The sequence below is a fragment of the Bos indicus x Bos taurus genome, chromosome 7 (assembly GCF_003369695.1).
Source record: "Bos indicus x Bos taurus breed Angus x Brahman F1 hybrid chromosome 7, Bos_hybrid_MaternalHap_v2.0, whole genome shotgun sequence".
Taxonomy (NCBI): Eukaryota; Metazoa; Chordata; class Mammalia; order Artiodactyla; family Bovidae; genus Bos; species Bos indicus x Bos taurus.
In genome coordinates this window covers 48,573,141-48,645,229 of record NC_040082.1, presented here as the reverse complement: position 1 = coordinate 48,645,229, position 72,089 = coordinate 48,573,141, and the positions used below count along the sequence as shown (strand labels likewise).

General features: G+C 39.6%; 1 long non-coding RNA gene across 1 annotated transcript; it reads left to right on the top strand.

Moving 5' to 3' along the window:
• The first annotated feature begins 36,011 nt into the window (after positions 1 to 36,011).
• On the top strand, positions 36,012 to 59,746 carry LOC113895146. The gene is made up of 4 exons (XR_003511764.1): positions 36,012 to 36,434; positions 50,266 to 50,378; positions 51,747 to 51,802; positions 57,618 to 59,746. It is a non-coding gene; the product is annotated as an uncharacterized LOC113895146 (long non-coding RNA).
• The last annotated feature ends 12,343 nt before the right edge of the window (positions 59,747 to 72,089 follow it).

Genomic DNA, 72,089 nt, shown 5'->3' with positions numbered 1-72,089 from the left:
AAAACAAAGAGGGATTTCCTTGGTGGTCCAGTGGTTAAGAATCTGCCTTGCAATGCAGGGGACATGGGTTCAATCCCTGGTTATGGAACTAAGATCCCATATGCCATGGAGCAACTAAGCTTCTGTACCAAAACCAATCCAAAAGTGTGTGTGTGTGTGTGTGTGTGTGTGCATACGTGCACATGTGTGTGCACATGCGGGAGGTGGGGGGCAGGGGAGGGAGGGGTTTCCTTGCACCAATAAGCAATTCTCAGATACCTAGGTGTTCAATAATTCAACTCAATTCTGGCACTATCTACCTGGGAATAGCATTAGATTCTACAGGGAAAGAACTCAGTCCCATAACACCACCCTCTACTTCAGATGCCAACTGCAAGCCCAGGTTGTTACCTGTCCTTCTGACTGGCTATAAATCAGAGGTTTCCCTGACCTCCTTGTGTTTGATTAATTTTCTAGAACAGCTCACAGACCTCAGGAAATTTACTCCCTACATTACTCACTTATTAAGAAGGATATTAAAGGACTTCAATCAACAACCAGATGAGGAGACGTATAGGGCAAGTTTCCAAACAAAAGGGTTTCTGTCCTCACGGAGTCTGGGGCTAGGTATGCAGGAACATAAAAAAATTCTGGCTTTCCTAACCAGGAAGCTCTCCAAATCCCCTCCATTTGGGTTTTCATGGAGGCTTCATTATTAGGTGTGATCAATTAACTCATTGACCATTGGTGAGTGATTCAACCTCTAGCCTCTCTCCTATACCCAGAAACGGAGATGCGATTGAAAGTTCCACCCCTCTATTCCTGGGTTTGGTTTCCCTGGCACCCAGCCCCCATCCTTAGCTGCTTTCCAAAAATCACCTCATGAACATAACCCAGATGTGGTGAAAAGGGGCTCATTATGAATAACAAGACACCTATTTCACCTTTATAGCTCTGAAGGGTTTTCGGGAACTGAGAACAAGAGATCAAATATTATAACAAATGAGTATTGCTCTTACTGCTCAGGAAATTTGAAGGGCTTGGGGAGTTGAGAGTCAGAACTGTGGATGAAGACCAAAAATATATGAGAAATATACTTCAGTCATCTGAATGACCAAATATATGTATTTCTTATAAATTATAATATCACAGCAGCTAAACAATCTGAGAAATTAGGGTAAGGTAAGCTAGCTAAAGCTGAGTTGGAGGGTTGTGGTTGGTGAATGTCGGGATTCCTTGTATTTCCAGTAAGTGACTGAGTTTTCAATAGGCTGGACCATGGGGTCGCCCTCCATTTTCTGGGTCCCAATATATGAATTAAGTTTATCACACCAAATGTGCATATGTGCTCAGTCATGTCACAACAATATAAGGAATATATTTTAAGGAATTTTAAATTGTTATTAGTGGCTTTAGAATTTCCACTACTGGAGTCTTTTTTTATACTTATACTTTTAATTAAGATTTATACCTCAGAAAACACACTTAGAATTGTGTTAGGAAAAAATCCAATATGAAAGTTGTTGTGTTGTTGAACACAACGATTACTTGGGTCATGTACAACAAAGAGTGGATATCTACTCTAAAAATGACGATATTTTGTGATCTAGAAGTTGAACAGCAAATGGCCAAAGAATAATTTATGGAATCTCTGAACATCAGGGCAGTAGATTGCTCTTAATTATTTTCCTATTTTCATACTTAGTACTGAATTATTTTGGAATTTTGGGAAGTCAAGCTAAATAAAGTACAACTTTCCATTTTGTTGCAAGAAGACTGATGCTTTCAGAAGGGACTAATACTCTTTCTTAGTGTAATGGATTAAATGGTGTCCACTCCCTCCCACCCCAAATAGGATGTCCACTACCTAATTCTTTGAACCCATGAATGTGAACTTATTTGATGAAAAGTTCTTTGATGATGTCATTAAGGATTTTGAGATAAAAGAGATCATCCTGGATTATTTGAGTGGGCTCTAAATCCAATGACAAGCATCCTTATGAAAGTCACTTAGAGGAGAGACAAACAGAAAGAGGAAGAAGTAATGTGACCACAGAGGCAGAGACTGGGAAGATGTGGCTATAAGACAAGGGATGCTCAGAGCCACCAAAGGATAGAAGAGCCAGGCAATGCATTGTCCCCCAGAGCCTTTGGAGGGAGTGTGTCTCTGCTGACACCTCAACTTCAGACCTCCGGCACCCTACACTGTAAGAGAATAATTTTCCCTTGTTTTAAGCCGCTAAATTTGTGGAAATTTGTTAAGGCAGCCCTAGAAAACTAATACACTTGGTAAACTGATGTGGGATGATAAAGTTTTTCAACAATTCCATGAATGGACTAAAAATGCTAAAGAGTAAACATTATTGGATAAGGAGGTATAACATGATACAAACTGAAAAGGGAAAGGAGGAGGAAAGGGGAGAAATAGAGAGAAAGAAGGGTGGTAATCAATGTGAATGAAGCTTTGCCAGCTTTCCAGGGATAGTACAAACTGCTGGGGCCCAGGGCAGGCTGCCCCCAGATATGCCACAATGGCATATTACTTTGAATTACAGTTATTTAAGAAGCAACCAACACAAAAGGGACACTTTGACCCTCTTCTCTGTCTCCCTGAAAGCAGGAAATAAACCTCCCATGTGAAAGGTGCTCTCCCTGTTTCTGGAGGCAGAAGGACACCCTTTTCACCAGAGATGAGGAATTCAGGCCAAGAAGTCCGTGTGAACAAACGCTTTTACCTCTTTAATTCACTAAGCCAAGCCAATATAATTCTTTATATTATCAGAATGTTTTAACATGAAGCACATCTTTAGGCATAGGGGAGCAAATACATAGTAAAAAAAACTAATTCTTTTAGAAGATACATCACCTACAAACATACATGTACCTAATAAAATAGCTTTAAAGTTGATAACACACAAAATAATAGAATCAGAGCGAAAGTAAGATACTCACAGTAAGAATAGGCTAAACATATCTTTCAATTATCGACAACTCAAGAGGAATAAAACCACACAAGTAATCTTATCTTGATAAATATAGATATATAGACATCTGCAGTGAGCAATTAAAGAACACACATTCTCACCAAAACTATAAAACACATTTATAAAAATTGATTCTGTAGTAACTAGGTCATAAGCTATTGAGAAATACCAATAACCTCAGATGTGCAGATGATACCACCCTAATGGCAGAAAGCAAAGAGGAACTAGAGAGCCTCTTGATGAAAATCAAAGAGAGTGAAAAAACTGGCTTAAAACTTAGCATTCAAAAAACTAAGACCATGGCACCTGGTTCCATCACTTCATGGCAAATAGATGGGGAAACAATGGAAATAGTAACAGACTTTATTTTCTTGGGCTCCAAAATCATTGCAGATGGTGACTTCAGCCATGAAATTTAAAGATGCTTGCTCCTTGGAAGGAAAGCTATGACAAACCTAGACAATGTATTAGAAAGCAGAGACATCACTTTGCTGACAAAGGTTCATATAGCCAATACTAAGTTTTTTCCAGTAGTCATGTGTGGATGTGAGAGTTGGACCATAAAAAAGGCTGAGCACCAAAGAATTGACGCTTTTGAACTGCGGTGCTGGAGATGACTCTTGTGAGTTCTTGGACAGCAAGGAGATCAAACCAATCAATCCTAAAGGAAGTCAATCCATAATATTCATTGGAAGGACTGATGCTGAAGCTGAAGCTCCAATACTTTGGCCACCTCGTACAAAGAGGTGACTCACTGGAAAAGACCCTGATGCTGGCAAAGATTGAGGGCAGGAGGAGAAGCGGGTGACAAGAGGGTGAGACGGTTGGATGGCATCACTGACTCAATGGACATGAGTTTGAGCAAACTCCGGGAGATGGTGAAGGACAGCAAAGTCTGGTGTGCTGCATTCCGTGGGGTTGCAAAGAGTTGGACATGACTGAGTGAACAACAAGAAACTCATCTTCACAAATTTCAAAGAATAGGCATGTTTATTGACCACAACACAATTGGAAGTTAGTACAAAAAAGGTGAGTTCAATGCCTAATATATTTGAAAATTAAAGGCGCATGTATAAATAACCCAGAGTTCAAAGAAGAAACCATGTAAATTAAAATATCAATAAATTAATGATTATGAAATCACGTATCAAAATCTTTTTGGTTTTGTAAAAAAAAAGCTTTTTGGTTTTGCATATTTTATTGTATACTCATGGGTTATTATCTTAGAAATGGAGACTGCAGAATAAAAGTGAGTCCAAATAAAGAAGGTAAGAAATGTACAATAAAGTCATTCCTGATAAAGATATGTGAAGATGCTAAGAGGAGATTTAGTAAGAAAACAAAGGAAACCAATAAAAATGATTGATTAGAAAACAAAAGTAAAATGGAGAGAATCAAGAAAATCAAAAGATCATCCTTGGACAAGAGAATTTAAAAAGACACATAACTATCAATTCAGTCTAGATTAAAATATGGTAAGAGAATACCAGAAAGTAATTTGTATTGATAATTTCATGACTATTTCTGAGAAAATAAAACTTACTATATATCAAGAATAAAAAACCTGTAGTCCCTATAACAATGAATAAAATTACAAAAAAAGTTATTATCTTCTCCTATACAAAACACATGTACAGCAAGTTATATAGGCAATTCTCCAACAATTTCAAAAAGAGTTAATTCTAATCCCTTACAAAATCCCCAAATGTGAGAAAAAGAGAACCACATCCCAAGTTTATGCAGTGAAGCTAGTTTTACTTGATAACATAGTCGTATGAAGACAGGATAAGAAAGGCACACTAGAGTGCCTTTTCACACATGAATGTATATATAACAATTAAATTATTGGCACAATAAATCCAACAGTCACTAGATGATTTTTCATTATGACAAACAAAAGTAAACATAACTGGAGTCCCACAAGAAGAAGAAAGTAGAGAACAAGGCAGAAGAAATATTTGAAGACATAATGACTAAGAATTTTTCAAAAACAATGAAAGACATCAAACCAAAGTTTCATGTTTGAAAAACCTCAGATAGAATAAATGTATTCTATATTTATTTAGATTTTCTATTTAGATATTTATATTTAGATATTCTATTTAATATTTAGATATTCTATCTAAATAAATGTAAACAGCAACTCCCCCAAATAACCAACCAAATATCTCCACCCTTAAATCTAAACTCATTATTTTTGAACTTCTGACCATCAATGATGAAAAGAAAATTTTTAAGACATCAAGAAGATGAAGACATTAAATCAGAGGAATAAGGATAAGAAATACATGTCCTAGCAGGGAGTCAATGGTATGACATCTTTAAAGTTCTGAATCTCAAAACTGTCTATCCAGAATTCCAGTCATAATAAAAATACCTTTCAAAGTCAAGGTGTCAGGAGCCCGGTTATTGGAGCAGCCAATGACAACAAGGCAAAATAAAAATAACAGACAAGTTTTTAACTACTTACTGTCATAGTACAAGCAAGAGGCTAAACAGGAGAAAGCATTGACTCCTCCATTCCATTTTCCCTCATGGAATGGTAACTCCTATTAAGGGTTAAGTGGATTAGCAAAGATGTGGGGCTTGTCTCACTGCTGAGGGAGCCCCTGATCTGAAAGCTCCTGCAATTTTATGAACCTGGAGGCTAGGGGCAGGGAGAGCAGGGAAGACTAGACTGGAAAGGTATTGGGTACTGAGTCAGTGTGGAGAACATGGGTTCCCTCCTCTGTTCCCAACAAAGGGGTTTCAGCAGAAGTGTCTGAGGAAGGCTTCTGCCAAGAGACCGCCAGATCTCCAGAGACACTTGAACCAGGAACACTGATATACAAAAGAGCACGTGTGGCTGGGTGGACTGTGTCATTGACTGCAATTCCTTTCAGAGACTGCAATGCACAAGCTGTGTGCCAAGTCTAGGCTGGTGTGAGGAGGGCAGCCGGATAAAGTTATAAAAAATTAATAAACAGAAACCTCAATTAAATAGAGTTGGGAGACCAGAAAGGGGAGCTCTCACACTCAGCACCACTGCAGAGCCCAATAGGAAGAAGATTCATCTTCTTTCCTGGCAAGAACTCAGACAGTGAAAAGCCGTGAATTCTTTATTAACTACAGCCCCCTCCCCTAATTTCCTCTCCTCCTCTATAAACCTTCTGTGTGGGGACTTGCATGTGGCTCCCCATTGTTGCAGATCCCGAGTTGCAATTCTCTGCTGATCCTGAATAAACCCACATTTGCTGGAGAAATATTTGTCAGTCTATTTGTTTTAGGTCAAGAAAGACTTTGTAATTGCCTATGGCCAGACCTGGAAAAAAATCACACATAGGTTTTTAATCAGAAACAGGACTACTTGCAAGGTAAATTAAAGACTCTATGAGACAAATAAAAGTTGAGAGAATTGATACCAGCAGAATATGCTACAAAAATGTTAAGGACACTCTTTAGGGAGAAGGAACATTATAGTAGACAGAAACTACAACACCAAGAGTGAACCATAATATAAACTATGGAGGTGGGGTGATTATGATGTTCGATGTCACTTCCTCAATTGCAACAAATGTGCCCCTCTGATGGGAAATGTTAATAATAGAAGAGGCTGTGCATGTAGAGGGGTAGGGGAGTCTATGAGAAATTTCTCTACATTCCTCTTTATTTTGCTTTAAACATAAAACTATCTTAAAAAAAAAAAAGAAAAATCAACAAGGTCTCATAAAACAGAGAAACAAAACACCAAGCCATCACTCTTGCCATCATTTATGTTTTCATTAGTCATGAGTCACAGAGCCCTTAGGTGTTCCTTACATGCTGGCTCTCCTGTGTCGTGCTTTGTTTTGTTTTTTGTTTTGCAAAGTTGCTTCAGTCGTGTCTGACTCTTTGCAACCCTATGGACTGTAGCCCACCAAGCTCCTCTGTCCATGGGATTCTTCAGAAAAGAATACTGGAGTGGGTTGCCACGCCCTTCTCCAGGGAGTCTTCCCCACTCAGGAATCGAACCCAAGTCTCTTACATCTCCTAATGGGTTCTTTACCACTAGCGCCATCTGGGAAGCCCTTGAGCACCATATGCTATGCTAGGCAGTTTACTGACATTCTCATTAGATTTCCATGAGTATTATTTTTAGAAAACAGAAGTTTAGTTCGAGCTAACACAAATTGAGCATTTCATGTGTGCCACACCTTGTGCTATCTACTTTTCACAATTGTCCTATTTAATCCTCACCACTAACCTTTGAGGTCATAGGTTCTATTATTTTCCTAACTCATGGTTGAAAAATCCGAAAGACAGAGTGCTTAAGTAATTTGCCCAAGCACATACTAGTAGGAAGCATTGGTGTCGGGATTCCAAAGACACATACGCAAAGCACTAGCTAGCTACATGATTGACTGGAAAAAGTGGAAACGACAGCAGAATGAATACGGCAAGAAAACTAAAGCATTATAAAGAGCAAAGCAGAAAACTGGAGACTTTTCCACCTGGAAAAGATAAGATTAAATGTTGGAAAACAGTGCTAGCTATCTTTAAATGTTTCCAAATTCTGGAGGGGAGAGCAGTTATGCTCTATGTGGTTAGAGCTGACTTGGATCACTGTGGGTATATTCTCATTTAAAGAAGAACTTTAAAAGTATGGAGTTCCCTAACATCTCAGTGGGGAGCTTCAGTAGGTGTTCTAATGTGCTGGAGTTTACCATAGTGCATGACGCTAAAAAGGGAATTTCTGTAAGTCAGACATGGATCTTGGTTGACTAAGAAAGCTGGAACTTCTGGAGGGACAACCTGGAACCAATGGCAAAATGCTCCATTTTAAAAAAAGAGCCATGCTGCCACCTGGTGATCATAACAATTATTATTTTTTTATTATTTTGTTTCTGAGTCATTGGAAGAAAATCCATTAATATCCATCAATAATTAAGACATAAAAATTTCCTTAACTTGTTGACCTTTTTCCTTCAGTGCATTGTCTCTGTAACATTCCCTCCTGAAAAAGGCCTGTTTTGTTTTTACATTTTATTTCCGTAAGTAATAAATTTTTGCATCTATATTCTTATCCAGTTATCTGATAATTTCTCTGCAACAATTTTCTTAGAAAGGAAATGCTGCATCAAAGGGTATTGTTTAATTTTTAAACTTTTTTTAAATTATTTTTTTTTTATTGAAGGATAATTGCTTTACAGAATTTTGTTTTCTGTCAAACCTCAACATGAATCAGCCATAGGTATACATATATCCGCTCCCTTTTGAAACTCCCTTCCATCTCCCGTCCCATCCCACTCTTCTAGGTTGATACAGAGCCCCTGTTTGAGTTTCATGAGCCATACAGCAAATTCCCGTTGGCTGTTCATTTTACATGTGGTAATAAGTGTTTCCATGTTACTCTTTCCATGCATCTCACCCTCCCCGCCCCCACCCCCCGCCGTGTCCATAAGTCTATTCTCTGTCTCTATTGTTGCCCTGTAAATAAATTCTTCAGTACCATTTTTCTAGATTCTGTATGTATGCGTTAGAATACAGTATTTTTCTTTCTCTTTCTGATTCATTTCACTTTTGATATGCATTTTCCTATCGTTCCTCTCAGAAATATTGTGCCAACATGCCATCATTTTATAAGGGAATCTTCTTCCCTGCGCCCAGATCTACATAAAATCTTCAAGCTGTTTCTTTGCCTATTCGAGTTTATTCAATTGTATATGAGTAGAACATCCTCTTCTGTAAGTTTGTAGTTTCTAAATACTACTTACGTTGAATATTCAGATACACACTTTGTAAATATTTTTGGTTTTATTTTCTGCTGTTTTTTTTTTAGTCTGTTCACCTTTACTTATTGATTTGAAAGGTTCTTTATAAAATAAAGTAATACTTTATTATAAAATATTGAACATCTTTATAAGCCAGGCACAGGGCTGGCAAAACACGTTTGAAAATAGCTCAAATTCTGTGGGAGTTTTTTTCTTTTCTACCCCATCAACATGTAATCGGTTTTTAAAAAATTAACTATCAAATATGCACTAGGCATATCACAGTGCTGGTGATACATTCATGCATTTCTGCCCTGTTGCTGTTTAGTTGCTAAGTCATGTCTTTAAAGAACAATATTGCATAGGAACTTGGAATGCTGTTGTGCTGTGCTCAGTCATGTCCGACTCTTTGCAACCCCATGGACTGTAGCCCACCTGGCTCCTCTGTCCATGGGATTTTCCAGGCAAGAATACTGGAGTAGGTTGCCATTTCCTCCTCCAGGGGATATTCCCCACCCAAGGATAAAACCCGCATCTCCTGCATTGGCAGGCAGTTCTTTAGCCACCAGGGAAGCCCTTTGTCCTGACTCAGAAGTAAACGAGTCATTAAAAAATAATTGCATTTATGGTTAAATAGGGAACAATGCAATGGCACCCCACTCCAGTTCTCTTGCCTGGAAAATCCATGGACAGAGGAGCCTGGTAGGCTGCAGTCCATGCGGTTGCTAAGAGTCAGACATGACTGAGCGACTTCACTTTCACTTTTCTCTTTCATGCGTTGGAGAAGGAAATGGCAACCCAGTCCAGTATTTTTGCCTGGAGAATCCCAGGGACGGCGGAGCCTGGTGGGCTGCCATCTGTTGGGTAGCACAGAGTCGGACACGACTGAAGCGACTTAGCAGCAGCAGCAGGGAACAATAGCTAAGTTTGCCTCCTCTCATGTGCAGAATACCACTGCTATGACACAAAATTTTTTTTAAATTAATGAATCCTTATAAGGGCCAGAAAAAAGAGAAAAATATTCTATAGGGATTACAAAATTTATATGAAGATACTGTGAATCAATTTGACAATAAATTTGACAACTTAGATGAAATGTATTAATTCCTAGAAAACATGACTTGCTAAAACCAATTCATGAAAAAATAGAAAATCTGAACAGGTCTATCTATTAAAACAACTGAATAAAACATTAAAAATCATCCCATGAAGAAATCTATAAGTTCAGATGATTTTCAAGAGAAATTCTTCTAAACATTTATAATGGAAGAAAGCAAAAATCTACCACAAACTTTTCTAGAGAATAGAAAAACATGGCTACTCTTTACCACATTTTGTAAAGGCAATGTAACTTTGATGCCCAACTTGATAAAACATTATAGGAAATGAAAATTATAGGATACCAGGGCTTCCCTGGTAGGTCAGCTGGTGAAGAATCCACCTGCAATGCAGGAGACCCTGGTTTGCTTCCTGGGTCGGGAAGATACACTGGAGAAGAGATAGGCTACCCACTCCAGTAATCTTGGGCTTCCCTGGTGGCTCAGCTGGTAAAGAATCTGTGTGCAATGTGGGAGACATGGGTTCGATCCCTGGGTTGGGAAGTTCCCTTGGAGAAGGAAATGACAACCCACTGCAGTATTCTGGCCTGGACAATTCCATGGACTGTACGGCCCATGGGATCACAAAGAGTTGGACATGACTGAGCGAAACAGTCTGCTGCTGCTGCTGCTGCTAAGTCGCTTCAGTCGTGTTGAACTCTGTGTGACCCCATGGACTGTAGCCTGCCAGGCTCCTCTGTCCATGGGATTCTCCAGGCAAGAATACTGGAGTGGGTTGCTATGTCCTCCTCCAATGCTGTATTATGGCTTTATGCTAAAAAATTAAGTGCAATTACATAATAGGTAAGTGAAATAGGAAACAAATACTGAAATGATGGAACTAAATCAAAATAAACATTAATTCCACTGAGTGTAAACGAACTATACTAATTAGAAGTAAAGACTATTAGACTAAATGGAATACTGAACCACATGTTCCTCATGTGAGATGTAACATAAATATGCACCTTATCACACAGTCATGTCTGACTCTTTGCAACCCCATGGACTATAGCCCACCAGCACCTCTGTCCATGGGGATTCTCCAGGTAAGAATACTGGAATAGGTTGCCATGCCCTTCTCAGGGGATCTTCCCAACCCAGGGATCAAACCCAGGTCTCCTGCATTGCAAGCAGGGCCACCAGGGAAGTAACATAAATACAAAGCAAACTAAAAAGTTATTTCAGTTACAGGAAGAAAGCCCCATATAAAGTCTGACAAAAGGAAAACTTGGGTACTGTGCTAAAATTAGTCAGAGTAGGCTTTATAGAATAAATAACTAGACTTATGAGAAGACACTTTAGAATTGTCTAAAATTCTAAAGTGTCTAAAAAGTTCAGTTCACTAGGAATATATAATAATTGTTTCAGCTTAAATAGCAGCAGCCATTGAATAATGGCATATTTTTGTGTTGTGTGACAATACACTCATTTTCACTAAATCATTATTATAAAGGAGATAAAATACACCCTTGATCAGGAAAAGATGTCCTTATGTCCTGAAGCAAAAGCAAGGCATTCTATCAGGTGAACTCTGTTGCCTAGCTTAAGTTTGGTGGTTCTGTGACTCTGAGTTTCCATGGTGTTTGAGTCCCTGCTTCTAACCCCAACCAAGTCAGTTGTTGAGGCAGCTAATGCCATTCTCTCTGTCCTGTCTGGAAATTCCTGTAGTGGGAATAGATTCATCTTGGCCCCAGTGTGGGAGAATTCATAACCTTAACAGATGGAATCAACGCTCCTGCAAGGTGCCAGGATGACCAACTTGGGACAAGAAGAGGACTTAGCAGTTTATGTGTTTTCTCTAGAGCACTGGCTTATCCTGATTTAACACAAAATTAGGCTTTTTATAGCTTAGATTAGAATGCGTCCTTACGGCTTGACTTGGGTAACCTCACTGTGAAGGCTGTAGGTATGGATGAGTTGGATGATATTAAACGTTGAAGACAGGGCACAATGACTGTCATGTGTAAAACAAATGTGAATTAAAAAAAAAAAAAGAAGCTTGACAAAGATACTGCTGATAAACTGACGGAAACTTTACCCACCTGGCTGGACAGATTGAAGTTAGGGTTGCTCAGACTAAAGTCAGCTTTAAGATGGCAGGTTCCACTGGATGTCACGTGTAGGGCTTTGAGCAATGCTGTTCAGACCTGAGATACGGTTTCTTGCACTGCCCCCTACCCTCCCAATTCACCCTGTTGGGTCTCCTCTGTTTTCCCATCTGCTCCATTTTTTCTCCACGCACCACTCTTGCATCTCTGTCCCTTCTTCACTCATGTATTTCCCCTGCCCCTCTCTCTGCTGCTAAGTTTCAGACAACTTTTAAGGAGATCCCCAGGGAGGTCTGGGGAATGAGGGCACAGCAAGGAGTTCAGGTCTTATTTCACACAGTCTGCCCGGCTTCTGCCAGAGCCCTGAATGGAAGGCCAGAGCTTTGCACCAGGGTGACAGGTTCCAGATCTGGCTCTCCTGTTAACTGACCACCTGCCTCACCAAGGAGCCTCAATTCCCCATGTATGGAACCATGAAAGACCCAGAATAGCCAAAGCAATCTTGAGAAGGAAGAATAAAGCTGGTGGCATCATGATCCCTATATTACAAGGCTACAATAATCAGAGTAGTACAGTACTGGCATAAAAACAGACACAGATCAATGGAGCAGAAAAGAGAGCCTAGAAAATAAACCACATGTGTAAGGTGAATTAATTTACGTCAAGAGAGGCAAGAATACACAGTGGGCAAGAATACACAGTGGGGAAAGGACGTGCGTGTGTGCTAAGTTGCTTCAGTCATGTCTGACTCTTTGCGGCTCCATGGACTGTAGCCCACCAGGCTCCTCTGTCCATGGGATTCTCCAGGCAAGAATATTGTAGTGGGTTGCCATACCCTTCTCCAGGGGATCTTCCCGACCCAGGGATCGAACCCACGTCTCATACATCTCCTGCATTGGCAGGCAGGTTCTTTACCACTAGCGCCACCTGGGAAGCCCTAGTGGTAAAGAAAGGGAAAGGACAGTCTCTTCAGTAAATACTGTTGGCAGAACTGGACAGCCACACACAAAAAGAGTGAAGCTGGACCACTGTCTTACACCATGCACAAAAATTAACTCCAAATGGATGAAAGATTTCAATGTAAAACCTGAAACCATAAAACTCTTAGGAGAGAACATAGGAAGCTCCTTGACACTGGTCTTGGCCATGATTTTTTGGATTTGACAGCCAAAGCAAAAGCAAGAAAAGCAAAAATAAACAAGTGGCGCTACATCAAACTAAAAAGCTTCTACACAGAAAAGGAAACCATCAGCAAAATGAAAAGGCAACCGGTGACTAGGAGGAAATAGTTGCAGATTACATACCTGATAGAGTTAATATCCTATCCACTCTCTCCTTCTCTCAGGAAACATTTATCCACAATTTCTAGTTTGACCTCACAGAAAATTCAACACATACACTGGTACATCCAATTTACACCATAAGAAGAAGCGCCGTTCAGTGGGAACACAGACTCTAGAGTTGCCTTGTTCAGTTTGGAATCCTGGCTGCCCCTTACCTGTGTAGTCTTGGGTAAGTTAACGGTTCCCTCTGGGCCTTGTTCCTGCAGGAGATAGGTTCTAAAGCGGCCCCCAGTGATCGCTGCCTCTTTCTAGTCACAGTCTTACATAATCTCATCCTTTTGAGTAACTTGTGTCTAACCAACAGAAGCAATGATGAGGAGATCATACTTCCACTAGGTTCCAGAATTGTATGGCTTTTATATTGCTGGCAAACTTGCTGTTTTTCTGAGTTTGATGGAGCAAGCTGACATGCTGAAGAGGCCCACAAATAAATGAGAGTGGCAACCAGCCAATAGCCAGCAAGGAACAGAGGCCCACAACACAACAGCCCTTGAGGGACTGGATTCAGCAACAACTTACGTGAGCTTGGCAGCAGATCCCTTCTCAATCAAGTCTTCAGACGAATCCTTGGAACTGGCTAACACCTTGACTGCAGCCATGTGAGAGGCTGAGGGCATGCCCAAATTCCTGAGCCCTAAAACTGTGAGATGATAAATATGTGTTGTCCAAAGTCGACATGTTTTTGAATAATTTGCTACATAGCAATAGATGAATAACACGTTTCCCTCTAATGTAAAAAAGAGACAGCAGCACTTACTAACATATTTGTTATGAAGATTAAAGAATGTGTTCAAGGATACAGAACAGTAACTAGAATATACTAAGCATTATGTAAGTGCTTTTTAAAATAAATAATTTACATTTACACCAAAAAGAGAAGATAAAAATGTAAATGTTCCCCACCAACTTTATGGACTCCTTGAATTCCATTCATAGACTGCCAAGGGCCTTATGGACCTCAGGTTAAGAATTCTTGGGTCTAACATGTACCCTCCCCCAGTGTTCACTGCAGCAATATTTACAATAGCTAGCACATGGAAGCAATGCAGATGTCCATCAACAGATGAATGGATAAAGAAGTTGTGGTACATATATACAACGGAATATTATACAGCCATAAGAGAAATGCATTTGGGTCAATTCTAGTGAGGTGGACGAACCTAATGCCTATTATACAGGGTGGAGTGAGTCAGAAGAGAAAAACAACTGTCATATATTAATGCTTATATTTGGAATCTAGGAAAAAGGTACTGATGAACCCATCTGCAGGGCAGGAACAGAGATGCAACCACAGAGAACAGACTTTGGACACAGTGAAGGAAGGAGAGGGTGGCAGAAATTGAGAGAGTCGCACTGAAACATATACGTCACCATATATAAAAGAGATAGCTAGTAGGAAGTTGTTATATAACACAGAGTTCAACTCGGCACCACTCTGTGACAGTCTGCAGGGGTGGGGTGGGGCTGGGGTGGGAGGAAGTTCAACAGGGAGGGGACATATGTATAGTCATGGCTGATTCACATTGTTGTATGAAAGAAGCCAACACAGTATTGCACAATAATTATTCCCCAATTAAAAATAAATTAAAAAGAATTCTTGGGTCTAGAACAAATGGAGGGCATTAGGCAAATGTCTTCTCCTGGCTTCTCCAAATCATTTCTGCCTAAACCATCTTTTCCTCCTGTACCAGAGAAGAAAGGTCCTCTTAGGTCCCACTTTCTCCTAAGCCCCAAGATCCATGCTCTCACCACCCCATCTAATTCATCACCATGTCTTGTTGATTTAATCCCTTTATGATTCTTGAATTTGGCACCTCTTTTCTCTTAACAATTACTGTCCTAAATCAGGTCACTATATCTTGCCTAGACTGTTGTGGAGCCTCATATTAATAACTGGTCAGATTCCACAGACATTCCTCTTAAAGCCATTTTTCAAGAAGCTACTGGAACCCTTTTCCTAAAACCTAAATGTCATTTGTCACAGTCTTGCTGTAAACTTCTCTGGTACCCTCTGGCCTTAAAATGCCTTCTGTGGCTTGATGCCTGCTGACTCTATCCTCAGCACATCCTCCAGTCTATGTGGTAATTTCTAGCAATCTTGCACAACTTTTGCTTCCTGACCCATGGCCCCATGGTATTCTTCCTGAGGCCCCCAGATCTGTGTTCACTTCACTATCACTGTCCGTGACTGGCAATAAGCCTACTCCTTGTGGTGGATCCAAATGTTGAATGCAGCACATCTTGTGAGTTCTATGAATATCTCTCTCCTTCCAGAACCTTGGAAGAGTAGACTTAGGCTCCCATATCCCTCCAGAGGGTCACAGGGTCTATAGCAGGGCGGCACTATGTTTTGGGGGAGGGAGGTTGTTGGGGGCCAAGGACACACGGGTGTGAGACGGTGACAGTTCACAGTGGACAAGAGAGGATTAAAAGCGGCCAGGCGCAGTGGCTTAGGCTGAGGTGGAGGCTCCTGAGGGAGCCAAAGAGTTGCAGTCTTGTCGGCTGCCCACGTTGCAGCACACAGCGAGGCTGCAGGGAACTGGTGCATCAGGCTAGAGGATGGCCCTCCAGACTGCCCACCATGGTTCCACACCCTGCGTGGGGGCCAATCTGCGTCCACGGGCTCGATCATCTCTGGTACAATAGGCGAAGTGGTCAACAATCACTGACCCCGTCCCATCCTCAGTTGCTCTGGGCTGTCCCACCCTCTGGAGGTTTGAGGCTAAAAGGGGGTTAGTCGGTGTACGAGACAGCAAAAGAGACACTGATGTATAGAACAGTCTTATGGACTCTGTGGGAGAGGGAGAGGGTGGGAAGATTCGGGAGAATGGCAATGAAACATGTAAAATATCATGTAGGAAACGAGTTGCCAGTCCAGGTTTGATGCACGATGCTGGATGCTTGGGGCTGGTGCACTGGGACGGCCCAGAGGGATGGTATGGGGAGGGAGGAGGGAGGAGGGTTCGGGATGGGGAACACATGTATACCTGTGGCGGATTCATTTTGATATTTGGCAAAACTAATACAATTATGTAAAGTTTAAAAATAAAATAAAATTAGAAAAAAAAATAAATAAAATGCATATCAACAAAAAAAATAAATAAATAAAAGGGGGTTAGTGTGAGGTGTGTGCATAGGAAAGCACGTGGGAGCCCCAAGGTGGTGAGTCCAAAATGTGGCAGGAATGGAACTGGATCCAGACAGGGAAGAGCTGAACCAGCAAGTTCCACCTTCCTTTGCCTGTGGAGAAGATCCACACACACTTGGATCCCCAACGCCAAATTCTCCATGCGCTTCTTACAGAGGAAGGTGCTGAAATCCACTCCCATCTACTTAATATCCTACTGGATCTGTCCCCGCTGGAACTGAGTGTATTAACTCATACACTGCACATCTTCTACCATCTCCATCTTATGCCTGAGTAAAGTGAGGTTCCCAAGGCTACAGGCTACTAAGGAGCGAAGATGGATTTCACACCAGGTAGGTGAGCCCTGGAAGCCCTAAGGAACACATGCCCTTGCTCAGGTTGTTTGGACAGAACAGCAGAGACCAACTACAAGCAGACTCTCAGTAATAACACAAAATACATGAGAGGTGGAGGTGCTTCGGGTGAACTAAGTTCCAGACACACAGTGGTTTAGGACATGGTAGGCAAATTTTTTCTGTAAAAGGCAAGATAACATTTTAGCCTTGTGAAGCCATATGGTCTCTGTTACAGTCACTCAACTCTGCCACAGTGGCACAGAAACAGCCATAGAAAACATGTAAAAGAAAGTTGTTTTCCAGTAAAACTTTATTTCCAAAACAAGTAGTGGGTTGGATACAGCCCATGGTTGGCTGACCTCTGGTCTACAAGGAAAGCTAAGCTGCTCAGATTGATGAGCAAGTGAACTTGAGTAGGGCTGGGGGTAGGGAAGGGTGGGGGAGTTCAAGTCTGAGGTTTGAGAGTCAGTAAGGCTGTCCCACACAGTTCTGCAGGCAGCTCATGGCACCAGGGCGCCTGGCTCCCCTGGCTTGGAGCTGAGGGTGAGATCCACAATCCAGGCTGCGTTTCTTTGACCAGCTGTGTGACCATCACGGTGCTGGCTTGCCTCAGCCCGGAATCTACTAGCCACACTGCCTGAGGGGCTAGGTCTGCCTAGAGGGCCCCTTTGTCTAAGGGCGCTAGGTATGGGTTCACCGCATTTACCAGACACTGCTTGTAGGAGTTAGGGAAACAGATCCTTAGGAGGCTGATAAGGAAACTGGGACAGGAGGTAATGTGTCTTTTCAGCCGTCTTCACAAAAGATAGCCTTAAGCAACAAATCTATGTTGCTGCATTACACGGTTCACATGGCTCAAGCCTACAAAGACCTCAGAGCTGACCAGGTGAGTCTAGGCGTTTCAGTCCCTCCCTTTAAGAATCATAGAGCAGAACAAAGACAGTGATGCAAAGAATACACTCCAATGTGGAACTGAAGATGTTAGGTGTCTCTGTAGGACTCCCAAATATGGTATGGATTCAAAGGAAGGAGAGATATGACATGGCCCCAGAGGTTCACCAAGCCTTTGTGGAGGAAGAGACCTTCGACTGAGTGTATAAGGGGGATTGTGGAAAGTAACACCAGACAGGGCGATTGAGGATGTTCAATGGGCCTTGCGTGCCAGAGGGAGGGATTTGCATGTACTTATTTTAGCAGATGGCAGGGAGCCATTCTATGGACAGAGGAGCCTGGTGGGCTACAGTCCATGAGGTCACAAAGAGTCGGACATGACTGAGCGACTAACATGATGAGATCAGTGATGTACTTAATGTACTTAATCCAAATTAGGGCTTGGCCTGTCAAGAAAAAGAGGTGGATGTGAGAAGTGAAGTAGAATGCACAGGACTTGGTCCCTCTTTGAAAAGAGCGAGGAGAATATGGCTAGGCCAAGGGTTAACAGCCCTGTTTGAACTTAAGATAGCAATCCACAGGCATGGATCTGCACAGGCAATCAATTCGCAGGCAATGCCTCCATCTGAAAGTTGCCACCAGTTGCTCTTTTTACCTTCAGGTGTGTTGCTCTTTAAGTGCTGGAGATCTTTCCATGTACTGGAAAAACCTCCCAAGACTATCAGGGAAGAGCTCTAGCAGTGCTCAGGCCATCCCAGCTGGGACAGAGTGGATTTATCTGCCTTTGAGGCAGAGGACTGGAGAAGGCAATGGCACCCTACTCCAGTACTCTTGCCTGGAAAATCCCATGGACAGAGGAGCCTGGTGGGCTGCCATCTATGGGATCGCACAGAGTCGGACACGACTGAAGTGACTTAGCAGCAGTAGCAGCAGCAGAGGCAGAGGGCAAGAAGAGTCTACCTAAGATTCAGGAGAAAACCGCGCCATGGTACTTTGCTGCTACAAAGCAGTTGGTGCTGTGAGGCTCATGTGAAAACATGAACTGCCTTTGGAATCTATTCTGCAGCTGTATGAACAAAAAGTGTACAAAAATAAAGGGGTATGAGGACATTCACTTGTGCTCTTTTTAACACTTGAACTGTTCAAGCAAAACATGAATCACTACCATATGACAGGATGTTAAAGAGATTGGACTTAACATCAAAAATTCTTCTAATTACAAGCCCTTGAGTTATTCAAAGGAGAGGGAGAGAGGCCTTTCACTCATTTCCTTCTCTATTTGTTTCTTCCCCCTCAGCACAGGTCATGAATATCTTCGGAGAAGAACATCAAGATCAGGTCAGCATCAGGTTGACTTCACATCATCTCTGAGCTAGTTAAAGTCATCTCTTCTGGTTATGCTTAATGGGGAGCGAGGACTCCAAGAGTCCTCCTAGCAGTCTTATGGGAGCACGTACTCTTGCCATCATGAAACCTGCGATACCTGGCAAAAGGATGGCAGCAGGGGCAGGGGAGGCAGCAATGATGGCAGGTACTATGACATGGCATCCACCAAGTCTTCACACTCGGGGCAGATCAACCCAGCACTGGCAGGAGCAACCTTCATGAATCCAGGAAGAAGCAGAGCCAGCGTGGCCAGGGCAGGTGCTTCCAACATGTACCCACCTATGAGGTAGCAAGGCCTGTGAGCATCTCCTTGTCCTCAGAGGGCAATTCAGTATGTCGGCAGGAGGTACCAGTCTCTCCCCAGAAGGCAGCATGGGTGTGATGCTTGCAGAAGATACCACCAGCAAGCCTGTATCAGAACAGCTAAAGTTCCAGTGGTGGGATCCCTCATCTCAAGCTTGCAGACTGAAAGCTGCATGATTAACAGGATGGAAGCCAGAAGGTCTCCCAAACCATGCTGAAGCCTAGAGGAAAAGAAAGGAAAATGACCAAACTCCTGATAAAAGTTCCCATCACCATATGACTGGAAGAAGACAAATCAACTCTTAACGCCATCCTTCTGCTGGCCCTTTGCCTGGCACGGAACCACCAGGGGTGAAAAAGAAGGGAAAAGGCGGCAGCAGCCCAGGATGTAGGGGACACAGATCCTCCTTCAATGGAAAGCCAAACAAAAACAAAAAGCCACTGGCCACAGCCTCATTCACTGGGTGTGTGGTCAGATTTCTCTTCCTTTCTTACTTTCCACTAACTTCAATATAATTGTGAAAAGCCTTGTACTCAGGTCTGGGTGGTGAATCTGGGGAAGCGTTTACTAATCCTCTTCTCAAGGACTTCACTGTAGAGTACAGTGTATTGTCATCTTTTCTGTTACTCTCTTTGCGTGCTCATGAGAATCATTAATGCTGAATCACAAACAGTACAAGGTAGACTGAGGAGTGTCCTCGGATAGGAAATCATGTACAGTAAAGCTGAAGTGATCAGAATGTTTTTCTGTCTGGACTATGGGCTCCAAAAGAATAGGGGCATAGCACACAGGTCAACTCAGCTGTGCAGCGGGAAGAAAACAGTCTGCGGCTGCCTCCTATGTGCCAGGCGTTGTACTTGGCCCATAACCTACATACCTAATTCTCATAACAATTTTAGAATTAAGGTATCAACATCCGTTTTACAAATTAAAAAAACAAAGGTTCACAGGACTTGAGCAACTTACCCAGAGTTACATAGGTAATAAGTGATAACCTAGGTCTGTAACCTAAGTCTTTCTTACTATCTTAACTATGGCAGCAGTTCACAAAAGCTAATAGGCAAAACCTCACTTACATTTTAAAAAACCTTATATTGACCTACAGTTAAGTTGCAAAAATACTGGAGAGTTTCCATATACTCCTCACCCAGCCTCCCCTAATGTTAATATCTTAATCCTGTAGTACAATGATCATAACAAGGAAATGAACATTGGTAACAATATTACTAACTAAACTAAAACTTTCATTTGTTTTTCATCAGTTTTGCCACAAAAGTCCTTTTTTCTTCCAGGATTCCATTAAGGATCCCACATTAATGATTTTTTTCCACAGTAGTTTCATGCTAACAAGGATATGAATAAGGTACATACCTTATATTTTGCTGAAATCTTAATTTTATGACACATAAAGTAAATGATACTTTGTAAATGGTCTATAGGCTCTTGAGAAAAAGTTGTATTTGTACTCTGCTCTTGTGTTGTGGCATGTCCTATAACTGTCAATTAGGTGAAGATGGTTCAGAGTCATGTTTAAGTCTACTGTGTCCTTAATGACTTTCTTTCTACTTGTTTTGTCAATTACTGAGATACTGTTATTGACATTCCTGAGTATATACTATAGATGTGTCACTTTCTTCTCACAGACTTATAGCTTTTTGCTTCATGTATTTTGAAACTTTGCTATTTGGTGTACAAAGAATTAGAATTGTCTTATCTTCTTATAAAATTGGCCCTTTATCATTTCTACATGGTCCTCCATCTCTGTAAATATTCTATACTCTGAAATCTAATTTGATTGCTATTAATATAGCCACTTTCCATTGCTCTGGATTAGCGTTTGCATGCTATGTATTATTTTCTATCTTTACTTTTCAGCAACATTTGCATTTTATTGGGTTTCTTATAGACAACATATTGTTGTGTCTTGTTTTTTTAATCTAATTTGACAGTCTGACATTTAGTTGGGTCTTTTGGCTTCACTATGGTTCAGCTGGTAAAGAATCCGCCTGCAATGTGGGAGACCTGGGTTCGATCCCTGGGTTGAGACAATCCCCTGGAGAAGGGAAAGGCTACCCACTCCAGTATTCTGGCCTGGAGAATTCCATGGACTTTTTATAGTCCATGGGGTCACAAAAAGCTGGACATGACAGAGCAACTTTCACTTCACTTTGGACCATTTATGTGTAATGTTACTATTGATATGCTTGTGTGCAACACCTTTCTCTTTGTTTTGAACTGGCTTATCTCTTTGCATTCTTTTTCCTATTAGACTATTTTTAATTATGTTTAATCCGGTCCCATCACTTCATGGCAAATAGATGGGGAAACAGTGGCTGACTATTTTTCTGGGCTCCAAAAATCACTGCAAATGGTGATTGCAGCCATGAAATGAAAAGACGCTTACTCCTTGGAAGGAAAGTTATAACCAATCTAGACAGCATATTAAAAAGCAGAGACATCATTTTGTCAACAAAGGTCCATCTAGTCAAAGCTGTGGTTTTTCCAGTGGTCATATATAGATGTGAGAGTTGGACTATAAAGAAAGCTGAGAGCCAAAGAATTGATGCTTTTGAACTGTGGTATTGAAGAAGACTCTTTGAGAGTCCCTTGGACTGCAAGGAGATCTAATCAGTCCGTCCTAAAGGAGATCAGTCCTGGGTGTTCATTAGAAGGATTGATGTTGAAGCTGGAAACTCCATTACTTTGGCCACCTGATACAAAGAGCTGACTCATTTGAAAAGACCCTGATGCTGGGAAAGACTGAGGGCAGGAGGAGAAGGGGACGACAGAAGATGAGATGGTTGGATAGCATCACCGACTGAATGGACATGGGTTTGGGTGGACTCCGGGAGTTGGTGATGGACAGGGAGGCCTGGCGTGCTGTGGTTCACAGGGTCGCAAAGAGTCAGACACAACTGAGCGACTGAACTGAACTATAATTTTGCTTTACATTATGATGAATTCTTAGATAACTATTTATAGTATACATCTTTAAATACAGACCACTTTCAAGCAATATTAAACTTCATGGCACTTTGAGGATCATATAATAATACACTTCCATTTACCTCATTCTTGTGTAAGTACTATTCTTATCACTCATTCCTGTATATGTCATAAAACTACAAATACGTAATTTTTTAAGCTTTAAATAGTCAATTATCTCCTGAAGAGATTTAAATTGTAAGGGGAAAAGAGTCCTGTATTTGTTCTAGATTTATTTTCAATGAATTTCATTTCTTGTACAAATTCAGATTTCCACATGCTCTATTTCCTTGAGATTACAGGCTTTCCTTTGACATTTGCAGTGAAGCTCTGTTGGTAATTAATTCTTTAACCTTTTGCAGGGATGAGTAAGTATTTTACATTTGTGTATGAAATTCATTTCTGGTGGGTAGACTGTAGACTAACAGCTTAAAAAAATTTTTTTAATACTTAAAAGAAGTTACCCTTATTTTCCTCTGACATGCATTTTTTTCCACTGACAAGTCTGCTGTAATTCTTATTACAGAATAAGAATAATGCATCTTTTTTCTGTTTCTGGACTTCAGATTTTCCTTTTATCATTAGATTTAAGTAATTTAATTACGGTGTGATTTTGTGCAGTTTTCTTCATGATTCTCATGCTTTGGGTTCACTGAGCTTCTTAGAGCTCTGAGTTTTCACTATCAAACTTGAGAAATGCCAGCCAATATTCTTTCAGAGCACTTTAGCATTATCTCAATACAATGCACAACAGTTAACTGACAAAGTCAGAGACGGATGGGTAATGCTCATGATTACAGTGCATTTACATGCACACAAGTCATGTCACTCAGACTGATGCAGCAACAGGTGATTCATCACTGTGAACTGCAAATCATGGTTGCCAATATCAGTAATGGGGGGGAAAACAGTGACAGTGACTAAAAAAGGTAGATAATCTATGCCGTATTCATCTGATATTAAAAAGATTGTTGCTTTCAAACCTATTTTGGGGGCTGTTGCATTGGTTTTGTTTCCCTCCAACCTTCTGTACCCATTATAGAAAACTGGAGATTTTCATATCAAGTAAAGGTTTCCTGAGACACATGACTTTCATTACCCAAACCAGGCTAGTCCCAGGCAAACTGGAATGATTTATTACTCTAGGGCCAAGCTTCTCGGAGCCTGTCTGGAGAGCACCAAAGCTAACAAACCATGTTTTCACCCACCTCCCCAAGAGAGTTGATTCACCTAAGGAGAGGATTTGATATGGACGGCAGGAATCAGTATCACACAGTGGGAAGAGAAGCTCAGTAAAAGAACTCAGTAAGGGAAAGAGAAAGAGAAGAACCTGTGTTACGAACTGGAATCCATGTGGATGAAGTTTTGACCACAGTAGTGGTCTCCCCTGTTCTGATAAATCAACTACATGATGGTCCGTTTAAGTGGAATTTATTATTGCACTGATGGAAACCTGACAATAGCAACTCTAATCCCCAGGAGACTTTAACTTTCATATACTTCTAGCACAAAAAACAGTAAAGATAATTTTAAGAGAAAGGAAAAGAATCCATATTTTTCAACAACTGAGAGACAGGATTTGAATGGACAGATCAGAAAGTACCCAGAAGTTTGAATCATATTTCCACCAGTGTCAGACATATAAACTGTTATCAGTAATAAGACTATGCAATGTGAAAAAAAGAAAGGCCAAAGACTATGACAAAAATATTCTGCCAAAATTTACTGTTTCAGAGAGCCAAATCATGGTAGAAATTCAATGTACTGACATGTCTGTAATTTTTACTCTAGTTAAAAATAAGCATATTAGAGAAATTGATGAAGAGTAAAAAGATGGGAATTACAGATTTTCAGAACAAGGTCAACTGTGATGAAGATGTTTCTAGTAGAACGTGGAAATTCAGAAGACACAGAGAATGAAGAGATAGGAAAAAAACTTAGCACACAAGTATGAGTAATTACTAGCTCTCTGCTGCTACAATTAGCAAACTGAAGCATACTCTGAATCTCTGAAAGTGATCTCAGTAAGTTCCATAGAAAAATTTATTTTATATCTTAAAAGTTAAAAGATTGTGAATCTAGGTATCAAAATGGTAACACTGTTCATGGCAGAGAGATGATTAGATGATAAACTACATGTGATGTGCATTCAATTGAATATGTAGTTAAAGGGAAAATTGGCTTTTTCATACCAACTTGGCTGTGGATGAGAGAAGGTGAGAGGAAGTAAGGAAGGAAGCAAGGGAGGGAGGGGAAAAGTACTTTAAAAATTGTTCAATATGGTTTTTATGAGCTAGACTATGAAAACAAAGCTTTTGAATAAAATATGAAGGCCGTATTGAAAAATGCAGAGAAAAATTGGGAATAAAGTAACTTTCTAAGTGTCAATTCCAAAGTAACAAACGTTGGGCAATTTTGGAGATGTGTTAGATAAAAGAAGAATCTTGGGGAGGGAAGAATAAATGCTTTAATCCAACTGGTGCTCTCCAAGCACATTCATCCTTGAGGCCAGGCAAGCCCATGCCATGGAAAATGTTCATGTCTTCCAAAATTGAAGAGAACGAACCTGGGCAATGCCAGAGAGAGGTTTGCTCCAAACTACCCAGAAATCAAACTTCAGAAAGATGCAACAGAAACTATGCCTTTGGAAAAGGATCAATCCCAGATTAAAGACTTTTGAGTCATTTTATTGCAGAACACTTTTCCTCCCTACAGAAGAGTGATAGGGAAACTGCACTGATCTTTACCCCGTCACTACTCTATTAAGTTTTGCTTAATATGAACTATTCAGCCAAAATGGACAAATTAAATATATGAAGTCCTCAATGGGTGATGAGTGGCAATGCCAAGTCACGTCCTCCTGGGTGACTGTTGAGGATGACTTCACCTATTTTCTAGTTGTCACTCTGCACAAAGTCAGCACTGTGAAATGTATGGGTCTATAGAAGGCAGATTAGGAGGAACTGAAATTAGGAAAATGCAGCAGCATTTTGGACATAGATTTACTTAGATCATGGAAAGAAGAACAGTCCCAATTGGCAGCTGGCGTTGGACATTATTAACAAATTGAACAAATATTAACAACATTGTATTTCAACTCAAAATTGTCCCTGCTTGAGACAGACATCATGGCAGAGTTAAAGGACTGCAAGAACTGGAAGCTGGGTGTTCAGAATCCCAATCTCAGTTCTGTTAACAGGACTAAATTCATCAGTGAATGTCTTTAGACCTCAGTTTCTCCACATACAGGACTAAATTCATCAGTGAATATGTCTTTAGACCTCAGTTTCTCCACATGGAAAATGAGGGATTGGGTTCAACATGTAATTCAATGTAACATAAATCAAGTGCCTCATATGCTCCAGGAATTTTACTGGAATAAGAAATTGTTAGGATTCTAACCATTTGGGGGCTCCTGTTACAATTCTCCTTAAAGAGGGATCCTCACCTTTTGTCTGATTGATATGCATAGAATGTATTACTAGGGAAGAAAATTATCAGACTGTTTTTTCTAAACTTTTTTCAGAGTACTATACATTCTTTATAATGCCTAACTGGGAGGATCAGAAATATATGGAAAATAAATAGCACCCATGGATATAAAAAGAAAACTAATTCATTCCATCTTAAGTATTTTTTCACATTATATATTTACTTTTAAAATATGGACATTTATATATTTTTAACTTAGTATTTTCTGAAATATTCATTCATGAAATTAAATGCTTTTAGAGATTCATAATTCATATTGTATTTCATATCTCTGATTACTTTTAAAGTAAGAAATTTTAACTTTATTTAATCAGGTATTCACACAAATTAACACTGGGGAAAGTTTTCTTCAGGAGAACGTTTGAGAAAGTTTAAATTATCTCTAAGTTATCCCCTTATTTGAAAGTGGGTTGTATCTACAATTTGGGCTTCTTTCTACTTAACTTCTTGTGAGAGTTTGTCTTTTGCTGTAGTGTACCGAGGTGGACATCTCATCTGCTCCATTATGGGAACCAGGCTACTCAGGGTGGTAGAATTAAGGGAAAGGGCCCCTACATTATTCTTAACTGAAGGCAGACTAAGGGAGGCTGAAGTTTAAAGTCCACGTAGGAATCTATTGTATTGGGCAAAAAACATCTTTTTTACAACGGAAAGATTGAGAATAATAAGTAATTCAGCCAAAATAAAACCAAGATTCCTAACCAAAGTAGTGCTACCAGGAAATGACCCTTCATATTCTTGCTTTCCAAGCCTTCAGTCTCTATTAAATACATATAAAACTCTTTTAGATAATCATTTACTCTTGCAAGTCACCACCTTACTTCACCAGGCCCCAACAATAGACAAACTCAAATGACAGTCATCGCATTGCCCCAGCCCACTTATGTTTACATCTTCCTTGCACCGCAAAGAAGAAAACAACCATGGAAATAGCAGACCACAGTTAAAATAATACTCAAAATTATCCATATTATTATTTCTGTCAAGAAGGAAAATAGAGACATCAACTAGGATAAGTAGCACTGTCTGTCAGTACATACTCAATTTCTCAAAAGAGTCTGATATCTAGTTCATGCTGAGCTTAAAGCAGAGTACCATTTCTCTGTCTTTTAGCTTTGAATAACACTTAAATTCTTTACTGTGGCCCCTGTCTACACTAGAGGGGGTGGCCTTGTACTAATCTGATCATGCCACACATGCTCTTACCATTTTTAAATCAACCAGTGAAATAATTAAATCACCTCCCTGGTATCTTACAGACAAAACAATCATTTCAATGATTTTAATATAATTTAACTGTTTATTGTGTCATTGTATAAATGTTATGAATAAAAGAGGAACTTATGTAGGGATAACAGAAAACTGCGACTTCACTGTGTTGCCAGTCAACAATTTGCTGTTAACAATTACTATATTCATTATTTAAAATCAGACTCTGCTAAGAAACCCAACCTCAAGAAAAAATATTTTGAATTTAATATCACACCTCACACTTAGTAGCAAAGTTATGCTAACAACCATAGTCCAAGTAAGCCTTTGAATACAATAATTCAATTTGGTATTAGGAGGTTGCCTAAAAAGTATGGTGCAGGGACTCAATCAGTTTCCGTGCTATTAGAAATTCAACATTACACAAGAAACACAGCTGTTAAAACACCACTCAAGGCGATGAGATGTAATAATATAGAAACTAACCTGCCAATAGAAATAGTCATTTCCTTCTTCTGGTTGAGTCTGGGGTTGAGGACCAAAGAGGTCACAGTTAAGCAGAACTAAAGACTCAACGAAGAACATGCCGTTTCCACCTGCTCTGGTATTTTCAGAGTGTGGCTTTAAATTCTGTCCTCAGGTATCTCCCCAGCTTGCCTCAGGTTCTAGGTACCAGCCTGCAGCTGGACACACCAGATGCACTACTCTGGCATCACTGTTCTTGATGAGAAAGTGTGGGGAACTTCCTAATCCTGTAAAATGTGAAAGGGACAAGGAACTCAATTAAATAAGCAACATTCAAAAATTGTTTGGATCCTAGGTTTTAGACATCTAACCAAAAAGAATGATTGTCCATCTCTTGTGTAACTTAGGTAAGAAGAAGATTCTGTAAATAATTTTCTCAGAATGAATGATTACCCTAAGAGATCAAAGGTAGCTGAAAAAGAATAAGAAATCTTGAAGGAATGAGGTATTAACAAATAGTCAAGGAAAGAAGTCAAGTAATAATAAGAAGTTGAGTGTTAGGATTTATAGTAATCTCAGAGGCTTGTTGAGGACAGTTCTGATTAAGTCATTACACTGCCACAGATGTTGAACTGTCAGAGCAGATTCACTGAGAAATTCCCTGGGAAAAAGGAGCTTTGCAAAGAAATACAAAAACAACCAAAATTGTCTAAGAGAATCCTAACTGAGTCCAAGAAAGCAGGAATCAGAACTCTTGAAACTTTTTGGATTCAAGAATATTACTCAGCCATTAAAAAGAATACATTTGAATCAGTTCTAATGAGATGGATGAAACTGGAGCCTATTATACAGAGTGAAGTAAGCCAGAAGGAAAAACACCAATACAGTATACTAACGCATATATATGGAATTTAGAAAGATGGTAACAATAACCCGGTGTATGAGACAGCAAAAGAGACACTGATGTATAGAACAGTCTTATGGACTCTGTGGGAGAGGGAAAGGGTGGGAAGATATGGGAGAATGACATTGAAACATGTAAAATATCATGTAAGAAACGAGCTGCCAGTCCAGGTTCGATGCACGATACTGGATGCTTGGGGCTAGTGCACTGGGACGACCCAGAGGGATGGTATGGGGAGGGAGGAGGGAGGAGGGTTCAGGATGGGGAACACATGTATACCTGTGGCAGATTCATTTTGATATTTGGCAAAACTAATACAATTATGTAAAGTTTAAAAATAAAATAAAATTAAAAAAAAAAGAATATCACTTGCTACTTCCAGAAAACTACTCCAAATTAAAAATTTTCAAGCTTCTTTTGCATTAGTTCAAGCTTAGAAAACATTCATGTATTCCAAGTCCACACCTACATAACTCCAAACATTCAGCCAGACTGGAGTGATGCCTAGTATAATTACAATAGGCAATTAAGTTTAAGAACCATATTTCTAGATGATAACCAAAATTTTTATAATAACTTAAAAGCAGAAATAACTCTGTATCTTGATTCATTTAGCTCTTATCTATGAAAAAAAGATATTTTTATTGATGGAGTCATGATACTTGGCTTAAGAAAAAACCATATATTCTGAAATTCTGCTTTCAAGATCCCCAAAAAACTTGTCTTACTCTTGGGACAAATGCAACTTAAAAATTTATCTGGACTTTCCTCCATAGACTTTGCACTATGAATCAGTTGCAAAACTAATGCTCTTATAATCCCACTCCCCAATGATATGGGTGTCAGTGTCACAGGAGCCTCCTCTCAGGTCAGCAACAGCAGGTCTGATTCATGGAGCTTCCTGGTCGACAAAGAGGAACGGTATCATGAACACAAATAAGTCATTACCTAGGTGAATTAACCTGCCATAATCAGTGGGTGATTCAGTCCTTTCACAGCTGAATTCTTATAGATTCCATCTCTATCCTCTCAATCTCAACAGACGTTCAGACTCTCAGATTACTACTGCTGAGGTCATCCTTTCTCCCAAGCACTGTCTCCTTAGCTGTATGGAATCCCAGGTCAAGTTCTCTGCTCTGACAAAATTTATGTTAAGGCACACTTAACTTCAGCTACCAAAATCTCCATGTTCTCATGCTCACATGTGAGAGATTTTATTTATTCAAATCATTTAGCAAATTACTATTGGATACACACAGCTATAGATGAAAGGTTTGTATCCCTTCAAAATGCTTATGTTGAAAACTAGCACCCAAAATGATGCTATTTGGAGGCAGGGCTGTTGTGAGGCAACTAGGTTGTAAGAGTGGAGTCCTCATGAATGGAATTAGTGCCCTTGTAAACGATACCCCAGAGAGCTCCCTCACCCTTTCTGCACTATGAGGACACAGTGAGAAGACCACTGTCTATGATTCAAGAAAAGGACTCTCATGAGACCCTGAATTGGCCAGTGTTTTGATCCTGGACTTCTCAGCCTCTAGAACTGTGAGGATAAATTTGTTTTTAAGCAGTCTATGGTATTTTTGTTAAAGCAACCTGAATGGACTAAGACATCTACTGTATGACAAACATGTTCCAAGTCTTAAGGATAGAACATGCATTGTCATGAACAGTAAGGAGGTCAGTGTGGCTGGAGCACTGACAGTAAAAGCAGGTGGTTAGTTATGGCTTATTTGTGTTACAGTTTCTTCAAATAATGCCAAGTGACTGTTATTATTCCTTCAAGCACAGCTGAAGGACAACTGCAGCACACTGTCTGTCCTCATGCCTGGACTGTTACAGTACAATTTAAATGTTTTCACTGGAAGTCTGTGGAATTACTACAAGGTTTTCCCTTTGGAAGTGAGACATGACCTCAACTCAAGAACTTTTAAAACTCAGTTCCCTCTGTAAGCACTTTTCTCCATTAGGGCTCACTCCTTCACAGTCTTCAATGTCTGAAAGTCATTGTAGCAAATATACTTATAATGAGAGTACAGATAACAGGAGATTGCTCTGTTTGTGGTGTGTGATCCCACTGGAAAATATATGCATGTATAGCCCTAGGAAGGCTAACACACTGCCAGTTTGAAACTTTTATCTTAGTCCCTTTTGCCAGACATTTTTCTGTTTTTTACAGATTTCTCTGCTAATGCTATGAGAAAGGTAAGTACCCTCATCCTCATTTATAGTTGATAAAGCTGAGATAGAGGGAAGCTAACAGATTTGTTTAGTGTCTTCTTGGCAACGAACTGGGATTCTGATCCTAGCTCTTAGCCTACAGGTATAACCAATTAGATAACCTGTATAGGAAAAGCAACCAAGCCAAACCAACCAACCAAACCAACAAACAAAAGCCCCTTGAATTCTAAGATTTCATCACCATTAAAATTAAAATAACTGATTCTGGGATTATTGAGTAGAGACAAAGGGGTTTCTATCATGAGTTGGGTAGGGCCAACCATATCAGTATCAGAGTGGACCTTATCCTGCCTATTCCCAGATGCTACTTCAGAATATTCAGTCATTTTCACCACAAGTGGTAGAACTTCCATCTCACACACACACACACACACACACACGTACACCCCCCAAAATGTGTGGTAATCCCTTATTTTGTATAGATAGAAAAGAGGTGAACAAACTCAGTATCTTTCTCTTCTGCTGGGCCTGGATTTTCTTGAATATAGATAGTATTTAAATAACATTCCAAAAATGTTCCGAGCTTTGGAGATGAAATGGAGCAACTCCACTGCTGTTTGCTTGCTGTCTCTAAGCCGAGACACATCAGAGAAGAGGTAAGTGAAAACAATGTGGGGAGGGACTGTTCGGGTCCTCCCAGCCCGTCAGAGGCTTTCCCACACTCTAAGGGCACATTTTAGCCAACATTTCACCTCCTACTCAGTACTAAAACCAGGTCTTCAAATGGATATGGAGGCTCAAACAATGACTCGTATATAATGTGAAAAAATACAAACAATGAACATTCATTGTAGAAAAAAGGGGAATGAAAATAAGAATAAAGCAAACATTATTTCTTTTTTTTAGAAACAAAGTGAGAGAGATGAACTATTTCAGCTGGAGGAATATGAAACAAGCAACTGCCCAGAAGCAGATTTGTGTAGATGATTCGAGGTCAAAGGCATAGCACTATGGGGAGGGAAACTTGCACCACAAAGGTAATTAGGCGTTGAGTTGACAAAGAGCACTAAGTGTCAGAACAGAAGTTTTCAATCTACCTTGAAGTCCTTAGGGAAATACTTTTTGAAGAATTATTGCACAAACTTGTGACTTCATTTTGTAGGTTTAATGAAACATGTTTGCATTCCCACTTTAGTCATATAATTCAGCAGGTCACTAACGTAACAGGAAGTCTATTACAAGTAGACTGAAAGGAATTGAGAAATTATTAAAAAAAAAAAAAAGCAAAACAACAAAAAAATGTGTTCAAGAATGGCTGTCCTTCTCCGTTTCCTCAAATTTCAGTATTGTTTAAATAATGCTGTATTTGAAACAAGTAAGGCAATAAAGTAATAATAATACTCTACAGAGTGCGTAATGAAAGGTCAAGACACTTCATTAGTTGGGACCTGGTCTAAATTTTTGTCTTATAAGATGAAACCACATTAAAATATTTTATATTAATAGTTGACTGTGCTTCAGTGGGAAAAGTGTTTGGATTTCTACAGAAAATGATTTTATTTTAGTAGCTTGAAACATCATCCGCTGGAAATCAAAACTGAAGTTCCTAATTTACAAACTACTCATAGAGATTACCTACCTATATCCACATTGTTCATTTGGTACTAATTCCTCTGCCTCCAACCACATTCTCAGAGAAGATAAGAACAGAAGCCTGACAGGGCATACTCTTGAGAAGACCCCCTCAGCCCCCAGAGCCAAAATAAACCACCAGGGAGACACAAACTTGTTGTTGGATGTAACATGCTGGGAGGTAACATGCAGGCAGACTGAGGGTTAGACAGAGAGGGCCAGGGGGAGAGAGATGGACAGGGAGACTGAGATGGCAGGGCAGCATGGATAAGAGAGAAAAAAATTGCTTTTACAATGAAAAATTGGTGTAAGAGTGAAAAATTGGTGTCACCAGGAAGTTTTGTGATACAAATAATAGAAGAGGGATGCTGATTTTAATAAAGTTGTGGAATACATACTTCTATATTACTTTAAATATTTTCAAAATAGATGATTAAAGTCATGACTATGTGAGTTTTGGCTTACCAGCAAAAATAAGGATCTGTATCTGTGATTACGTAAACTGTTCCAGAATATAACTTTACTGAGTATCTTTTCTGTGCCAAATACCACAGGCTTTTGAAGTAACTGTGGAAAACTGACACTGTTATCATTCCCTTCTGAGGGTAAATGGTAGGAAATGCAGTCTTGTTTTGTTTCAGTGAATTTTTATCCAAGTATAAGCAGCACTAAGAGACCACAAGATCCAGGAATCAGCACATGGAAACTTCATAGCCTGGGTCATGACATACTGGTTGTCCAGATAATGAAACTGAAACTTGCAGTGGCAACTGCAGGGTGATCAGTGAGAGAAGATCCATTCCACTGTCTAGCATCTTAAGGGAGAAATAGACTGGGAGGAAGGTGTAAGTTAAAACTGTAAATTAAAACTGTAAGTGTGGGTTCACTCCGTCACATTATAGACCAGATTGTCTCCATAGTGACACAACTGTCTGAAGGAAAGGAGGGAATGCTGAGAAAGAATTTCAAACAGATTGTTCTTGAGGCTCAGTGAACAAGAAACTGTAGTCAACTAAGTACATACATCCCTTCCTTCCCAGTGACCCAAGTCCAAATACAGGTCCAGTGGACTTTCTTGGGAGCTTCACCTCCCAGTACTGCTTACCACCAGAAAACCTCTCTTCACTCATTGTAGATACCAGAGTTTCAAAGTGTTTCCTGTTCTCTGAAGGATGATGCTTTCTGAAAATGGAGAAAATCAGTTTCCTATCAATAAGCATAACAAAGCAGGGATCCAAAATTACACACATTTGAAAAGGAAGGTCATCTAATGTACTTTTACTTCCATCCATGAAAAGGTAACAGCCTCACAAAAAGTTCTCCTATCCTAAGTGAGTGAACTGAAAAAAATGTCTGAAACAGCTATTTTCAGATAATGGACAATAGGTAGTACAGGATTGTGATCAGTGACGAAGGGAAACAAGCAAACCAAGCCCTAAAATCACCCCAGTTGTCTACCTGGTGATTTCCAGGCACCTGCATAAAAAGTGGGAATCAACAGAAACCCTGCCATTCTTAGAGAATTGTGTCCAAAACTCTTTAAAGGAATAAAACAAAATCTGTCACTCAATAATGTAAAAATCACACACCCAGCATACAATTAAAATAAGTAGAAATGGGAAGAAATAGGCAAATGTGACTGGTAACCACAGGAGACAAAGAAGAAAAAGCAAAAACGGAGTGAGTGGACAAGGGATTTACACATATGTTCAAGTATTTTAAAAATAAACATAATGAGATAAATGGACAATATAAAGAAGAATGAAATGGAACTTCTAGATATGGAAAATATAATACCTGAAATTATGTCACTAAATGAAACTAAAAGCAGATTTAACTCTAAGGAGGAAAAAAAAAGAAAAACAGTGAAATTGTAGGTGTAATAGCAGGCATCACACAAAATAAAAGATTTTAAAACAAATTTACCGAATGACAAGAGTCTTAGAACATGTGACATATATCAAGCAGTACATGGAACTGGAGTCTTAGAAGAGGAAAAAGAAAAAATAATTGTTGAAACTATTTAAAACAAGTTGAAAACTGTAATAAAATTCTATACATGAGATAAAAAATTCTAAAGCAACCAAAGGAAAAATAGAAATCGCACATAGAAGAACAAAAAGGTAAGAATCACTGCAAACTTACTGTCACAAATAACGAAGGTCAGCAGAGAGAGAATTTTATAGGGTTAAAATGGAAATTTTTCTATCTAAAATTCTATATCCAGCAAAAATGTTGCAAAACATTTTCACTTCCAAATTAGTTCTTTCAAGTTCAAACATCTTTAGGAACCAACTGAAAATGTGTACAACCATGAAGAAATCATTATTTTTTAAAATATATTCAACATCAGCTATAGTACACACAGTTTAACTCCGTTATGAATGTAAAAACATTAAAACCTTTCTTTGGACTATTGGAGTCTCATTTTGTTGGAGTATAGCAGCTTGTTAGAATGAAAAAATGAATTTTGTGTGTACTACAACTGAAATTTTCTCATGGGTTTCTTAATTTAGTAAAAATATAGTTTTAACTATGACTTCAATATTTTTATTTTATTACCATCATAAAACATACAGTTCGGGAATTTCCTGATGGTCCAGTGGTTAGGACTCTGCAATCTTGCTGCAAGGACTCTGCAATCTTGCTGCAAGGACCTGAGTTCAGTCCCTAGTTGGGGATCTGGGATCCCACAAGGCGTGTAGCACGGCCGAAAATACAACAAAACAAAACAAAAATACAGTTGATCCTTGAACAACACAGGTTCAACTGTGCTGGTCCACTAATACACAGATTTTTTTTCAATAAAAATACTGGAAACTATTTTTGGAGGTCTGCAACAATTTGAAGAAACTTGTAGATGAACTGCACAGACCAGAAATATTGAAAAAATTAAGAAAAAGTTAGGTATGTCATGAATGTAATATATATTATACAATGTGTTATTTTCATGCACTGGAGAAGGAAATGGCAACCCACTCCAGTGTTCTTGCCTGGAGAATCCCAGGGACAGGGGAGCCTGGAGGGCTGCTGTTTATGGGGTCACACAGAGTTGGACACAACTGAAGCGACTTAGCAGCAGCAGCAGCAGACTACTTCAAATTAAGTTCTGAGGGATCAAAAATTATACATGGATTTTCTACGGCAAGGGGCAGGGTGGTCAGCGCCCCTAACCTCTGTACTGCTCTAGAATCAACTGCAATTTCACAGTCAATGTTAAACTTTTGAGCTAAATTTATACTTTCAATTATGTAACTTGTTTCATGCTCAACAAAATGAGATTCCAAAATTTTTTTTCACTGTGTGAACTGAATAAAAGAAACAAATTGTTATTAAAATTAACTAATTTTCTGGTTGATGCAGCTAAAGACATTGATAAAAACTGGCCTCATTCAAACTCTTGGCAAAATTCTTCCAGTGAAACAACACAGTAACATTAGGATGGAGCACAAGACAACCTGAAGGAAAAATGAACAAAACTGTTTTAGAAAAGCAGTTTAGAAAAACAGTGACTAAATAAAAGGACATGTGCCACAAACTGACATTTAAACCCCCTTCTGCTGTCTTATATGTAAATTTATCATCTTTGGCTAGAGTCTTCTTAGGATACTTACTTTTTAAAAAAACGCTGACGCTTCTTCAGCTAATTTTCATGGGGTCAGTGATATCACTACTACTCTTAAGGCAGGTGGAAGATACTTCCTGTAAGGAGCACACACACACAATCAACTCTCTTTAAAAGAAACACAATTTAATCATCTAATATTTTATTAAATGTAAACTTTTCAGGTTTTCTGGCTCAGTGTTGCCCAAAAGATTCATTGCCAAATGGGAAAATGTTTAAGCCATAAAATAGCTGAAGGTTTATACCACAGAGTTTGTGGCAAAATCATCCTAGCTAGTGTTCAGGCTACTCTTTGCAACACTGCACATGGGAGGAGCATTTATCTTCTGCTTCCCACATACACCTCGTCGCAGCTGCTGTGTAACTGCCCACGGGAGTCAGAAGCTGAGGGAGTACGGCTCACACGAAGTTCCAGTCACTTGCTTCAGTCTGAAATCACTCTGCAAGGCCAATCCAGCTCCAGAGCTCCTTGTGGGATCAAGTCTCTCTCATCACTGCCTCACAGTTCACCTTGCGCTTTCTCCACTTTCTTCCTAATAAAAGCTGCACTCAAATGTTCCTCTCCAATCTGCTTCCCAGAGATCTTGAACTAAGACCCAAGAGTCTTTCTGGGATCCAGCATACCACATCTCTCAAAGGCTAAAAAGAAACTGTGCAGGTGTAGGCTTGCCTGAGAGCTGAGAAGAAAATCTGGGTAAGTGTTCATGGAAGCTGCCATGCAGGATACTGAGGTGCAAAGAGGTGTTTGGGCCAGTCAAGGCTGCCGTGAGCACAAGAATGCATAGGTGGTAGAGCGCTGAGATCTAGAGAGACCTGCTGGGAGTTGGAAAGAGTAACATGCATGCTTTCTACTTAGACTTATGAGTTCAGTTTGCTGACTGCTGTACAGAGGGTTTAGCAATCTCTTATGTGGAAAGGGAGAAGAATACAGATAGGTAATAATATAAGCTTACAGAAAATAAGAGCCATATTATCCAAAGAATGCTATGTTTGGTTGTAAAGCTTTAAAGGGTGATTTTCTTTAAGCCTTGTGATGCTACAGTTTGCGTGAGAGAACGTGTCCTATGTTTTCAGAAGCTATACTTATTAGAAAAGGGGTATTCAGAAAAGGCCTCTCCTTGCCGCTATCATTCAGAAAAGGTCCTTCCCTTGCAGCAGCCATCAGAGATTAAGGCATCTCAGGCTTAAATAAGACATCCCCATCCACAGCTCAGAAACTTTCACAGGATCTACAAAGAGAAGAATTGCTCTGAGCCCTTCTCTGCCAGTTTGTTTCAATTATCTGTTTCTATGTAACAAGTCACCTTCAAATTAGTGGCTTCAATCAGCAACAATTATCATCCTGGCTCAAGAGTCTGGATTTGCTGAGCTTACCGGGTAGTTCCTTCCTTATGCAGTATGAGCTGTGGCTGCAGTCATCTGAAGGCTCAACTGATTTGGAATGTCCCAGATGGTGGCAGTTGGAGCTGCCTAAAGGCTGGGATTTCTTGCGGGGCTGTCAGTCAGAGCACTTTGATCTTCCTTTATATGTCATCTTCAAGTGATTCACTTGGGCTTTCTTAAAAGTCTGGTAGTCTCAGGATAATCAGACTTCTTCTATGGTGACTGAACCCTAAGAATACAAAATTAGAAGCAGTCATGTCCTTTTAGGTCTCAGGACAGGAGTAATATAATAAATAACACTTATGTCACATTCTATTAAAGCAAGCCATCAGATTCAAGAGGAGGGGACCAAATGAGACCTCCAGGAGTCATTCATTCCTGGTCACTGATGTAGAGATTACCACAGCTTCCCAATATTTCTATTTTCAAACTGAAATGTTCACAGTGGTTATCCTGTCCCTCTTTCTTCATTGGACGTTATGTGTGAATTTAGTCTCTGGATTAAGAGGCAGATGTGAAACTTATGCAGAAACTGTCATGCAATGCTGAACTTTGAGACTAAGCCAAATGATAGGAATTCAGGTCGCCTCCCTTAGGGAGGATATTTTGCACATTAAAAGAAGGTAAATATCAAAGTAATGTATTAGATAATACATATTATGATGTTAATATAGTATAACATAAAATATATCCTATAATACACAAACTATATAATACATATACCTTAAATATATACTTTATTATCATATACAATATATTAATATAAATAATATTAAGAATATTTTAGAGATAATGTTCTTAAAATTGTTTGAATTCTGAAGAAAATTTTTAAGGTAAATTTTGTGAAGGAGCCTGAGCCTGTGCCTGATAGGAATCTGCTTTCTGACTTCAGACTATACTACAAAGCTACAGTAATCAAAATGTTACCAAATTTGCAAGCCCATGTGCCTGACACACAGTGAGGCCCATCAACACTAAACAGAGTTTGGAACAGAGAAAGGTTTATTACAGATTCATACAAGGAAATGGGTGGCTCATGCCCTAAGAACCCCAAAGTTACTGAAAGCTTTCAGCAGTCCCTTTACAAGCAAAAGTTGAGGGATGGGAGTGGTTGGTTGTTGCAGACTTCTCCATGTCAGATTCTTTGTTCTTGAGGTCTGGTCATGGTCAGGTAACTATATTCCTGTAAATTTCTACCAGATGACTGTTATTCTCTCTCCTGAACAGAAAGGGCAAAGTCCCAAGGTGTGACTTTTACCCTCCAAGGTCCCAGTCCTGTCTCAGAGGAGACAGATCTCAGCTGGCAGCTCCTTCAGGGACAGGTTCCCACATCCTGCCCAGCTGTCATCCCTTAGGGAGCCAGGCACCCAACCCAACTGGCCCTTAGTCTTCTCAGGCTGCCCAAAGCAGGAGACTAGGGCTCACAGACTGTAGCCCATACAGACAGCCGCCGCTATTATGTTGTAGAGACAGGGACAGGGGAGAGGCTCACCGCTGCCTCAAGGCCTGGGCCAAAGCTAGTGGAGGGCCTTAATGAGAGGCTCTGGAGTCCTGCAGGATGTAGTCTCTAGTTTGTTCCCCAGAGCCTCTAGTTCACTCACTGGCCCAAGGCTAGGTAAGCTGGCGGGCCTCCAGGAGAAGGCCTGAATCTGCCTCTTACCTCACTTTGCACCTGATGACCACCACACTACCACCCCTTGGCTGAATCATTTTCCCAATGGTCCCTCATTGACAGTTACCACTGGGCAGGGCCCACTGCAGTGCTGAACAATAGCTGAGCAGGACAACTAACGGTCACTCACTGACAGTTGGCTGCTTGTGGGTGGGGCCCACTGAGGCATCGACCAATGGCTGGGCAAGACCTAGTTGCCTAGTAACAGGATGTGGAGTAAATTAGGCATAGCAATGCTACATGCCCAGGGCTGTGCTCTTCCTGTTCTGTTACAAAAACAGTATGGTACTGGCACAAAACCAGACACAAAGATCAGTGGAATAGAGTAGACAGCTAGAAATAAACCCACACATTTTCAGTCAATTAATCTATGACAAAAGAAGCAAGAATAGAAAAAGGGAAAAGATACACTCTTCAATAAGCAGTCTGGGAAATTTAGACAGTTACATGTAAAAGAATGAAATTAGAACATTTTCTCATACCATACACAAAAATAAACTCAAAATGGATTAAAGAGCTAAATGTAAGACTGAAAACCATAAAACTCCAAGAAGAAAACAGAACACTCTTTGACATAAATTGTAGCAATATTTTATAAAAATCTGTCTCCTAAGGTAAAGAAAACAAAAGAAAAACAAATGGGATCTGCATAGCAAAGAAAACCATTGACAGAATGAAAAAGACAGCCTACCAAATGGGAGAAAATATTTGCAAATCATATACCTTATAAGGGTTAATATCCAAAATATATAAAGAACTCATACTGTCTCACAACAAAAAGCAAACAATTCTATTTAAAAATGGGCAGGGGAGCTGATAGGCATTCTTCCAAAGGAGAATTTCAGATGGTCAATAGACATGTGAAAAGATGCTCAACATTACTAATAAGAGAAATGCAGATCAAATAAGTATCCCCTCACATTTGTCAGAATGGTTATTATCAAAGATACCACAAATAATAAATGTTGGTGAGAATGTGGAGAAAAACCTTTTTTCCTATGAAGAAACTGTTTGTAGGAATGTAAATTGGTACAGCCATTGTGAAAAACAAGATGGAGTCCCCTCAAAAAACTAAAAAAGGAACTGCAATAAAGATCCAGAAATTTCATTCCATGGTACATATCTGAAGAAAACAACACTAATTCAAAAAGATACATGCATCCTAATATTCATAGCAACATGAATGACCATAGTCAGCAACAGATGATCAGTCCCTCAACAGATAAAGAAGACGTGGTGTGTATATACACACACACCCACACACAAATGGAATATTATTCAGGCATAAAAAGAATGAAATTTTGGGATTTCTCTGGCAGTCCAGTGGCTAAGACTTCGTGCTTCTATTGCAGAGGGCACAGGTTTACTCCCTGGTCAGGGAACTAAGATTCCACATGCCATCTGACCTCAAAAAAAGGAAAAAAAAGAATGAAATGGACCTAGTGGGTATTAGTGAACTAAGTCAGAGAAAGACATATACTGTATCTTATCATTTATATATGGAATCTAAAAAATAAAAAGATGACTATAATGAAACAGAAACAGACTGACAGTAGAAGAAAAAAAAAGTAGTAGTTACCAAAAGGGAGAGGTAGGAGATACGGAGGTACCAACTATGTACAAAATAAACAAGCTACAAGAATATATGCTAGAAAAAAAAAAGAATATATGCTAGAGCACAGGGGGTGAGAGGGTAACAGGCAGGAAGGCCAGAGGTCCCCAAGTGGCAGGAGGAAATAAACTCCACGTGGCAGATGCTTTTTTTTTTTTTTTTACTTCTCTACACAAATTTAAAAGAGGCTTTTAATTCTGTGTTGAGGACACCTGGTTCTTCCTTGAGCTAACCAATGCAGTTTGTGTTTTTTTTTTTTAATGGAAACGTTTTTCTTAAGCTGTGTAATGAAACTATGTATTTGCTTTGGAATCTGCCTTTCTTCAAAATGGTTCTGCCTAAGACTAACTTTTTTTCTTTTCTCAAACCTTAGGCTGATAATGGCTCAACAAACCAGCATTTATGTCAATTGTTTTATGGCCAGGGGATGACACACCTCTTGCCATCCTATCTCAAAAATGCATATTGTGGGAGAGGGGCCTGGTAAAACTCCCTCAGCCTTGAGGTGTCTTTCTTACCTGACTAATAGCTTTCTAACAGACATAAAACACCTTGCTAAAAACTAGCAAAGGGGCATTCTTTCTGTCCCCTTTCTATGTCAGAAGCTTTCCCTATCTCTGTTATACTTTAATAAAACTTTGCTACACAAAAAGCTCCAAGTAGTCAAGCCTTGTCTCTGACCCTGGATCGAAATCCTCTCCTCTGGGGATAGGATACGAATCCCAGCATAATACACGGCTTGCAGCAGCAATCTTTCAGGAATATATCCAATATTTTATAATAACCATAATGAAATATAAGCTATAAAAACTTTGAATCACTATGCTGTACACCTGAAACTAATACTATCAATGAATTACTATCAATGAATTTTAAAAAGAGAAAAAAAGATACAGATTAAAATTAGATAAGGGGGACTTACCTGGCAGTCCACTGGTTAAGATTCCATGCTTCCATGAATAAGAATTCATGCTTATGAATTGGAGCAAATTCTGGGAGATAGTGAAGGACCGGGAGACCTAGCATGCTGCAGTCCATGGGGTCATAAAGAGTTGAACACAACTTAGACTGGACAATAACAACTCCCAGCTCAGGGGAGATAGGTTTGATCCCTGTTTTGGGAACTAAGATCCCATATGCCACATAATGCAGAAAAAAAAAAAAAAATTAGCCAAGGAAAAGGAAGAATCTAGAAGAACCATCAGATGCAGATTTTGTCCTCTCCCCGTGGACTGATACAGACATTTAATTCCCCTAGCAACAATGAGAGACAAGATGCACAAAGTATTACCAACCCACAAAGTTCATCTGAGCCGGGTGTCCAGAGTTTTTATTCAGGATCAGTCATTTAGAAAAGGAGTGACATGGCTGACCTTAGTTACTTAGTCTCTCAGATGTCAAACTGCTGTCAAGTGTACCAAAGCCCCATGTAAAAACTGAGCTTTTATCAGTCACAATATTCCAAAAACTCAGAGTTTAACTTCTGGGAGCCTGGCAAGGGTCAAATCTTTCTTTGGAACATGCAGGTTTTAGACAACCCAGGCCTACTGAATTTATCCTTTACTCCAGAGAAGCACGTTCTTTCTTGCAATCCGGAAACTGGTGGGGCCTAACAACAACAGAGGTAGCATTAGCAATGACAACACTTACCACGTACCCACTACAGGTGCTACAAACATGAGAGCAACTGAGGATGCAGACATAGGACAGTTAATCTCAGGTCTGGCTAGAGCAGCCTTCAGGTACCCAGGATGAAGTGGAGCCAGCATGGCCACGGCAGGCATTTGTGAAATATACTAAAAATGTTTAAAATGGCTATAGAAAGAGCTACAAGCCTGGCCTTGTCATGGAGGGCACTTCTAGTATGTCACCAGGAACTGCTGATCTCTCCCCAGGGGGCCGTATGAGTGTGGTGATCATAGAAGCCTGTTGCAGTAGTGTGATCCCCTCATCCCAAACCCACAGGGTTAAGGCAACACGAGTGAATGAGTGAATGGCACAGAAACGTTTATAGCTGTAAATGCTTACATTTAACAAGAGGAAAGATTTTAAGTCAACAACCTAACTTTATCTCTTAAATATCTGGGGAAACAATCTAAACCCAAAGCAAGCGGAAAGAAGGAAATAATATAGATTAGGGAAAGTTGCCTGAAAAATACAGTACAGGAACTCAATATCATTTCTCTTCCAATTAGAAACTCAGCAGTGTGCACTCAGTCTTAAAACATTTTTCCAGGCAATGAGATATAATTATAGACAAACTAACCTGAATGAGAAATATTTATTTCATCTTTCTGGTTGAGACTGGTGTTGAGGTTTGAAGAGGCCACAATCTTTTTTAGCTAAGTTCCCAGGACTGAAAACTCAGTGGAGAACAGGCCTTTCCCATTTGCTCTGTTATTTTCAGAGTGTGGCTTTAAATTATGTCTTTGGAGGTCTCTCCAGCTTGCTTCAGGTTCTGAGACCATCCTGCATCTTTACAAACCAGATGGACAACTCTGGCAACTCTGTTCTTGATGAGAACATGTGAGGAACTTCCTGTTCTGTGAAATGAGAAAGGAACAAGCAGCTCAATTAAGAAATCAGAAAGTGATTTGATTCTACTTTCAGTATTCTGAATATGATGGACTAAATGGAAAGACGGCCTATCTCCTGTAGAGTGCTTAGTCACTCAGTCAAGTCTGACTTTTTGTGACTCCATGGACTGTCGCCCACCAGGCTCCTCTGTTCATGGGGATTCTCCAGGCAAGAATGCTAGAGTGGGTTGCCATGCCCTCCTCCAGGGGATCTTCCCAATCCAGGGGTCAAATTCAGGTCTTCCACATCACAGGTGAATTCTTTACTGTCTGAGTCATTAGGGGAGCAACAGTGAAGAATTTCCTTCAAAATAAATGATTATCCTAAGGAATCAAATATAGAAGAAAAAGGCAAGAACAAGTAATTTTTAAGAGTTGAGATAAAAAAATATGAAAGAAAAGAAGATAATAGTGAGAAGCTGAGTAAGACTTTATAGTAATTTCAGAAGCACTGTAAAAGTTGGTTGAATGATACAGTTCTAATCAAAAGTCATTATACTACAACAGAAGTCAAATTGTCAAAGCAGAGAAATTATGCACCTTAAAGGCAAATTTTACTAATCATTAATTTAGGATACAAGCAAACAGAAAGCATAACATCTATCTCTGGAAGGGTCCAAACTACCATATACACCTCCAAAAAACAGATTTTTGTTCTAGGATGTATTCTGGCTTCAGAGTTAGAGATCAGTGTTCACTGTGCATGATGGACATGTGCTGTACAAGTCAATTCTAGGGAGCCATTTAAGTCTAGAGCTTCTTATCTTTATGTATTCCATCAGTCGTGCAGAGAAGGAACCTACAAGACTAACTTCTGTTCTCTAAGTTTTGCTCTATAATCAGTAAATTTCAAATTTCTTCACAATAAGAAATGCAAAAATTCGGATAGAAAACATTCTCAGATGAGAACTTCTTTGGTTATCTTTGTTAGTACAAAGATCTTTGTATCTTTGTTAGTATTTCCTAGAGGAAATTTACATTGAGAGTTACATAGCTGCTGTTAATTCTTTTCATTTTGCAGGGAGCTGCAGAAAATGAACTGCAGTGCTGAGAGCAGTGGGGGAATGAGTCAGCATATGTCAGATCACTCCCAGATGCACTCCTCAGACACCATACTGTACAAGTTCCACATTGTGGAACTTGGCTTCTTTTAGGTCACCTGGTCAAAGACAATGACATGCTTCTGAGCATGCATGAAAATGGATGTTGGGCTCAAATGAGAATGTTTCTGATCCTCACCTTTCTGAACTATCCTCTGGACTCATAATTCTTCACAGTTTCAAACTTCTTTTTATACATTTCCCAGCTCTCCGTTTCTGATCCATATTGAGGACCAAAAAGGCATGCAATGCGATCAGGGAAAAAGGCTAAAGGCAGAAAGCATGAAAGATGGAATGATCTAATTTAGAGCAAATTAGAAATAGAAATGATACAATCAGTTTGCATCTGATGAAATTCAAGCATGTTTCAATATACGCATTACAGCAGACTTCAATGAGGCAGAAAATCATGAACAATGCAGACAAATTAGAGGAAGCATGATACAGAGATGTGCCAATGGCCCTTGATATCCAAATTTTCAGACTTGGATTATATATACTATCTTCTCAAAAGAACACAAAAAGCTCAAACATATACAAAAATTTTATATATTATATAAGTAAGATTAAAATATACTAAAGGAAATAAAGAGGAAAAAAATTTTAAATCTGTGATATAAAAGATACAATCAATATAAAAGATACAATAATGATCAAAAATTTAAAATTTAACAATATTTATAATTAGTTATGTTAAAAATAACTCATAAAACAGTAAAAATTACAACTTGCATCAAGTGAAAGCTATATTCGCCTACCATTAAGAAACTCTTACGTATCAATAAAAAAGGTGTGAAAGTGCAAGTGTTAGTCACTTCGTTGTTTCCGACTCTTTGTGACCCCATGGACTGTAGCCTGCTAGCCTCCTCTGTCCATGAAATTCTTCAGGCAAGAATACTAGAGTGGGTTGCCATTGCTTTCTCCAGTGGATCTTTCCAACCCAAGGACTGAACCTGGGTCTCCTGCATTGCAGGCAGATTTTGTACTCTAAGCCACGAGGGAAGCCCATAGATAAAAAGATGAACATTATATATGAAACCATTATATTTTCCCTCCAAAACCTGTTTCTCCAACAATTATCCCAGACTCAATGAATAACAGTTTCATCATTCCAGTTAGATTGGGCCAAAAAACATCAAGCAGTTATGAAACTTCTGTTTCTCTCATGCTCATTTCAGGAAATCCTACACGCAACAAAATCTGCAGAGTATATGTGCAATACATACTGTCTGTTTGGTGTGTCTAAATGAACCTGAGAACAACAGAGTTCAAAATCTTGGTACTTGTTGGCTTCAGCATAACTAGAAAGAGTTATCACTTGATATTTTCAGAAAACATCTCCATATTACCATATTTCAAGCTTTCTTTCCATTAGCTAGAGCTTAGAAAACATTCCAGCTCCAAAAATTCAACTGGATTGGAGTAAAACTTGTATTCATAATGAACACTATACTTTGAGAATTATTTGCATAAATGATAATCTTAATTTCACAATAACGAGAAAACAAAAATTACTCCGTATTATGTTTAATTTGGTTCTTGCTATGAACTAGATATTTTATCATGGAGCCCATGATACTTGGCTTAGTTTTCCATAGAGATCGAACTTATGTGTCAAATGTCATGCAACACTATTCAGACTTTGAATTTAAAATCTAAGGGGATTCAGCATAAGAAAGAACATTTGGGACAAAGGAAATCATTCAACTGAGATAAACCATATATATCTATAATAATACATATAAAAATTACAGTGAGTTAATAAGCATTCTAGAGAAATGCATTTAAAATGTTTATCCCATATAAATACTTTCAAAATAAAGCAAAACATATTAAAAATTAATTAAAATGTAGAAGAAAGAGTTGTCAAACAGGTCACTTATACTGTTATTTAATTTTTCTTGCCAGTCTTTAACCTCAAGTCACATGCTTATTATAATTTTTGAGAGCTTTGATGTTTGTTTCTCAAAGCATTCAGTCCAGTATCTTAATAATGGCAATGGCAGCTTAAGAACTTATGTAGACTTTTCTCTACAGAGTCTGCCAATTGAATGAAATGTCAAACAAATCCTCTCATGATCCCAATCCCTGGGATATGGCTGCCAGTATCACAATAGCCACTATATTCAGAGGCCAGCATCAGCAGGTCTGATTCACAGAGATTTCTGGCTAATAATGGGGGAAGACACCATAAACACAAAGAAGTTATAAGAAGTTATAAATTAACCTATTAAAATTACTGGGTGATTTAGTCTTTACATAGTTGCTATTTTATCATAGAATCCATCTCATTTCTGACAATCTCAACTAATGTTCACTAACTCTTACTAAGCTCCCAGGCCAATCTTTTCTCTAACAACCACCTTTTCAGCCATAGGCAATCCTAGGTCATCTTCTCTGCCCCTACAGAATATGCAATATTAAGTAACATTTAATACATTTAATGGGCTTCCCAAGTAGCTTGAATGGTAAAAAACCTGCCTGCAATGTGGGAGACCTGGGTTCAATTCCTGGGTCAGGAAGATCCCCTGGAGAAGGACATGGCACCCACTCCAGTATTCTTGCCTGGAGAATTCCATGGACAGAGGAGCCAGGTGGACTACAGTCCATGGAGTCGCAAAGAGTCAGACACCACTGAGTAACACTTTCACTTTCACTTTCAATACACTTAATAGCTGCAGCTACCTAAATCCTTTTCCCAACACAGAATGAAGAAATTCTCATTCAAGTAATTCAGCAGAATTGACAGAACTGTTCTAAATTTGGGGGACATCTCCAAGAACAGTGATGAGAGAGTGACTTAGAGTACTAGGATCAAAACCAGGGTAACAATAACTACTGGAGAGGAAATGTAGAAAGAGAACCCTCTTGCAGTGTTGGTGGAATGTAAATTAATTCCGCCACTATGGAGAATAGGATAGAGATTCCTTGCAAGATCAGATCAGATCAGATGAGATCAGTCGCTCAGTCGTGTCTGACTCTTTGCGACCCCATGAATCGCAGCACGCCAGGCCTCCCTGTCCATCACCAACTCCCGGAGTTCACTCAGAGTCACATCCATCGAGTCAGTGATGCCATCCAGCCATCTCATCCTCTGTCGTCCCCTTCTCCTCTTGCTCCCAATCCCTCCCAGCATCAGAGCCTTTTCCAATGAGTCAACTCTTCGCATGAGGTGGCCAAAGTACTGGAGTTTCAGCTTTAGCATCATTCCTTCCAAAGAAATCCCAGGACTGATCTCCTTTAGAATGGACCGGTTGGATCTCCTTGCAGTCCAAGGGACTCTCAAGAGTCTTCTCCAACACCACAGTTCAAAAGCATCAATTCTTCGGCGCTCAGCCTTCTTCACAGTCCAACTCTTACATCCATACATGACCACAGGAAAAACCATAGCCTTGACTAGACGGACCTTTGTTGGCAAAGTAATGTCTCTGCTTTTGAATATGCTATCTAGGTTGGTCATAATTTTCCTTCCAAGGAGTAAGCCAAGCATAAAACTACCCTATGATCCAGCAATCCCACTACTGGGCACATACCCTGAAAAAACCATACTTTAAAAAAACACATGTACCCAGTGATCACTTCAGCACTATTTAAAATAGCCAGAACATTGAAGCAACGTAGATGCCCATCGATAGATGAAGATAAAGATGATGTGGTACATGTATACAATGGAATATTACTCAGCCATAAAAGGAACACATTTGAGTCAGTTCTAGTGAGGTGGATGCACCTAGAGCCTGTTATACAGAGTGAAGGAAGTCAGAGAAAAACAGCTACTGTACATTAACATATATATTAGGAATCTAGAAAAACGGTACTGATGAAACTATTTGCAAGACAGGAATAGAGATGTAGATAAAGAGAACAGAGGGCTTCCCTGATAGCTCAGTTGGTAAAGAATCCACCTGCAATGAAGGAGACCCTGGTTTGATTCCTGGGTCAGGAAAATCTGCTGGAGAAGGGACAGGCTACCCACTCTAGTATTCTTGGGTTTCCCCTGTGGCTCAGCTGGTAAAGAATCAGCCTGCAATGCGGAAGACCTGGGTTTTATTCCTGGGTTGGGAAGATCCCCTGGAGAAGGGAAAGCCTCCAGTACTCTGGCCTGGAGAATTCCATGGACTGTATAGTCCATGGGGTCGCAAAGAGTTGGACACGACTGAACAACTTTCACCTCACTTAAGAGAACAGACTTGTGGACACAGCAGGACAAAGAGAGGGTGGGACGAATTGAGAGCGTAGCACTGAAACATACACATAACCGTATGTAAAACAGATAGTAAAAAATTGCTGTATGACACAGGGAGTTCAACCTGGTGCTCTGCAATAACCCAGAGGGGTGGGATGGGGTGGGAGGTGGGAGGGAGGTTCAAGAGGGAGCAGATATACTTATGGCTGATTCACATTGTTGTATGGCAGAAATCAATACAATATTGTAAAAAAATTATCCTCCAATTAAATTAAAAAAAAAAACCCAGATAGTAGGAATTCTTGTTATTTTCCTTCAAATAATATGAATTACTGTTCATGTTTCTTCAAGAAGAGCTGATATACAACCGCAGTGTGCTCTAGGCATAATATCAAATTTTAGGATTTTCTTAAAGGTATGCAATTTTATAAAATGCATCAACATATAAATCTACTGAAAGAATACTAAAACAAAATATATATGCTCTATAAATGAAAAATTTTATTACAAAATAAAAATAATTGAGTAAATAGTGTGTGATATATTACATAATTTTAGGTTCCATTGCAAAATGGTAACATGGATACCCTTGTTCAAAACTCAAAGAGAAGATTACTGAAAATTCTAAAATATAAAGATTTTACCTTTAAAATATTTATTACTTAGAAAATATAATAGAGGTAATAGCGATATATAAGAACATAAATTTTTAAGTTGTAAAAACTATTTAGACATAATTTATATAAAATAATGAATAAAATACTGTACTCTTATGACTTCTTGATTGATCATTGATTTTTTTGGCTTACCTTTCTGCAAATTTATTAGGTCATCACAATTTATAGCTTTAGCACCTTTACTTTCACATGGGTATAACTGAAAGCAATATGAGGTAGTTTTAGTAAATGTAAGATTATACCTAATTTTTTAAAGTATCTAACTTTGAAAAGAATCTTTCTGCTACTGGAACTGTTACTGGAGCTGTGATGAGTTTTTTTTGGTGGTGACAACCCTGGAACATATTTCTGATAAACTATTTTGAAGGATAAACGATAGTTCATGTAAAGTTGTTAAGTCTGACATAACACTTTTTCTGGAAAGATTTAACTCTTTATACAAGTGAGTTTCTTGTCTGAATTGAAAGGTTGAGTGAAGTCTCTCAGTCGTGTCCGACTCTTTGCGACCCCATGGACTGTATCTTACCAGGCTCCTCTGTCCATGGAATTTTCCAGGCAAGAGTACTGGAGTGGGTTGCCGTTTCCTTCTCCAGGGGATCTTCCCGACCCAGGGATTGAAGCCGGGTCTCCAGCATTGCAGGCAGACTCTTTACCATCTGAGTCACCAGGGAAGCCTGCAATGGCAATTTAATGAACTACAAGGAAAAATTAATTTTCAAGGTGCCTTCTGAATAATTGATTTATGCAAAGTTTCATATAAAAATAGTGCTTTTTTCTGTTAAATTGTGTGATCTTTAAATTTAATTTCTATCTTTAAGCCTATGGGTACTTGCTTGTAATGACTCAGCAATTTCCAAAACCAGAATAATACTAATAACTTTCTGATATGTTTTATTGCAATGTCCACATATATGATGTTATTTTATAATATTTTACTGACAAAGTTTACAGGCTGGGCGTCTGCAGTACCTGTCCCAGTGCTCAGAACCAAGAGGTAATCATTGCAAACACTTAGGGATGAGGTCTGGAAGCCAACAGCCTACCACCCAGGTCCTGTGCTGCCCCATTTGAAAGCTGTTCCCCCTGTACTCTCTTGGGGCTGTGCCCACCGCCACTTCTGCTGCTGCTTTGGGGCCTCCCATCTTAGGGCCCCTGTACACATACAGACACAACCACTAGGCCAGGTACTCAGGGACAGTGTACCTGCCTTGCTCACTGGCTGCAATCAGCAACCACCATTTATTGCTGCTCACGACTCTGTGGATTAGTTGGGCTCACCTGAATAGTTTTTCTCTGTATGGTGTGAACTGTGGCTGCAGTCATCATAAGGCTCAACTGGTCTAGAATATCCACGATGGCTCACTGGAGGTTCAACGGATTTGGAATGTCCCCGATGGTGGCAGTTGGTCTATGCTGTTGGCTGGAATCTCAGGTGAGGCTGTCATTTGGTGCACTCTGCTTCTCCTCCATGTGGCCTCTCCAGGTGGCTCACATAGGTTTCCTTAAAAGTATTGTAGTTTCAGGATAATCATACATTTTCCTTATGGTGGCTGGAAACTGGGCCCTGGCAGTACACAATTGGAAGCTGTTAGGACTTCTTAAGGCTTAGGACAGGAATTAGTTCAAATGTACTTCTGTAGTATTCTACTATTTAAACAAGTCACAAGACCAGTTTAAATTCAAGAGGAGGGGACTAAATGAGGCAAACTCTAGGAGTTGTTCATTAGTGGCTATCAGTGTAAGAGACAACCACAGCCAACCAGTCTTTCTCTTTCAAAATTGGAAATGTTCACTGTGGCTGGTCTGTCTCTGTTCTTTCATTGAATGCTGGATTTGGGAGGCAGGTAAGTTGTAATTTTTAGTTCACAGGTCTCTGAATTAAGAGAAGGTATATCTGAAACTTACATAGAAACTATGATGAAATCTTGAACCTTCAGCCTTAGGCCAAAATGATGGAAATTTTGGTTGCCTCCTTTTGGGAAGGGGTGAGGATATTTTGCATGCTAAGTTAAAGGAGGTAATACTTGTGGCCATACAAGTGGACCAGGCAAATTTAATTATTTTTCAAAAATATTTTCTATCTTATCAGAGCCTTTGAACATTGCTATGACTATTATTACATTAAAAATTACCCAAAACTCATGATTAAAAAAAAATACAGGTTTGCTATTTCATAGATTTTGTAGCTCAGAAGTCCAGGAACAATTTAACTGGATCCTTTGCTTCAGTGTTTCTCATAGATTGTAATGAAGTTGTCAGTCAAGGCTGGGGTTCATTGAATGTTCAATTAGACAAGGATGTACTTCCAAGCTTACTTGTACTTCCAATTCATTTTTTCACCAGTTTTCTTCCTTGTTGGCTGTCAGGTAGACCCTCACTCAGTTCCCTGTCATGTGGCACACTCTCCACAGTGCAGCTCTCAACATGAGCAGAGTACTTCATCAAAATTAACAAGGAAGAACTTCTACTAGTACGAGATTTTCATCTTTGTTACATAATAACAGCAGCGACACCCTGTCACCTTTGCCATGGTCTCTGTTAGAGGCAAGTCACAGATCCTGTGACCACACTCCAGGGAATTGCACAAAGGATGACCGTATAGGTGTTGGTATAAACGGGGACGGTCTTCAAGTCTGTCTGCCACACGAAGTCCCTCACTGAGGGATAATTAGAGTTTTGTACCATTTAAGACCTGAACATATGCTTATTTCAGCTAATGGATGTGAATTATGTGCTCCTTTGAAGAAGGTCTTTAAGAATCATCTTTTACCACTTTCTCTTTTTTTTCCTTCCCTCTAAGACGAGCAATATCCCAGATAACCCATCAACCTGCATCCTGGAGCTGAGGCACTCTAGGTATGTAAATGGAATAAGAAACTCTTTGTTGCAAATCACTAAGATTTTGGGGGGAGGTGTTTATCTGCAACATAACTTAGTTGAAACTGACTGACACAGCTGATCCAAGAGAGACATCCCTGGGGGTGAAGCATCCTCTGGCTAGCAACAGGGGAGAGCTACTACTTCCCAAGACCAGGAGGGATGTGGGAAGTGGGGGAGGGACAGAAAGCGTGAACACATTGGCCTGCTCTCTGATCTTGGACTAAGGCTGCCCCTTGACAGAAAAGGACTGAAAGTCAGAGCCTAGCAAACGTTAAATAACCCTTCTGGGACAGATGAAGGAAGGAAGAATAATTTCTAGGGGAGCTGAGAGGAAATGACCAGAGAGGAAAAAGGAAAACCAAAGAGTGGTGGGATGGAAAAGAGTGATAATGGAATGAATGTGCTATCACACTGAAAGACTCTTCTCAGGGTTGCATTAATTTAAGGTTAGTGTCTACCAGATTTGGAAAATAGATTCTTACATGTGATACAAAAAGAGAGATATGTAATTGCCATGAAACAGAGTATGGTGATATGATGTACTGAAATGACTAGTCAATAGTAAAGTTGTAGAAAGGAGTTCTAGACCACCTTTGAAAAAAATTTGGGAAGAGATGCAAGATTACCCTTGGATAATTCTGAGATTGGAGAGAAAAATAAAATGATTTGTTTGCAGACAATTTTGTGTGTTAGAAGATGCAACATGAATGAATTCCATTCATGAATACCTGTTTTTTTCTGGAAGAATCAAAGTAGGCCATCTGCTAGATAAGGTAGAAATAATGTCTTAGAATTTAAATTGAAGAGCAAGTATGATGAAAGTAGGTTACTGTGACATGTGCAAAGTTGGGAAGATGTACTCAAGAAATGTAATGTCACAATATAAAATAACAAATGTGGAGCAGTAGGGTAAAAGATAGTATTTAGAGGGTAGCCACAAGAGTGGGAAGCCGAAGGTGAACTGAGACATGAGACAAAGATCATTGAAACTAAGCAGAAAGATAAGGATTCAGATTTATTTTCACCAACACTGATATTAGTAATGCTAGTATTATTAATAATATCAAATACTACTGAATGCTGGCTCTGATGCCAGGCACTATGCAAAGAGATTAACATTTATTATTTAAGTCTTCGTAATGTCTATAAAATTAATACTATCCCCATTTTACAAATAGTGATAGTGAAAGTAGCTCAGTCATGCCTGACTCTTTGCGACCCCATGGACTATGCGGTCCATGGAATTCTCCAGGCCAGAATACGGGAGTGGGTAGTCTTTCCCTTCTCCACGGGATCTTCCCAGTCCAGGTAGTGAACCCAGGTCTCCCACATTGCAGGTGATTTTACAAATGAAGACACTGAAATTCAGAGACATGACATAATTTACCCAAAGTCATAAAGATAGAAAATAAATGAACTGGGATTTGATGACAAGTCTGTTTGATTGTAAAGCCTAGATATGAGGTGTTAACACTATCCTTCTTTCTAACATTAGCTTACTTTGGGTGAAATGGGTATACTGGGCTAGTTTAGGAATGACAGAAAACTTGTTGATGGAAATAATGCAAATATTTATTTTATAGACTTAAATAATAAATGTCAATCTTTCTGCATACTGCCTGGCATCAGAGCCAGCATTCAGTAGTATTTGATATTAATAATACTAGCATTACTAATATCAGTGTTGTTGAAAGTGAATCTGAATCCTTATCTTTCTGCTCAGTTTCAAGGATCTTTGTCTCAATTCACCTTCAGCTTCCCACTCTCGTGGCTACCCTCCAAATACTATCTTTTAGCCTACTGCTCCACATTTGTCATTTTATATTCTGCTTTCAGGACTTTCTTTAAACTCTTTTGCAGTGCACATCTGTTGGTGATAAATTATTTCAGCTTTTGTAGTTCTGAAGACATTTTCATTTAACCTTTGTTTTTAAAATATATTTCTAATGGGCCAAGAATTCTATATGGACAGTTTTCTTTTTTTTTAGTAATGTAAAGAAGTTACTCCACTGTCTTCTGGTTTGCATTATTTCCACCGACAAGGTTTCTGTCATTCCTAAACTTGCTCATCAGTACATAACACATTTTTATTCTCTTTCACAGTCATTCTGCCTATATATCCAATGTTTTTTTCTCTCTGTTGAATACACCTAAGTTAGTTCTTATTGCCAGTCATGCAAGATTGATAAAACAACCCAACACTACAAAGCCATTCAAAGAAAGCATTTCTATTATCTCCAAATTCATCCAGTTGTATATATTAAATATGTACAGCTTTTTTTTTTTTTTTGAGTCATACACAAATAAACTGGTCTTAGGGAAAAAAACACTATTTTTCATTTTTCTTTTGCAAAGAAGTAATATCTCATTAATACTTACCCTAGATCAGTATCAAGGGGGGAGTATCAAGAAAGACAGGATATAAGGGAAGAGAAATTAAATGTATTGAAGGCAACTTTTTTGCCACTTATAAGGTAAATAACAGTTGACCTAATTTAATAAAACTGTCATTTTGGGAGTAGTCACACTATCAACACTATTTTACAAATTAAGAAAGCTGGACCCTGAAAGATTGAATGATCTATTCAGGGTATACACCCAGTGACTTGCAGAGCTATGATTTGAACCCAGCTGTGCTGATGGAAACACTTAAGCCCATAACTCTTCTCCAAAGGTTACTGTGGGCTCTAAGGACAGGTAATGGGTTCACAAGTCACTGCTACCAAATCCCCTGATTCACAGAAAGCCTCTGCCCTGCTCACCCTCTGCCTTATTCATCTCCCTAATTCTCTTCTTATTTTCACATAGCACCTGTCTGGTCTAAGAAAAGAACTCTCCTATCTCCTGCATGAGTGCGGTCAAGAATCCTGACTCCCCGCAAGGAGTCTGAAGGGTCAAGTTTCAACCAAACATTCAATACAGAGAAAAGGACTAACTAGGACTTTGTACAAGTATAGCAACAACCACATGTAGAGTAACAAGCTGGACCAGCTGGAGATAGGACACTGCTACTCATTTAACCTCTCCTGGCCTCAGTTTCCTCTGGGTCTTCTGAGAAATGCAGAAGAAAGCAATACATCCTAATTTGTTGTGGATTCAAATCTGTCTCTGCACTTTAACATTTGCGACCCTAGGGCAAGTCCCTCCTCTCAGAGTCTCACGCCTTTGCACACTGCTCTGAGCCACAAGTGAAAGGTACCAGGAGTACAGTTGAAATTGCTGTGCAAAGTGCTAAATGGAGATAAGTGATCATCCGATGGTACTGATTTGGACTGTTGATCCATACGACCATGATATTTTACATGACACAGTTTGGTGGTAAAGAATGTGACTGGAGCCAAAGTTCCTAGCTTGGATGCTGGCTCTGCTATTTGCTATCAGTGTAGCCTTGGCAAATAACATATATTATATGCTCCCTAGTTTCCTTTTATTTAACAAGGAGACAATAATAGTATTTAAATCACAGAATTATAATTAAGAATTACATAAGTACACATGAAAGGCATAAAAGTGTTCCTGGCAAAATCAACCAATTATATATTCATTTACATGAAATTTATATAAATCAATATCATATATATAATATGCTGAAAACTTGTTGGCAGTGAATGGAAAAACCAGGATGATATAGGGGGTCATGATGAGACCTGCTAGGCTGGGTAGTAGATGAGGATGGGTTCACCTTCCTCATTTTCCCTTCTCCCACGCTCCAGAACCCTTTGTGATTGTTCTGTAGCTCTGTGAAGCAGGTCTGGAAGTCCAGACCAGAGTGGGTATTCTCTGTGTTCAGCTTCCTGGGGTATAAGTACATTTTAAGTGATAGAAAATTTGGCTGGTTGCTTCTGAAATTTATTGAGTCCTGGTGCATTGGTTCCATCCTTTACTTTTGCACAAAGTTGGGGTCTCCTTTCTGCCTTGATACTGCAGCCAGTGGTGTACATAATTATCAATGTTTGAAAAAAAATAGGCATTTGTCAGATAAGGGAACTCTAGGCTCAGTCCACAATAGAGACTGACTTGACTCTTATTTTTCCTTTTCCTATTCCCACTATTCTAAATCAATTATTGGAATGGAGAGATAACAGGAATGGGAGTTCTCAGGAGAGATTAATATATATCATTTGACTAACAAGACTGGTTGGGTGGACAACAGATATAGTGGAGACTAGGGTTTCTAACCAAAGTTCACAGACCATCTGCTTAGATGTGGTAACTGTGATTCATGGACCATGGACTGGTTCCTAAAGAGAGTTCAGGGCACCTGAAGAGAACAGTCCTTCAATACTTATTCAGCAGCTGCCTTCCTATTATAAGTGTTAGCTGGCCAAGCCTCTCCCTTGTTTTGGGGCTGACTTAAGAGAGCAATGTTGAGCCTCTAAAAGCCTCTAATACAGATTCTACTCATGAAGCAGAATCCTACAGAATGGAGCATACACATTCCAGAAAATGTGAGTTTCTGTGCCCCTTTACAGTGGACTACTCTCTGAAATATCAACTGAGGACAAAGGCAGTAAGTCATTCTTTGAGTTTGACATAGAAGAATCAGTTGAAAACACACACCTGTGTCTGCCTTATGTATGCAAATATGCACTGTATCTATGTCTGCCTTATGATTTTCTCACTAACCTTTTGACATTAAGTCTTAATTCCTGGGGCTCTCAGGGCAAATTGTGAAATAGTCTTTCTCAGCTGAACATTCTGCAAAGCTTCTTATAAGATCTCTTTCTCCTCCTTTCAATATGGAAACAGTACAGATTTCAATTTTATCAATATAGAATGTCACTGTACTCATTAACGAATGTCTGCTGCTTGCTTAGAATTGGAAGTATAAGAAATGGATACCCTTCTTCATTTTTTCCCTTGTTTTTCACATCAACTCAGTGGCAGGAGGAGAAAGTGGGAACTTAAAAAGCTCAGGTTTTGCTATTCAACCCAGGCCTCTCCGGTGGATATCTTTTTGCTCCTTTCATGAGATCTCAGGTCCACAATTGTTGGGACATCAGTTCCTAAAGCCAGCCTTCAAAAAGGATAGCCCCCCTGAGGAGAGCACACTGACAGTAAATCAGAAACTGACACACTTCTAATCCCTTCTGTCTCTTCCACATGAATTTCAGTGGAGCTGGGCAGTGGGTTGCGCCCATGGGAGGTGCTGTGAGATGGCAGAAGCAGTATAGGTTGTTTTGGAGGCAACATTTTGGGACCTGACTTTGCACAAGTTGTTAACTTTCATGATATTCAGCCTCATTCCTTGAGAGAGCATCTGGCTTGCCACCCTCACAGGAATGCTGTGATTGTCAGTTGGGATCAATGTGCATGGAAGCACTTTGTAAATGACACAGCACTGCACCTTTGTCTGCCTTATGATTTTCTCATTGACTTTTTGACATTATGTCTTAATTTCTGGGGCTCTTGGCAAATTTTGAAATAGTCTTTTCTCAGTTGAACATTCTACAAAGCTTCCTATAAGATCCCTTGCTTCTTCTTTCAACCAATAGGCTATTTTCCTAACTTGAGCGCTTCCCTTAAAGGCACCAATTTTCTCTTTGGAAAAAATTAATCTCTTATTGTTCCATATATCCTTCTTCCTGGCTTGTTTCTGGAAATTCCAGGACCCCATAAGAGTCGGGATGGCACAAAAAGGGGACATATGGAGAATGGAGAGTGAAAGGAAACCTTGGGTTGAGATAAGGGTACCAGGAAATGTGGACATACATGCCATTTGCCAGGTCTGCTCTGCCAGCCTGTCCCCATTCTGCTCTTGGATGCTATTTTTACCTCTTGTCTCTTACAGGCACCTGCACCAGCTCTTTTGATGTAGCTTTTTAGAGCAGTCAGAGCAAGACCTTGCCCTGAGGAGTGTAAGAGAGCAACCGCAGAAGGAGATACTCTGTTGCAGAAGTATCTGGGAGAAGTGCTGTTCTGACTCTGTCTCCTCTGGGACTCATGAGTCATCACTCTCTCCGGCCTCCAACTTCCCACTGGACCGAACTACCCTCTTGGTTTCCTTGTTTTCATCATCAACACTGGGTGCCCAACTTCCATCAGAGTTCCATTTCACGCTGAATCCAACAATATCGATGGACCTTCTTTCACACGCCTCTTCCCTTTTCCTTCCTACCCCCCAAAACACTCAGATTCTGGACCCTATTTCACAACTAGACCCCTTTTGCCTATGTACCCTAACTCCTCACCTGACCCCACACTTCTGAAGAGACCTTTCCCTCTTCAGCCATCTATATTTCAAAGGCTGACTATATAGCTAAAGCCACAAGCCCCTTAGAGGAAACCCTTAAGCAGATCAAGGAGAAGAAAAATTTCATCTCCTGCATGCTTACCTGTGGGTGAAGAGGGCCAGATGGCCACGTGGTCATCCCCCTAAGGTTTTGCTCATTGGCTCAGGCTGGGGAGGGGATCAAACAGGACAAGAATCTATCACCAACTTAAGAGAGAGAAGATCCTAAGTACCATAGGAAACCCTTAGCTAGAGAAAAGCAAAAAGGGAATGCAGAATTGGAGACCTCAAAGAGGACAGCCTCTACGCAGGACAGTCTTATAGCAGGGACTTCTAGAAACATGTCATCCTACTACCTTCCATAAGGCTGACAAAAGAGTGCTTAGAAAACAGGACTAGACATGTGATCCAGTGGTTTTATCCACTGAATACAAGACAGATTCATGGTACAAAACCAGGGCACTGTCAACTTCTGTGCAGAGCTCAGATTCACTAGAAATCAGAACTGCATCTATGTGCAAAGGGGATATTGAAACTCAGAAGAAAAGTCAGCCACTGGCTAGATCCTAAAGAAAAACTGAGATTAGGTACAGAACTAATCAAGGAAAGAAAGTCTGCCTGAGTAACTCAAGGCCCAGGCTGAGTTCAAAGAGATATTTTCCTGTGATTACAAAGATCCCTACATCACTGTGGAAAAAAGGATGAGGAACACAGCCTGACCCCTTCAAGTAGACTCTTAGATTGCTAAATGCTCTAAACAATAGGCAAGTCACAGAATCATAAAACTCATGAAAATTGTGAGCTTCCAGAATGAGCTACTGTGTTTGAACCTTGTCAGGGAGCCTGGACCAAGGATGCCAGGTCCAACAGACCATTCTCATACCTGCCCCAGGATCTGTCTCTGGGGGAGGATATTTCTTCAGTCATAAAGTCCTTCTCTATTCCCCTTCTGTTGCCTGCAAAATTTCTCTCAAATGTTTCTATACAATCAGAGAAAATTCGCTGGTTCTCTCACTACTGAAGAGATTGTGCTCAGTTTTTCATAGTCTCAAATATATTTATTCTAAAAGGAGAATGGTGTCCTTTGTCTCTGCTGCATTTGTGACATTTAGAGTATCCCAAGAACTGGAGCTTAGAGAAAAGCAAGCATTCAGTTTTTCTCTCTGATTGAGAGCTGGCTTAATTTCTTGAAGCTGATGAGAGTTAGGGAAGGCCAGTGATGGTGGCATCGTACCCACTACCATCTCAAGTTGCTCCAATGACCTCTCTGAAAATACCCTGCTTAACACTTATTATAATACTACCTTTATAAAAAAAAATTCAGAAGCTTTGAAAAATAAGAAAACCCATTAATTCCATGCCCAAGAGCTGGACTTAGCTCTCCCCCTGTTCCATCATTATTTTGAACTGTATATTACCATGATTGGAATGGCTGGGGTTACACAGGCATCAAAAAGGGCCAACATTTCCTACAGAACCTCCAGGAATAATAGGCAACAAACTTCACATGCTCCCAAAATGGAACTGGAGTTTGGGAGTCCTAAGTTTAGAATGCTAAAGAGGAATTCTCCATGACCACGAATACTTGGGTGGGGAAAAGCTTCCACCTGTACTCCCAGAGCTCCTTATATTCCTGATGTAGGCTACAAATTCCCTGATAGCTCAGAGGTTAAAGAATCTGCCGTAAATGTGGGAGACCTGGGTTCAATCTCCGGGTCAGGAAGATGCCCTGGAGAAGGGAAAGGCCACCCACTTCAGTATTTTTGCCTGGAGAAATCCATGGACAGAGGAGCCTGATAGGCTACAGTCCATGGAGTCACAAAGAGTTAGACATGACTGAGCAATTAAGCCCATACACACACAGGTTGGGAAAATAAGCATTGCTCTCAACTTCTTATAGTGATCTTAAAATGTACAGTGGACCACAAATTACCCTTTCCTCTCTCCATGCAATAGGCTCTGGAGCAGCAGGAAACACAGAATCTCTAGCTGTTTTTAGTGAGTGGAAGATCAGAGGAAAGTTGAGGGTTCAGTTCAGTTCAGTTGCTCAGTCATGTCCGACTCTTTGCGACCCCATGAATCGCAGCACGCCAGGCCTCCCTGTCCATCACCAACTCCCAGAGTTCACTCAAACTCATGTCCGTCGAGTTGGTGTTGCCATCCAGCCATCTCATCCTCTGTTGTCCCCTTCTCCTCCTGCCCCCAATCCCTCCCAGCATCAGGGTCTTTTCCAATGAGTCAACTCTTCGCATGAGGTGGCCAAAGTATCGGCGTTTCAGACTCAGCATCAGTCCTTCCAATGAACACCCAGGACTGATCTCCTTTAGGATGGACTGGTTGGATCTCCTTGCAGTCCAAGGGACTCTCAAGAGTCTTCTCCAACACCACAGTTCAAAAGCATCAATTCTTCAGCGCTCAGCCTTCTTCACAGTCCAACTCTCACATCCATACATGACCACAGGAAAAACCACAGCCTTGACTAGATGGACCTTTGTTGGCAAAGTAATGTCTCTGCTTTTCAATATGCTATCTAGGTTGGTCATAACTTTTTTTCCAAGCAGTAAGCGTCTTTTAATTTCATGGCTGCAATCAGCATCTGCAGTGATTTTGGAGCCCCCCAAAATAAAGTCTGACACTGTTTCCCCATCTATTTCCTATGAAGTGATGGGACTGGATGCCATGATCTTCGTTTTCTGAATGGTGAGCTTTAAGCCAACTTTTTCACTCTCCTCTTTCACTTTGATCAAGAGGCTTTTTAGTTCCTCTTCACTTTCTGCCTTAAGGGTGGTGTCATCTGCATATCTGAGGTTATTGATATTTCTCCTGGCAATCTTGATTCCAGCTTGTGTTTCTTCCAGTCCAGCATTTGTCATAACGTACTCTGCATACAAGTTAAATAATCAGGGTGACAATATACAGCCTTGACGTACTCCTTTTTCTATTTGGAACCAGTCTGTTGTTCCATGTCCAGTTCTAACTGTTGCTTCCTGACCTGCATATAGGTTTCTCAAGAGGCAGGTCAGGTGGTCTGGTATTCCCATCTCTTGCAGAATTTTCCACAGTTTATTGTGATCCACACAGTCAAAGGCTTTGGCATAGTCAATAAAGCAGAAATAGAGCTCTGGAACTCTCTTGCTTTTTCCATGATCCAGCGAATGTTGGCAATTTGATCTCTGGTTCCTCTGCCTTTTCTAAAACCAGCTTGAACATCTGGAAGTTCACGGTTCATGTACTGCTGAAGCCTGGCTTGGAGAATTTTGAGCATTACTTTACTAGCATGTGAGATGAGTGCAATTGTGTGGTAGTTTGAGCATTCTTTGGCATTGCCTTTCTTTGGGATCGGAATGAAAACTGACCTTTTCCAGTCCTGTGGCCACTGCTGAGTTTTCCAAATTTGCTGGCATATTGAGTGCAGCACTTTCACAGCATTATCTTTCAGGATTTGATATAGCTCAACTGGAATTCCATCACCTCCACAAGCTTTGTTTGTAGAGATGCTTTCTAAGGCCCACTGACTTCACATTCCAGGACGTCTGGCTCTAGGTGAGTGATCACACCATGGTGATTATCTGGGTCATGAAGATCTTTTTTGTACAGTTCTGTGTATTCTTGCTACCTCTTCCTAATATCTTCTGCTTCTGTTAGGTCCATACTATTTCTGTCCTTTATCGAGCCCATATTTGCATGAAATATTCCCTTGGTATCTCTGATTTTCTTGAAGAGATCTCTAGTCTTTCCCATTCTGTTGTTTTCCTCTATTTCTTTGCACTGATAGCTGAGGAAGGCTTTCTTATCTCTCCTTGCTATTCTTTGGAACTCTGCATTCAGATACTTATATCTTTCCTTTTCTCCTTTGTTTTTGACTTCTCTTCTTTTCACAGCTATTTGTAAGGCCTCTTCAGACAGCCATTTTGTTTTTTTGCATTTCTTTTCCATGAGGATGGTCTTGAGCCCTGTCTCCTGTACAATGTCTTGAACCTCCATCCATAGTTAAGTAGAGGGTTAAGGTCTTAGAAAACCTGAGATATGTATAATATCATATATGAAATGAGTCTCCAGTCCAGGTTCGATGCACGATACTGGATGCTTGGGGCTGGTGCCCTGGGACGACCCAGAGGGATGGTATGCGGAGGGAGGAGAGAGGAGGGTTCAGGATGGGGAACACATGTATACCTGTGGCAGATTCATTTTGATATATGGCAAAACCAATACAATATTGTAAAGTTAAATAAAATAAAATTAAAAAAATAAAAATAAAAAAATAAAATAAAAAGTAAAAAATAAAAATAAATATTGCTAAGACTTAAAAAAAAAAAAAAACTGAGACTTGAAAAACTTAGTTTTATCAGGTTTGGAAAAGAAACTCCCTCCCCCACCCCCACCCCATATCTTCAGGTAGCACTCAGCTCACTCTCCAGCCAGTGGAAATGAGCTGAACCCAGATTGATAGATATAAACATCGATGCATGTCCTGAGTTAACTTCATCCATTCTGCAGAAGACAGCCCCACTCTCAAAGTGTTTGACAATGAGATTGTTTTCCAGAAAACAATGTTTTTTGAATGCTAGAGAAACTAAGCCCATCCTATGTACACAGAACTGGATGAGCTTGAAAGTGTCTGATATCTGGCAGTTACGCAGAGGTGGATCATCACATGGGTAGACCAAGGAACAAATTAAGGACTAAGTCTATGGAATTTACTCATCTCAGAAGAAACCTTTGAACTCAATGAATTCTCCCTGCTGAGTGGAGATCTTATGGAAGGAAGCCCCATTCTACAGTGCTTGACTTGATGATTCATTGTAGGGCAAACAGATCATACAGCCATACAATGAAGGGATGATTCATGAGGCTGTCACACAGCATCTACAGAAAAATGACAAGTGTAGGGAAAGGTTAGGCAATGAGTGCAAAAGGAAAAAATAAAGCAGCTAGTGGGAAAGAATGGGAACGTTTCATCATCATTAATCATGACACTCCCTACCCCACCACACAACCTACAAACACACAACCCCCCTAAGTTGTTTATGAGGGTCTCAGACACCACAGAGTGTGCCTCAGAGCATGGAGCTAATGTATCACAGATGGTTAGAAGGGAATTTAGATTTATCACAAGGAAATAAGCATTTTTATCTTTCTAGGTTAGGTGCAGAACATCAAATTTCTAAGTGCTTCATTTTATTAGGCTCCAAATTTATTAAGATCCAAATCTGGGCTGGATGAAGCACAAGCTGGAATCAAGATTGCCAGGAGAAATATCAATAACCTCAGATATGCAGATGACACCACCCTTATGGCAGAAAGCAAAGAACAAGAGCCTCTTAATGAAAGTGGAAGAGGAGAGTGAAAAAGTTGACTTAAAACTCAACATTCAGAAAACGAAGATCATGGCATCTGGTCCCATCACTTCATGGCAAATAGATGGGGAAACAATGGAAACAATTACAGACTTTATTTTGGGGGGCTCGAAAATCACTGCAGATTGTACTGCAGCCATGAAATTAAAAGACGCTTGCTCCTTGGAAGAAAAGCTATGACAAACCTAGACAGCTCATTAAAAAGCAAAGACATTACTTTACTAACAAAGGTCCATCTAGTTAAAGCTATGGTTTTTCCAGTAGTCATGCATGGATGTAAGAGTTGGTCTATAAAGAAAGCTGAGCATCAAAGAATTGATGCTTTTGAACTATGGTGTTGGAGAAGACTCTTGAGGGTTCCTTAGACAGCAAGGAGATCCAACTAGTTCATCCTAAAGGAAATCAGTCCTGAATATTCATTGGAAAGACTGATGTTGAAGCTGAAACTCCAATACTTTGGCCACCTGATGCAAAGAACTGACTCCTGGAAAAGACCCTGATGCTGGGAAAGATCGAAGGCGGGAGGAGAAGGGGACAACAGAGGATAAGATGGTTGGATGGCATCACCAACGTGATGGATATGAGTTTGAGTAGGCTCTGGGAGTTAGTGAGGGACAGGGAAGCCTAGCATGCTCGAGTCCATGGAGTTGCAAAGAGTCAGACACAACCGAGTGACTGAACTGAACTGAAATTTACATTTTAATATAACTCTTAATGTGATCATCACAGTAAAATTATAAAAATTACACAAGAATTTCACTTGGGAAAGCACTGTCTAGCATCAGGTACAAAGACTACATATTGCCACATCGACAGGCACATAAATGAAACTGGTAATAATTGTTCATATGGCAATTTCAATAGTGACAAGGGGAACAGTGAGGTGAATGGGTCCCACTACTCTGAGACCTAGTGCTAGTACTCAGGCTGGGCCACAGTCAAATGATGCGGCAGATGGCCAGGCTGAGGGCACAGCAGCTCCTCCTAGGGTTTCCATTGGGTGGTCACAGAGATGGTCTTTGCACACAGATGTAGCTGTCACATGTTATTTTTCGAGTTCTAGCTCTTTATTCCATTCAATTCAGTGGTAGTGTCTGTCAGGTGATCAGAGAAAAACTAAGCCACCCAATTCTGGAGGCTGCCCCACGTTTCCTGTGGAGTTGATGTGAATTTCCTACATGAAGTTCTCATGGACTTTCACACTAGAAAACAGCAAGCCTTTCTGTGGATCAATGGTGTACTTGGTGCTCTCATGAAGCAAGGAGAGAGGTAGAGGCTCCTGAGTTTCAACTTCTCAGTGAGATGAGTTACCAAGTTGCAAGAAGCACATGGCCTATGCACCTGTCGTAGCTGCTGTAGCCACATGGTTCTTACTGGGCTGGCTTTGTCACTTGGCGACTCAGCTTGTGCTGGTCCTGCTGTCCCCTCACCACCAGGAGATCCCTTACTATCACCCCTTGGTGCCTAGAGTAGGTGAACTGGCCCATCTTACTCAAGGTGTGGCATCTCTGGCCTCCGATAGACTGCAGCTGGAGCCCTGGCCCTGACTTTTCCTCCAGTGGAGGCATTTGCGGGCTGTACCCAGAGAAGTCACATTCATTTTTAACCTGCTCAGCTTGGCAGGCAGATTTTTATCTATGTCAAACCAGTCATTAGATCCTCTTTCCTCATAGATCTGGTTGAGGACAGCAGCATTCTTCCTGGGTTTCAGGCAATTGGTCACAGATAGCTTCTGGGGCAAAACCACTTGTGTTGAGAGGGACATGGGTCTTTTTTTCTTCTTCCACATTGAACATACACTTCTGCCCACTGGCCGGGAATTTCAAGTTTTCAGGCAGCACTGTGATGGACATGAGTTTGAGTAGCCTCTGGGAGTTGATGAGGGACAGGGAAGCCTAGCATGCTGCAGTCCATGGCGTTGGAAAGAGTCAGACACAACCAAGTGACTGAACTGAACTGAAATTTACATTTTAACATAACTCTTAATGTGATCATCACAGTAAAATTATAAATGTAAAAATTACATTTTTACATTTTTAACCTGGCCTGGTTAACTCAGGGAAGTCTGAAATTCTGAAAACAGGACACAACCAACAGCTTTGTTTTTTGTATTCACATGTGATCCAAGAAAGCTGGACAAGAAACCTCTGCTACTAACTAAAGGAAGGAGACTAAGTTTCCACGTAAGTATACGTTCTAAAAAGGAGGAAATATCCAACAAATACAGATAATAGAGAAGCTTTTCCAAATAATGTTTTATAATTACTTATGAAGATCATTTTCTAAGAGATCAGAACCTCAGAACACTATGAACTATTATTTGAAAATACTAAGAAAGTTGCACCTTTCATAGTCTGTTCTTTTAGTATAAGTTTCATTTCTAATGATAAATTTTTTAAATTTATAATATGATTTTCTTCTTGTCTTGTTTCTTTCCTTGTGGTATATATATATATATATTTTCCTTTGGCTGCACCATGCAGCATGTGGGATCTTAGTTCCCTGACAGGGATCAAAACTGTGGTCCCTGAGGTGGAAGCCCAGAGTCCTAACCACTGGACTGCCAGGGAGTTCCTCTTGTGATATAATTAACCCATACTGAAGTGCAGAGTTTTAAATGATATTGTTTGATGAGTATTAAGAAATGCATAACCATATCAGAATACACAACATTTCCATCAAATGAGAAATTTCCTTTATGTTCCCTCTCAGCTAATCCACTCACTGAGGCAAATGCTGATTTCTTACACCATAAAATTGTGTCTATTTCAGATTATTGTATAAGTGAGGTCATCTAGACTTTACTAACACTAAAGAAAAACATGAAATTATGTAGTAAGTTCTCCAAATTTATACTTCCTTTATAAGAATTTTTTGGCTATTTTAGGTCTTTTGCATCACCATATGAATTTTAAAATCAGTCTGTCAAATTCTACCAAAAAAGACAGTTGTCTGCTGAGATACTGGTAGGGATTGTGTTGAATGTACAGACCAATTTAGAGAGACCTGATATCTTAACTATATTGAGTCTTCTAACCAACAAATCGGATATATTTCTCCATTATTTTTGTCCTTTTTGTTTCTCTCAGCAATGTTTTACAGATTTCGGAGTATAGGTACAATATTGTACACATTTTGTTAGTTGTATTCATATCTCATATTTCTAATGCTATTGTAAGTACTGCTTTTTAAATTTCAATTTGTGTTTTTAGTATATGCCTATAATTTGATTTTTGTATTTTGATCTTGTATACAATGTCCTTGCTAAATTCACTTTTTAGTTCTAATAGCTCTTTTTGTAGATTACTTATGATTTTCTACATAGATGAGCATATGATGTATGAATAAGGGGAATTAAACTTCTTCTTTCCCAAACAGGATGTCATTTTACTTTCTTGGCTTATAGTATCAGCTAGGGCCTCCAGTACATTACTGAATGAAAGTAATAGAAGTCATCCTTTTCTTGTTCTTGATGTTAGAGGGAAGATGGTTCATCTGTTCCCATTAAGTATGATGCTAGCTCTTGGTTTTGCACTTATTATTATCTGAATAAAGAAATTTGTTTTCACAGATGTTGAACTTTGTCAGGTACTTTTTCTACATCTACTTAGATACCATATTCTTTTTTAGTTTATCACTGTGGTGGCTTCCACTGACTGAATTTCAAATGTTAATCCAACCTGGCACTTCTGAAATAAAACCCACTTGCTGCTGCTGCTGCTGCTAAGTCGCTTCAGTCGTGTCCAACTTTGTGCAACCCTATAGATGGCAGCCCACCAGGCTCCCCTGTCCCTGGGATTCTCCAGGCAAGAACACTAGAGTGGGTTGCCATTTCCTTTTCCAATGCATGAAAGTGAAAGGTGAAAGTGAAGTCACTCAGTCGTGTCCGACTCTTCAAGACCCCATGGACTGCAGCCTACCAGGCTCCTCCATCCATGGGATTTTCCAGGCAAGAGTACTGGAGTGGGCTGCCATTGCATTCTCCGAAAACCCACTTAGTCTTGATGTATTATCTCACTTATATAATGAAGGAATAATTTTGGTAAAATTTTGTTTAGAATTTCAAAACCTATTCTAGTGAGGGAGCCTGGTGGGCTGCTGTCTATGGGGTCACACAGAGTCGGACACAACTGAAGCAACTTAGCAACAGCAGTATTGCTCTGTTTTACCTTTTATACCTCTGGTTTGTATCAGGGTAATGCTGGCCTTCTCAACTTTTGTTTTTATTTTTTCTATTTCTTCCATTTAATCCTTGCTGAACTCAATTATTTCCTTTCTTCTGATTTATAATGGGTTTCACTTTTTCCTTTTTCTAATTTCTTAAGGTGGAAACTGAGTCATTGATTTATGACCTTTCACCTTGTCCAATGTACACATTTAGCACTTTATAGTTCCCTCTTAGTATTGCTTCAGAGGCTTTTCAAAAATTTAGATCCATTGTGCTCAATTTTCATTCAGTTCAGAATACTTCATTTCCTTTCTAATTTTTTTTTAATGACCTTGTAGTATGACTTACCAGAGAAGGCAATGGCACCCCACTCCAGTACTCTTGCCTGGAAAATCCCATGGACGGAGGAGCCTGGTGGGCTGCAGTCCATGGGGTCGCTAAGAGTCGGACACGACTGAGCAACTTCACTTTCACTTTTCACTTTCATGCAATGGAAAAGGAAATGGCAACCCACTCCAGTGTTCTTGCCTGGAGAATCCCAGGGACAGGGGAGCCTGGTGGGCTGCTGTCTACGGGGTCACACAGAGTTGGACACGACAGAAGCAACTTAGCAGCAAAAGCAGCAGCATGACTTACCTTGGTAAATGTTCTGTATGCAGATGTGTATTCTGCCACTGTTGGGTAAAATGTTCTACAAATGTCAGTTAAGTCAGGTTGGTTGATAGTGGTGTTCAATTCTATCTACTATATCCTTGCTAATTGTTTATTTCCTTGTTCTATTAATCACTGAGAGGGATTAAGAACTCCAACTACAATTGAATTTGTCTGAAATCAACAGTTAACACAACAGTAGTGGGGGATTGTCACACCCCATTCATCAATGGACAGATCAACCAGACAGAAAAACAATAAGGAAACACAGACCTTAAATGACATGAGACTGGGTGGGTTTCACTGATATTCATAGAGCATTCCTTCCAAAAGCAGCAGAATACACATTCTTTTAAAGTACACATGAAACATTTTGCAGGATTTAGCAGATGCTGGACCACAAAGCAAGCCCTGGTAAAATTAAGAAAACTGAAGTCATATCAAGCATCTGTTCCGACCACAATGCTATGAGATTATAAATCAACTACAAGGAAAAAAAAAAAAAAAACAAATACAAACACCTAGAGTCTAAACAATATGCTATGAAACAACCAATGGATTATTGAAGAAATGAAAGAGGAAATCAGCAAATACCTAGAGACAAATAAAAATGAAAGCACAATGAGTCAAAGCCTAAGAAATGCTGCAAAAGCAGTTCTAAGAGGGAAGTTTATAGCAATACAATCTTACCTCAGGAAACAAGAAACAATCCCAAATAAACAACCCAATCTTCATACCTAAAGCCACTAGAGAAAGAAGAATAAACAAAACCCTAAGTTAGTAGAAGGAAAGAAATCATAAAGGTTAGAGCAGAAATAAATGAAATAGAGACAAAGAAAACAATAGAAAGGATCAATGAAACTAAAAGCTGGTTCTCTGAAAAGATAAAATTGATAAACCTGTAGCCAGACTCATTAAGAGAAAAAGTGAGAGGGCTCAAATCAATAAAATTAGAAGTGAAAAAGGAAAAGTTACAACTGGCATTGCAGAAATACATAGCATAATAAGAGACTACTACAAGCAACTATACATCAATAAAATGCACAATCAAGAAGCAATAGACACATTCTTAGAAAGGCACAATCTCCCAAGACCGAAGCAGGATGAAATAGAAAATATGAACAGACAAATAACAAGCACTGAAATTGAAATAGTGATTTAAAAACTTCCAACAAACAAAAGTCCAGGAGCAGATGGTTTCACAGGCAAATTCTATCAAACAATTTAGTGAAGAGTTAGCACCTATCTTTCTGAAACTCTTTCAAAAATTTACAGAGGAAGGACCACTCCCAAGCTTCTGCTCTGAGGTCACCATTAACCTGATACCAAAGTCAGATAAAGATATCATAAAAAAAAGAAAATTACATTCCAATGTAACTGATGAACACAGACACAAAAGTACTCGATGAAATACTAGCAAACCAAATCATACACCATGATCAAGTGAAATTTATCATAGGGATACAAGGATTTTTCAATATCTACAATCATTCAGTGTGATACACCTCATCAACAAATTGAAAAATAAAAACCATAAAATCCTCTCAATAGATCCAGAAAAATCTCTTCACAAAATTCAGTACCAATTTATGCTTAAAAACTCTCTAGAAAGTGGAAATAGAGGGAACCTACCTCAACACAATAAAGGCTATATATGACAAACCTACAGCTAACATTATTCCCAGTGGTGAAAAGTTGAAAGCCTTTCCACTAAATTCAGGAACAAGACAAGGATGTCCATTCTTGCCATTTTTATTCAACATGGTTTTGGAAATCCCAGCCATGGCAGTCAGAGAAAAAAAATAAAGAATCCAAATTGAAAAAGAAAAAGTAAAACTTTCACTGTTTGAAGATGACATGATATTATATATTGAAAAGTCTAAAGATGCTACCAGAAAACTACTAGAGCTCATCAAAGAATTCAGTAAAATTGCAGAGTACAAAATTAATACACAGACATCTGTTGCAATAGTATACACTAACAATGAAAAACAGAAATTAAAGAAACAATTCTATTTACCATTGCATCAAAAAGAATAAAATTCCATAGAGATAAACCTACCTAGGGAGGCATAAGAACTGTAGTTGAAAAACCCTAAGATGCAAATAAAATAAATTGAAGATGACACAAACAGATGGAAGGATATACCATGCTTTTGGATTAGAAGAAAAAATATTTTTTAAAAGACTATACTACCCAAGGCAATCTACAGATTTAATGCAAACTCTATCAAATTACCAAAGGAACTTTTCATTGGTAATCTGATTGAACTAGAACAAAAAAAAAAATCTTAATTTGTATAGAGGTAAAAAAGACCCCAGATAGTCAAAGCAATTTTGAGAAAGAAAAATGAAAGAAAAACAAAGCTGGAGGAATTATGCTTCCTGACTTCAGACTACATTACAAAGCTACAGTCATCAAAACACCATGGTACTGGCACAGAAACAGAAATACATATCAGCAAAACAGGAGAGAAAGCCCAGAAATAAACCCATACATCTATTGTCAATTAATCCACAACAAAAGAGGCAAGAATATACAATGGAGAAAAGACAGCCTCTTCAATAAGTGGTGCTGGGAAAACTGGACAGCTACATCTAAAAGAATGAAATTATAACATTCTCTAACACTATACACAAAAATAAACTCAAAATGGATTAAAGACTTAAGTTTAAGACCAGATACTATGAAACTCTTAGAGGAAAACATAGGCAGGACACTCTCTAACATAAACTGCAGGAATATCTTTTTCGATCCATCTCCTAGCGTAATGGAAATAAAAATAAACAAATGGGACCAAATTAAACTCAAAAGCTTTTGCACAGCAAAGGAAACCATTAAAAAAAGAAGACAAGCCATAAAGTGAGAGAAAATATTTGCAAACAATGCAACTAACAAGAGATTAATCTCCAAATTTTACAAACAGCACAGGTGGCTCAAAGTAAAAAAAAACACTCTAATCAAAAAATGGGCAGATTCCTTAATAAACCTTTCTCCAAAGAAGACATACAGATGGCTAACAAACACATGAAAAGATGCTCAACATCACTCATTATCAGAGAAATGCAAATCAAAACCACTATGAGGTACCATTTCACGCCAGTCAGAATGGCTGTGATCCAAAAGTCTACAAATAATAACTGCTGGAGAGGGTGTGGAGAAAAGGGAACCCTCTTACACTGTTGGTGGGAATGCAAACTAGTACAGCCACTATGGAGAACAGTGTGGAGGTTCCTTAAAAAACTGGAAATAGAACTGCCTTATGATCCAGCAATCCCACTGCTGGGCATGCACACTGAGGAAACCAGAAGGGAAAGAGACACGTGTACCCCAATGTTCATCGCAGCACTGTTTATAATAGCCAGGACATGGAATCAACCTAGATGTCCATCAGCAGATGAATGGATAAGAAAGCTGTGGTACATATACACAATGGAGTATTACTCAGCCATTAAAAAGAATACATTTGAATCAGTTCTAATGAGGTGGATGAAACTGGAGCCTATTATACAGAGTGAAGTAAGCCAGAAAGAAAAATGCCAATACAGTATACTAACGCATATATAAGGAATTTAGAAAGATGGTAGAAATAACCCTGTATACAAGACAGCAAAAGAGACACTGATGTATAGAACAGTCTTTTGGACTCTGTGGGAGAGGGAGAGGGTGGGATGATTTGGGAGAATGGCATTGAAACATGTATAATATCATATATGAAATGAGTCGCCAGTCCAGGTTCGATGCACAATACTGGATGCTTGGGGCTGGTGCACTGGGACGACCCAGAGGGATGGTATGGGGAGGGAGGAGGGAGGAGGGTTCAGGATGGGGAACACATGTATACCTGTGGTGCA